The 55,851-nt window shown below is 41.6% G+C and overlaps 2 protein-coding genes across 2 annotated transcripts; both read right to left on the bottom strand.

The window, feature by feature from the left end:
• Positions 1–3,218: 3,218 nt before the first annotated feature.
• Positions 3,219–6,411, bottom strand: LOC142596549 (uncharacterized protein C9orf40 homolog). Its single transcript, XM_075725736.1, has 2 exons — positions 6,085–6,411; positions 3,219–3,377 (listed from the first exon to the last, which is right to left on the bottom strand). The coding sequence occupies exons 1-2, from the start codon at positions 6,409–6,411 to the stop codon at positions 3,219–3,221; spliced, it is 486 nt and encodes a 161-aa protein (XP_075581851.1).
• An 11,723-nt stretch (positions 6,412–18,134) lies between these two features.
• Positions 18,135–41,679, bottom strand: LOC142596517 (carnosine N-methyltransferase-like). Its single transcript, XM_075725662.1, has 8 exons — positions 41,342–41,679; positions 40,080–40,272; positions 39,169–39,332; positions 26,817–26,957; positions 21,897–22,075; positions 19,507–19,620; positions 18,575–18,678; positions 18,135–18,236 (listed from the first exon to the last, which is right to left on the bottom strand). The coding sequence occupies exons 1-8, from the start codon at positions 41,677–41,679 to the stop codon at positions 18,135–18,137; spliced, it is 1,335 nt and encodes a 444-aa protein (XP_075581777.1).
• Positions 41,680–55,851: the final 14,172 nt, after the last annotated feature.

Here is a 55,851-nt window from a genome sequence, read left to right as displayed (position 1 = left end):
GTCACTGTAAATCACCTCCAGCACGCCTAATTCCCTCAGGTACTGGATACCTTTCTCTACGGTGGTCCATTTGCTTGGGCGGTATAAAACATCCTCCTTGAAGGGATACCTTTCCTTCACGCTTGACAGCAGTCGCCTCCAGAGGCTGAGCGGTTTTGCCCCTTTTCCAATTGCTTTGTCAATGCCCCCTTCCCTGGAAAGGGATCCCAGCTGCTTGGCTTCCCTACCCTCTAAATCCAGGCTACTGGCCCCGTTATCCCAGCATTGGAGCAGCCAGGTGATGATGTGCTCATCCAAAATGTATAGGACTGTTTGCAGAATTTATCCTATGAGAAAATTTGATATTTTGAAAAGTTTTTTTTAGACTCCAAGTAAGTGACAAGAATGTAATATGGTGGACATGGTCAGCTTGACATTCAGACTCACAAATATCCAATCATCAACTCTCCCAAAATGCATTCTGTAAATACCTTTGGAGTCAGTACAGACCCAAAGAAGAACAAAACATGATGGTACTGTTTAGCCTCTCATTACAATCAAAATATTTTCTGTGCTTCTATCAATAGCACCAAGGAAACCAGCATCCTGCTTCCTAAGACAGGATGCCACTGTCCAGAATTGAGAAATATTTCAGATGGCATCATTGGTTTATGTTACTCAATTTTCTTAACAGAGGTAGGAAAATGAGCAAAAGTCCTAAGAGGACTCAGTGTAAGAGTATGTTCTGCATCTTTAAGATGTAGTAGTCCGTCTCTTTAGAAGAATCCCTTAATAGCAATGGAGAAGCATTATATAATTTTGTTGGATAGAGAGCCGGGCAGAGACAAGCACAAGGAAGTTGCAGTATCAGAGGATATCCACTTCAGTTTCTTCTCTTACTTCACTATTAAAGGATGACTCAGATGATTTGTGTAGCTAAACAGTAACACCTTAAAATTTTTCTAAGTTTCTGAGGAGCCTTTCTTGAGCCTTAACACCATCTCTGCTTTTAAGAGTAAGAAGTCTTAAAGGTCTTGTAGAATAGAAATTCTGATCAAACATGAAACCCTCCTATTTGCACATGCAAATTAAAACATCTTTAGCTTATTTATAATTTATGTACAGCACTTGAGTTCTAACTCTAGAAAAATGGAGCCAGAAGTCAAGACCAGTGTTTTGATAACCCACAGTGACACCAAACTTTGAGCAATGACATTTCTTGATCATGCTTCGTGACGGTTCTAATGGAAAGTTTATGTACTCTGTCAACACTCCCCCTTACCTTGCCTAGTCTTTTGTATTACCCAAACTCTCAGACTCATTTCAAAAGGCTTTCCAAGACCTTTAAATTTGCCTCTACTTGCAAACAGATGAATGGAAAAAAGTGAATCTGCTCAGAAAATACTCTGAAAGTACCAATAACATTCCATCCCATAACCCAAAGTCCGGGATTGGAACAAGCTATGAGGAAAGTGCCTGCCTACAGCATAATTACACACAAAGTGAATATATAGCTTACATTAATGGTGCAAGCTTTACATTTTTAAAGGGCTTATTTATTTTGTTATAGAAGAGCTCAAATATATACTTTAAAGAAGAAAATCATAAAAGTTTCTTCTGTCCTGTGAATATAAGGGAAAGGAGAGATGCATTTTAAACACAAGAAATGCAGTGTACTGCTAGGATGTACCTACTGTATACGAACCTCAAAGCAGATCTTAAACACAATGACTGAAGTGCATCTGCATAGATACTAGCTAATATTGGTAAATACTAGATCCTGGGAACATTGGATGGCATGAAACATAAGAAATACTGTGAATATAGGAATGTAGTAAATTAGCTAAGGTTAGAAAAAAAAAAAAAGAAAAATGTGTGTCCTCATTAATTTAGTTGGAGTAAACATGCAATAGTGGATGCATTCTTGTCAGAAAAGGAGGTTGTTTTTAAAAACCTAAGTATCTCCTAAGAACAAGTTGATTTATTTGGACTTATTAAATAGTCCCAAAATGTTCAAATACACACAGATGACACTTTATTGTTCTTTAACAAGCACATTATTAAAAATTCACAAGTTGCCTTATTCAGAGATGATCCCAACAAAATGATAAAAATCCCAGAAGTGTTCACTATACGTAAAGACAAATCACATTTTCAAAGTCTAACAGTCTGCCAATACAACTATAAATTCATACTATTATTAAAGACAAGTATTTGTAACTGTATTAATTTGTAAATAAAGAGATAAGCATTAAGTTCATAATTCACAACAAAAATCCACTAACTAATGAACTTGTGTAAAAATTTGAGATCTACAGTCTCTGCAAAAACTAAACCTGTCAGTTAAGTATGGAAAAAGCATACATTATAATTTTATAATGCATTAACTTTGTGACAACTTTGCGCATGCCTGCCGTTTCAACATTACTAATGCATTCAGAGCTAACATCACAAAAAATAGGAATAGCATTAACTTGAGAATGGACCAAAAAACTAAAAGCTAGCCACCCACTGCTTTGGGTGATCACTAGGAAAATGTGAAGCAACTTTCACAACAGTGGGAGCTTACAGAAGAACAGATCTCTTTTTTTCTTCCCGCTCCCTGCCACAATTGTTTTTGGTTTGCACAGGAAAGGGAATTTTGTGTTGGGTTTTAGTGGGCTCTTATGTTTTGGTTTAGCTATTAAAGTGAAAAAATACACTAGGAAACACTACAGTTTCTGTGTATTTGTGTCTTAAGATAAATTCAAATGATAAAAATTTCACTTAATTTCACATATAATAAACTTCACTTTCATGTACACTTTCAGTGTACATGAAAGCATTCATTTCCATGTTTGCTTTCACAGTTATAACTTTTTGTTCATGACAGGGAGAATGATTTTTAATTTCTTTTCCATATGTAACACATCAAGCTGTTTCTTATAATTGCATCAAGATGTTCTGATTTTCTGTAGTTTCTTTTAGCCTGTATCCATGTTTTCAAGTATTCTTGCTAGACAAACATAGCCGCCTACTCAATGGATAGATTAATTTACCTCTCCAACTAGCTTACTAACAAGTACCTAATAGTGATTGTTCCACCAACTTCGAAAATTCAGTCTTGCATTTGCAAGACTGGCTTAACATTGTTTCTTCAAGAAGGCAGAAGCTTGCTTATTTTTCTCCGAAGCAGAAAAACATGAATACAAACTGAAACAACCCTCCTGCAAGTAGATGTATAACTATGAAATAACCGATCAGGACTCCATTTCAGTCTCTGTGGTATCAGTCCTTGAAGAAGTTTTAGCTCTTGGTGCAGCCTCTCCATCTAAGTCCTGAATGTCAGACAAATCAATAGTAGGCAATGGTGCTCTCCAATACAGGAATGAGTTATATTGACAAAATTCTTCTTCTTGCTTTAAAAAGAGACAAACAAGCAAAAAGGCAACAAAACATTAATGTATACCACAGCAGTAAAAGAAGATACTTTAAAAAAAAAAAAACAAAACCACTTTAACAAAAAAGTGTAGGCAGGTAAGGAAAGGGTTACTCAATTGTTCTATATTGTCAGATCTTATCATTTTATAAGGAAAAAAGTGAGCTAAGCAAAACACCATAAAAAAAAAGAAATCTCAACCAAATCATAATTTACGTTTGTCCTTTAAAATATTCTTGCAAAGGACTGTAAGGGTATGTGGAAGGAGAGCGCATCTGTTCCTTTAAGGGTATCTGGTCAAAGGCCTTTTAAGAGCAAAAGGAGATAAGGAGATAATGAGAAATGGGGGGGGGGGGGGGGAATGTTTAACAATGGAATTTTATAACCTGTCTGTTACCCTTACAGATTCTTCTCAGATTTAAAAGGAATTCCACTTCTAGTTTAATAAGAAGTTGCTGCTCGAACTGTGAGGTAGATACTTAAAAGTCAGAACACCACTGTGCTACCTACTTTGTATGCAGAGTAAGTGACAGCATTCTTGTTCCAGAGATTATAATCTAAAACCTAACCACCACAAAAATATACATACTCCTAATTTCAGACTCAGACTACATGAGATTAATCTGAAGAGCATTCAGTTCTCCAGAGCAGCAGCATTGCTGTTTATTTGTATCCTCCAGAAAGATTCAGTGTGAAAATGAACAAAACCAAACAGCACAAGAGACAGCAAACATTCAACATTAATACATAAAAACATATAGTAAAGCATCAAATATTCCCATTGACCTAAACATCTTTCAAAACCTGTTTTGAGAAGAAATGCTAGCTAAGTATGCTACGTACAGCAAAGTCAGAGATATTATGGCTCAGTTTCTATAGATGAAGTTGTTTCATTTTGAAGTTGATTTCCTAACTCTAGTTTCAAAGGTGTGCTTGCAAATATAACTCAACTAATGTTTATTCTTTGGCCAACTGCAGTAGTATTGGAAGTGCTCATAACTTTACCAAACAGCAGTACAAACTTTACAGTATAATGCTTATTACTATAACAAATAACAAACCAGCAAAGAATAATGCCAACCTAAGACTGTATTTTCAGGGAGGTGTAGAAATTATAATCAGAAATATTTGTTCTTATGAAAGATTTAAAACATACAGGTAGTACACAGAAGATGGAAAACACACCTCTTCTCCTACCATAAATCAAGCTTTATTTTAAAGTGGAAATATTTTTATACAATACTGTACATTGGGAAACAAACTGTTTAAAAATACAGTCCAAGAAAAATATTTAATATAGAGAAATATACAAGTAAACACAAAATCTTCCTATGGAATTATTTCAGAAAGTACTTTCTCAACTCTTTACTGGGTGGGAATCCAGTGGGCTTACTGCCTTCCCTACCATATCTAAAGTTTACATAATTCTGACTAACTAATAACCCTAGGGATAAGTAAAGAATTCAGCAATATATTTGTTATGGAGTAAAGTTGTTATCTAGAACTTTAGAAAATGACAAATAGTGAAAGCGAAGCCACAAATACATTTACAGATTGTAGACGAGTGTTATATTATCAAGGGACCAATTTTTTTTTTCTCCCCAAAACTGGACACTAAAGCCAGAGTTCAAAGTCCATCTGACCTCATTAGACTTCCTGCCATTTCCAATTCACTGGATCAAATCCTTTACTTTTAGTTAAAAAGTTCAAGTGGCAAGAGAAGTGAGTTTTCATATATCAAACTTCTATATGGGCACAAAATTTAAGCCAACATTTTAATTTTGCAAAACTAAAACTTTCTTGATACCACTATTTTGTTTTCTGACCTATTGTGTAAAATATGGTCCAGGCCAGGGAGAAGAATGTTAACTGGAAACATTAACCAGAAACATTAAAAGTCAACCAAGCATTACAATACATCCTGATAACTAAACCACTGATCCCCTTCCCCTGATCACCATCTTCACTAGACCTTTTGGCTTGAAAGACAGTCCTGGTATCGCTACTAAACACTCATCCCAAACAAAAGGTTAAGAAAGTTGTCTGATATTATAAAGCCTCACCTCCAACCTCAAATAACAGAGATGCTATCAAAATAAATTGTTCAAACTTTCACCATGCTTTTAGATGTGGACATGACTGAAGGCAGACTAAACTTAGTCTGCCTCGAGCTCATCTAAGTTTTTCTATAGGAAAAATAAAAGTATCTAAATGTTAGCTCTTTTGGATCAGAAAAAAAAAGCTTGAGAGGCCTACAACCTATTAATATACTGAGCCACAGAAAGGGTTGAAGAGCACCGAATGCTGTGCTTTGCCTAGTAAAGATCGAAGAGGACTGTGTGTGCACGTTTTGTTAAATCGATGGAAAAGGTACATCACTCCCTAATTCCCTAGGTGATACCAGGGCCCTAACGCTACCACCCACAGGGCGGTCCTACCTTCAAACGGCGGGTTAAGCAGTATACTCAGCCCTACAGCAATATCTAAATAACAACAAACCCTATCTGTTACCGTGCCGAGATTTTTATCTCCTTAAATGCGAGCAGTCCCGGCCCACCACAGCTACAACGTAGCTTTCCCCCTCGGGAGAAGCCGCCGGCCGGGGAGCTCCAGCAGTATCCCCGGCAGAGAGAAGACAGAAGCAGCACCTCCCACCGCCCCAACCCTAGCTCCCCCTTCCCCGTTACCTGGTCGGCACCCCGCTCTTTGCCCCGGCCACCAGCGCCTCCCTCTGCCGTCCGCTGGCCCTGGGACTCTGCGGGCCCATCGCGCCACCTGTCCCCCACATCACCCTGCTTTCCCCAGAAACTGTTTCCCCCCAGTCCAGGCCGCTTGCCCGGCGGCGCCTCAACCTCCTCCAGCTTCCGCTTCGGGACCGCACGGCTAACGCTCGTCTCTTCACTCTGAGGGTATCTCTCGAGCGCAGCAGCACGGGACAGCAACAACGACGGCTCGCACAAGAGACTTTTGAAGGGTACGTGACCCATCAGCGGCTCTGCACGTCGCTTGGCCATGAAAAGGCCGAGCCAGCAGCTCTATAACACGCGTCCCACAGAAGGGCGGGCACCACTGGCCGCATGGGAAGAGCGCATGCGCGCCCTACTCCCCACCGTGTCCGCTGGGGAGGGGGTGGAGCCCAGTGCTATACACCCTACCCACGGTGAGTAACGGGGGACGGGTCGGATGAGTTTTAGGAGAGCCCCGCAAACTGCTGTTAGCAAGGACAGGTCGTGAAGCAGAGGGCAAAGTCAAGGTTGCGCTGAGGAAAACACCCCTGTTTCAGCACCTGAAGAATCCCCTTCCTCAGAGGTTTCCCACAAACCAGGAAGGCTCACACTGTGGGCAGGGGACGGCTGCACAGAGCCCGCTCTGCCGGGGGGAGCAGAGCGGTCGTAAGCAAGCTCCCCGCCAGAAGGAAGCCCCCGTTCACCCACCTGCCAGGGCACCTCAGTCTCCCCTAGGTTAACCAAAGCAACACACAACTAGCAGCTACAGCACATAGCATAGAATCATAGAATGCTTTGGGTTGGAAGGGACCTTTAAAGATCATCTAGTCCAACCCTCCTGCCGTGGGCAGGGACATCTTTCACTAGATCAGGTTCCCCAAAGACCAGTCCAACCTGACTTTGAACACTTCCAGGGATGGGGCATACAGAACTTCTCTGGGCAACCTGTTCCAGTGTCTCACCATCCTCATAAAAAAATTCTCCTTTATGTCCAATCTAAATCTACCTGCTTTCAGTTTAAAACCCTTTAAGGTCTCCCCAGAGCCTTCTCTTCCACAGGCTGAACAACCTCAACTCTCTCAGCCTTTCCTCATAGGAGAGGTGTTCCAGCCCTCTGATCATTTTTGTGGCCCTCCTCTGGACCCACTCTAACAGGTCCATGTCTTGTACTGGGAACCCCAGAGCTGGACGCAGCACTCTAGGTGGGATCACACGAGAGTGAAGAAGAGGGGAAGAATCACCTCCCTCGACCTGCTGGCCACGCTTCTTTTGATGCAGCTCAGGATATTGTTGGCTTTCTGGGCCGCAAACACACATTGCCATCTCATGTCCAATTTTTCATCCAACAGAGTCCCCAAGTCCTTCTCTGCAGGGCTGCTCTCAATCCACTCATCCACCAGTCTGTACTGATACTAGGGATTGCCCTGACCTAGATGCAGGACCTTGCACTTGGCCTTGTTGAACCTCATGAGGTTCACATTCTCCTACTCCTCAAGCCTGTCAAGGTCCCTCTGGATGGCATCCCTTCCCTCAAACAAATCAGCTGCACCACTCAGCTTGGTGTCATCTGCAAACTTGCTGAGGGTGCACTCAATCGCACTCTCTATGTCAGTGATGAAGATATTAAATAGTATTGGTCCCAGTATGGACCCTTGAGGGACACCGCTCATTACTGGTTTCCACTTGGACATTGAGCCATTGACTATAGCTCTTTGGATGCAGCCATCCAGCCAATTCCTTGGCCATCGACTAATCTATCCATCAAATCGATATCTCTCCAATTTACAAGAACATTGTTGGGGACCACAAAGGTAACTAAATCAGCCAATTCGCTCAGGACCCTGGGACATATCTTGTCAGGGTCTTGGACTTCCATAGGTTTAGGTTCCTCAGGTGATCTCGAACCTGATCTTCTCCTACAATGGGAGGGACTTCATTCCCCCAAACCCTGCCTTGAGGGTCAGGGGCTTGAGAGATGTGGGAAGAGAGATTACCATTGAAAACTGAGGTTAAAAAAAAAAAATTGGTGAGTACCTCTGCCTTCTCCATGTCACTAGATTTCCTGTCTTACTTATGGGGGTGTGGGGTACATCATCTTTAATCTTTCCTTTATGGCCAACGTACCTGTAGAAGCCCTTATTATTCTTTACATCCCTTGCCCAATTCAGCTCCAACTGTGCCTTAGCTTTCCTGATCCCATCCCTACACACCCTGGCAACATCCTTATATTCTTCCCAGGATGCATGTCCCTGGTTCCACTGCCTGTGCATTTCCTTCTTACAGCTTAGTTTGACCAGGAAGTCCTTACTCAGCCATGCTGGACTCCTGACTTTCTTGCCTGATTTCCAATACATGGGAATTTAGAGCTCTTGTGCTCTAAGAAATATGTCCTTAAAGAGCTGCAAGCTCTGTTCTGCTCCTTTGTACCTGAGGGGGCCCCCATTCACCAGTCCCTTAAACAACTGAAAGTTTGCTCTCCTAAAATCCAGGGTCCTGACTCTCATCTTCACCTGGCCCATATCCCTCACAATTGTGAATTCCAGCAGGGCATGATTACTGCAGCCCAGGCTGCCACCGATCTTGACATCTCTAATGTGTTCATCAGTGTTGGTGAGCAATCACCTGGATCAAGAAATAATCCTCGATGCACTCCCTTCAAGAGTCTCCTGCACTGCTTATAGCTTGCTGTGCCATTTTTCCAGCACGATCAGAGCCTGTAAGCATGATGCTTCCTGTAGTTGAAGTAAGAATGCTTCATCAACAGGCTCCCCTTGATTAGTCAACCTGTAGTAAACACCAGCCACAAGGTTTCCTTTGTTGGCTTGGCATCATAGGCTATATGACATGCTGCAACATTTAGGAGACAGAGGTTGTTACAGCACCCCAGGAAGTTGGAAAAACCTCTCAGAGCAATTCTTAGTCATAATGTTTCCACAAGACACTTAAACCATACATTCAACAAAACACTTCAGAACTTTCAGACAACTCTGACATTCCTGGGATTTTTAATGCAATAGTTGATTACATACCAAGAATAAAAAAAAACAAACCAAAACAAAAAAAACCACACACAACAACCCCCCCACCCCCTCCATAAAACCCCACAACAATCAAATCTTACCCTTGAGTAAATTATAAAAATCAAAGATGAGTCGAGTCATACTGCAAACTTGAATATCCAAGAAAAAAGCCCATTGTACACATTGTTGTCATAACTGATTTTATAATGTACTACATGTAAATACAGGACACGCTACATTTGTCAAACTTACTCCATATAAAGAAGTATTACTCTTCAGATTATGCAGCACTTTATTTTGCACAATTACAGTACCACATACAGTTTAAGTGACCTAAATTATCTTAGCTTCTGCTGCTAAACAAATTATGCAGTTTTTTTTCCCCTGTGTGTACAACTGAAGAAAAGAACGCAGTCACAAATAATACACAACTATCCCTGTCCATAAAGACACAAATAATGATTTTTAAGAACTCATAAGTAGGACTGCAGGAAAAAAACACTAACTCATACAAGTAATTAATAAGATTATTCTGCTTCCAACTCTTAATGTAACTGTTACACTTCAAAAGTAAAGCATCAGAAAAAATTGGTTATTTTCTAAATTTAAAGTAGAAGCACATCACTATACATCTGATTTAAGTCAATAAAAAAAATATATTTCTTCCAAAAACAATGCAAAAAATGGCACTTTTGACAGTGTGGGGTAGTGAAGAACAACAACAAGAAAACAAATCATACTGAGATTCAACCAGAATGCTATTTGTAAAAACAAGAACACCACATTTTAAGAGTAACTACAGACTGGTTAAAATAGACGTAAGTTGGGCAGTACTGCAGATGTAACTACTCAGCAATTGCATAATCAACAAGGAGCTTGAAAAAATCAAATTAAAAACTAATCACATTTTATCTAAGGGAAAAAAAAAAACAAACCCACCACAAAACCACCATAATAAAGGCAAAGTATCCAAGTGACATGGTTTAACCCCAGCCAGCAACTAAGCACCATGCAGCTGCTCGCTCACTCCCCCTGCCCCGGTAGGATGGGGGAGAGAATCAGAAGAGTAAGAGTGAGAAAACTCCTGGGTTGACATAAGAACAGTTTAATAATTGAAATAAAGTAAAATAGTAATGATAATAATAACAATATAATAATAATAGTAGTAATAATAATATACAAAGCAAGCAGCAGGATGGCTATGACATAGTCACCATCACAGAAACGTGGTAGAAGGAGATCAGGTTGGTCAAGCAGGATCTGCCTTTCATGAACCCATGCTGGCTGGGCCCGATGCCCTGGTTAACCTGCACATGCCTGTTGAGCACACTCAATATGAACCGCTCCATAATCTTCCCCAGCACCGAGGTCAGGCACACAGGCCTGTAGTTCTCTGGATCCTCCTTCCAGCCCTTCTTGTAGATAGGCGTCACATTGGCAAGCCTCCAGTCATCCGGGACCTCCCCTGTTAACCAGGACTGCTGATTAACTCTATCCCAGCCAAAACCAGGACAGTATCTACCCCTTATTCTATACCATCTATGTCATGCACAGGTCCTACCCTTTCCACTGCATTCCAGTTAATCACCACCACTTTCCCTGTCTTGATGTACACACAGATATAATTCCCTTTATCTATGGGCCATCCCTCTAAAACGTCCATTGAGTTCATGTAGTCCATGACTTTGGGTTCCATCTGTCATCACAGTCTTTCAGGGCAGGAGAGGTGGTGTGTGGTGTTGGATTGTTGCATGCTGAAGCCAGTTCTGGTTCGATCACTGCTGCACTTTGCTCGGTTTCATCAAAGTTCATCTTCATTAAGCTGGGTGATTCTTACTGTAATAGCATTGATGTGGCACACAGCAATCATAGCAGTGATGACATATAGTACTATATATAGCAATTAACATCATACAGTTCAGTTCATTGACTATTTTCACTCAAAATCAAATCCCCTTGAGGTACATATCGTGCTTCCCCATTCTTTTGCATCATGCACCAAGTGCACCCATGTCCTTGAGCAAAAGCAGTCCCACAAATGGGTTTTCCTTTGCATGAGGCAGGAATAACCCAGACTGTCTTCCCCAGCATATTTTTTATGTGCACTACAGGGACTTTATCTCCTTCTACAGTATGTACAAGTTTTCATTGGGCAGGGCCAGCTCAATTGGCAGATCCCCTAGTGTTGACTAACCAGGTGGCTTTCGCTAAATACGTATCCCAATGTTTGAATGTCCCACCACCCATTGCTCTCAGGGTAGTCTTTAACAGTCCATTGTATCATTTGATTTTCCCAGAGGCTGCTGCATGATAAGGGAAGGATGCAACCATTTAATGCCGTGCTCTTTGGCCCGGTATCTATGAGGTTGTTTCGGAAATGAGTCCCGTTGTCTGACTCAATTCTTTCTGGGGTGCCATGTCGCCACAGGACTAGCTTTTCAAGGCCCAGGATGGTGTTCCAGGCGGTGGCATGGGGCACGGGATAGATTTCCAGCCATCCAGTGGTTGCTTCCACCATGGTGAACACATAACACTTGCCTTGGTGGATTTGTGGGAGTGTGATATAATCAATCTGCCAGGCCTCCTCATATTGATATTTCAAGCATCGCCCTCCATACCAGAGAGGCTTGAACCGCTTGGCTTGCTTGATTGCAGCGCATGGTTCACATTCATGGATAACCTGTGCAATACTGTCCATGGTTAAGTCCACCCCTCGATCACGAGCCCATCTATATGTTGCATCTCTTCCTTGATGGCCTGAGGTGTCATGGGCCCACCAAGCTATAAATAATTCACCCTTATGTTGCCAGTCCAGATCCACCTGAGCCACTTCAATCTTAGCAGCCTGATACACCTGCTGGTTGTTTTGATGTTCTTCAGTGGCCTGACTCTTGGGTATGTGAGCATCTACGTGACGTACTTTTACAACCAGGTTCTCTACCCGGGCAGCAATATCTTGCCACAATGTGGCAGCCCAGATGGGTCTGCCTCTGCACTGCCAGTTGTTCTACTTCCATTGCTGCAAGCACCCCCACAGGGCATTTGCCACCATCCATGAGTCAGTATAGAGATAAAGGACTGGCCATTTTTCTCTTTCAGCAATATCCAAAGCCAGCTGGATGGCTTTCACCTCTGCAAACTGACTCGACTCCCCTTCTCCTTCAGCAGTTTCTGCGACTTGTCGTATAGGACTCCATACAGCAGCTTTCCACCTCCGATGCTTTCCCACAAGACGACAGGACCCATCAGTGAACAGGGCATATTGCTTCACATTTTCTGGCAGTTTATTATACAGTGGGGGCTGCTCAGCACGTGTCACCTCCTCCTCTGGTGATATTCCAAAATCTTCTTCCTTCTGGCCAGTCCATGATCACTTCCAAGATTCCTGGGTGACTCGGGTTCCCTATTCGAGCCCATTGTGTGATTAGTGCAACCCACTTACTCCACAGAGCATCAGTTGCATGATGTGTAGAGGGGACCCTCCCTTTGAACATCCAGCCCAGCACCGGCAGTCGGGGTGCCAGCAGGTGCTGTGCTTCAGTACCAACCACTTCTGAGGCAGCTCAAACCCCTTCATATGCTGCCAATATCTCTTTCTCAGTCGGAGGATACCGGGCTTCAGATCCTCTGTATCCCTGACTCCAAAACCCTAGGGGTCGACCTCGAGTCTCCCCTGGTGCTTTCTGCCAGAGGCTCCAGGTAGGGCCATTCTTCCCGGCTGCAGTGTAGAGCACATTTTTAATATCCTGCCCTGCCCAGATTGGCCCAAGGGCTACTGCATGAACTATCTCCCGTTTAATTTGTTCAAAGGCTTGTTGTTGCTCAGGGCCCCATTTGAAATCATTCTTCTTCCGGGTCACTTGATAGAGAGGGCTTACGATCTGGCTGTAATTTGGAATATGCATTCTCCAAAATCCCACAACGCCTAAGAAAGCTTGTGTTTCCTTTTTGCTAGTTGGTGGGGACATAGCTGTTATTTTGTGGATCACATCCATTGGGATCTGACGATGTCCATCTTGCAATTTTATTCCTAAAAATTGGATCACCTGTGCAGGACCCTTGACCTTACTTTGTTTTATGGCAAAACCGGCCTTCAGAAGGATTTGGACTATTTTCTTTCCCTTCTCAAAAACTTCTTCTGCTGTGTTGCCCCACATGATGATGTCATCAATATATTGCAGATGTTCTGGAGCTTCACCCTGTTCCAGTGCTGTCTGGATCAGTCCATGGCAAATGGTGGGGCTCTGCTTCCACCCCTGGGGCAGTCGGTTCCAGGTGTACTGAACAAACCTCCAAGGGAAAGCAAACTGGGGCCTGCACTCTACTGCCAAAGGGATGGAGAAAAATGCATTAGCAATATCAATTGTGGCATACCACTTGGCTGCCTTTGACTCCAGTTCATATTGAAGTTCTAGCATGTCTGGCACGGCAGCACTCAGCGGCGGTGTAACTTCGTTCAGGCCACGATAGTCCACTGTTAGTCTCCACTCCCCATTAGACTTTCGCACTGGCCATATGGGACTGTTAAAGGGTGAGCGAGTCTTGCTGATCACTCCCTGGCTCTCCAGTCGACGAATCAGGTTATGGATGGGAATCAGGGAGTCTCGGTTGGTGCGATATTGCCACCTGTGCACAGTTGTGGTAGCAATCGGCACCTGTTGTTCCCCAACCTTCAGCAACCCTACAATCGAAGGGTCCTCTGAGAGACCGGGCAAGGTGGACAACTGTTTAATTTCCTCTGTCTCCAAGGCAGCTATGCCAAAAGCCCACCGGTACCCTTTTGGGTCCTTGAAATACCCTCTCCTGAGGTAGTCTATGCCAAGGATGCACGGAACGTCTGGGCCAGTCACAATGGGGTGCTTCTGCCACTCTTTCCCAGTTAGGCTCACTTCAGCCTCCAGTACAGTTAGCTGTTGGGATCCCCCTGTCACTCCAGAAATACAAATGGGTTCTGCCCCTCTATAGCTTGATGGCATTAGGGTACACTGTGCACCGGTGTCCACTAGAGCCTTCTACTCCTGTGGGTCTGACGTTCCAGGCCATCGAATCCACACAGTCCAGTAAACCCGGTTGTCCCTTTCCTCCAGCTGGCTGGAGGCACGGCCCCTCTAACGCTGGTCACAGTATTCGCTGTTCACTTCCTGTAAATGTGAATCAAAAGTCCCCTGATCAAGGTCGGAAGTAAAATTAGCCCTCTTACTCTGTCTGGGGAACTGCTCACTGGAAACTGGAGCTGCAATTTTCCTGGGAGAACCGCCTTTTCTAATAGTTTTTCTGGCAACTTACGCACCCATGCCTCTAGGGTCGAGGTAGATTTCCCATCCCACTTCCTCATGTCCTCTCCATGGTCACGCAGGTAAAACCACAGGGTTCCCCATGGTGTGTATCCTCTATATCCTCTCTCTTGAGCATAAGGACGTTGAGTCCTAATGGCTGAGATACTGGTCAGTACAGGTGGGGAGTAGGATCTATTCTCTTCGAGTTGCTGGACCTTCTGGGACAGTTTTCCCACAGCCGAGACACAGGCCCGTAGGGAGGAAGAGATACTTACTTCGTATTCCTGGAGTCGGCTTGCCACTTCATCCACCGTTGGTGCCTCTTCATCTTTCCAGGTCAGTATTGCCAACGAGTTGGAATACGATGCTGGTGTGCTGCATAGAAACTTCCGCCGCATGGCTCATGTATCTGGCATCATCTGGATCTTTGGGCAACTGCTCATTGTTCAGGTCACTGTAAATCACCTCCAGCATGCCTAATTCCCTCAGGTACTGGATACCTTTCTCTACGGTGGTCCATTTGCTTGGGTGATATATAACATCTTCCTTGAAGGGTTGTCTTTCCTTCATGCCTGACAGGAGTCACCTCCAGAAGCTGAGCGTTTGTGCCCCTTTTCCAGTCGCTTTGTCAATGCCCCCTTCCCTAGAAAGGGATCCCCGCTGCTTGGCTTCGTTGCCCTCTAAATCCAGGCTACTGGCCCCGCTATCCCAGCATGGGAGCAGCCAGGTGATGATGTGCTCGCCTGGATGACGACTGAAATCTTTTCACATATCTCGCAGCTCACTCAGGGATAGGGATCGGGTAGTTACCATCTCATTTATGGGTTCTGTCTCTTCCTCCTCTGTTTCTCTTGATGGCCCTGGTTCATCTTCATCCCTTACTGAATGAGCTGATTTTCTTGTGTATTTTTTCTTCTGTATAGGTGCAACTGATACCGGCATGGGTTGATTCTCTGGTTTTGCCATGGTGCCTGTCACCCGGGTTGGAGTGGCCGCAGTGCCTGTGGCGAGGGTTGGAGTAGCTGCAGTGCCTGTCATCTTGTCAGCAGATCCAGAGGCCTTCTGGATTCTTCAGGATTCTGCGCTTGTTCAGGGGTGAAGTTCCAAAACACTGCAGGTGCCCACTGTCCTAGGTACTTGCCCATAGTATCCCACACACCCTGCCACTCATAACTATCCAGCCTTGGGGCAGATCTCTGGATGATATTCTTAAATTGCTCTACTAACCTTAGACAAAATTGAAACAATATTCCCAAGAAGTATCAATAGAAGTATCTTAACTGCCCAGGGATGTTCAAGATACTGAAAAGTTGTTTTAATGAAGGAGGAAACATCATAGAAGAAGGTAGCAAAGGTGCCATTCTGCATTTCCTCCACAACAAGCCTCTAAGAGTAAGAAGTATAATCGCTAACTCTCTCCATGAGGGGGTACCCAACATACAGTAATGGCTTCAGTACAAACCCCAGATACCAAACAATGCTCAAAGTCAGTGTTTTAATAACAAATCTCCCAGGCAAAACATCACTAATCACTGCAAAGCATAGCAAACTGCAAAAACCAACACGAAGCTTTAACATGTACAGCAAAAAAAAGGAGCATGGTGCAGATCAGATGAACTAATATCATGACCGGCAACTGTTAACAGATTCCTTAATACACTCTGGTTAATCTGTTATTATCTCAAACCCTTCGAGCCACACGTTGGGTGCCAAAAAGGACTGTTGTGGTTTAACCCCAGCCAGCAACTAAGCACCACGCAGCCGCTTGCTCACTCCCCCTACCCTGATGGGATGGGGGAGACAATCGGAAGAGTAAGAATGAGAAACACTCCTGGGTTGAGATAGAAACAGTTTAATAATTGAAATAAAGTAAAATAGTAATGATAATAATAACAATACAATAATGATAATAATAATAATAATATACAAAGCAAGTGATGCACAATGCAATTGCTCACCACCCGCCTACCGATACACAGAGAGTTCCCGAACAGTGATCGCTGCTCCCCAGCCAACTCCCCCCAGTTTATATACTGAGCATGACATCATATGGTATGGAATAGCCCTTTGGTCAGTTTGGATCAACTATTCTGGCTGTGCCCCCTCTCAGTTTCTTGTGCACCTGGCAGAGCATGGGAAGCTGAAAAGTCCTTGACTAGTGTAAGCACTACTTAGCAACAACTAAAACATCAGTGTGTTATCAGCATTATTCTCATCCTAAATCCAAAACACAGCACTATGCCAGCTACTAGGAAGAAAATTAACTCTATCCCAGCCGAAACCAGGACACCAAGTTCATAGGAAAAAAAGAAAGAATAAATAGTACAATAAGGAAATTAAAGGAAAAAATTTCTTCTTTTTTTGTGGTGTGCAAGGGTTTTTGTTTTCTTGTTTGTTTGTGGCGGGTTTTTTTGTTTGTTTGGGTTTTGTTGGGTTTTTTGGCTCTTTTAAAATTTGTTATAATGTTAGTGTTTCAGTCTTTCTTGGAGCAGGCATCTATCTCTCTTGCGTAATACCAGGATTTGTAGATTGAATATCCACCTAAACCTCATTTGCCAGGAAAAACATTAGGATAAGGAAGCAAGAGGTTAGGATAAGGAAACAAGAGGCAGATCTTAAGGTAGCATGGGTAAATTGCCTTCAAGTCACAAACAAATTATCTACCAATTGGCCTGTGTATGCTGACTCTGATAAGGATATGGTTTGGTTACAGCACATTATTTACATGCTTTTTTTTTTTTTTTTTTTGTGACAAAACCCGGCATTTCCTATGTCCCACCAGCTGGATAACTCAGCTATGCTACTAATTTTAAAGAAAAGAACTCAAAGTAAAAGATAATTATAACAGAAAGTTCTCTTAAACAAAAATATTGCTTCCACAGCTTTGGTGTAAGCAATAGGTAGGTGACTCAAAAGAACAATGTATTTTAAGTCTGCAAAGCATCCAATATTTCAGTTTCAACACTAAGATTCATCAGAATTAGTGTTATTCCTGAACTGAGGTTAATTTACTGCTCCTGTGACATGCTGCTTTTCTTCATTCGATACTATGCTTTCACATAGTATTTCAAATTGTCTACAGATTGTGTTTTGAGTAAATGGTTAACAGAGGTACAGTCAGATTCAAAGATTAGAATTCATATGATAGTCTACTTTGTTCCTATTTACACTATTTCCAGTTCCACAGAAAATGCTTTAACAGTTCTGATAGTTATTATGTGTCAAGAATCGTTTTACAACTTTTCAACCCATTTCAGACTTCATAATTTAAGTGTACGTTTAGAAATACTTCTCTGAACTGTGACACAGCTAGTACTCTAAATACCACTATACATCCCTAATATCAGAAAAAAGAAAAAATAAAATCATTATAAATTTCTGAAAAAATGAGGCAGCATTTATGGAGAACTAGCCTGGTTAAGGGAAACATTACATTTTATACACATGAAAATGTTGCTTTTTTTTTTTTTTAATGCATTCCAAATATTCTAAAGATAGTGTATGTGAACATTTCCGCTTCAATTTTCAATAATACATTACAAATATGCATGGCACACTACATGTCTGGATGATGTTAAGAAAATAGATGCTATCTAAATCCTATTAGGCATAAGAAGGCACCACTGATTTGTCCAGACATCACCCAGTCTGTTTTGTTCTCAATTTTAGTATTTGAGCCAGCGTCTCTTTCCCATTAACCTATCCAAACCCACTTTTATTCTGGTTTTCTCGCCACAAACAACACGCATTCATAGTAGTATTTCATCATGGAGAGTTCATTCACAGTGTATGTTGACGATACAGATTCTTTCTCCACCTGAAAGTAAAAATCAGAAGTCTTCAAAATACTTTCTCTGCTGGCCCTGTAGAAATTTCTCTCCATAAGAAATTGCTATATACTTTCTACCAACAGATTTCACAGTCTATCTACACATGTTAAAAAAACCCAACCAACCAAACCCAAAAAAACCCACAAACAAAAACCACCAACCACAATGAAATTAAAAAGTTGCAACACAACTATAAACATTTAAGTCTCTTAAAAGTTATTAGTCTAGCCATTAAATTGAAGTACATTTAAGGTAAAGGTTCGTATGAAGAAGTTCATTCTTTTTATACCAATACTATTAATTCCGAATTGCAGCATCATCTTACCTCTATGTGGAATCCATACTGCAGTATAACATTTTTTATATCCTCATAGCTTAATTCTATAGAAAGTTCATTTGCCAAGTTTTCAAAATGGTAAAGGAGAGGACCTACAGTACAAAGACACAATGGAAATAGCTATTAAAAAAAAGGCAAAATTTTTTTTTTTTTTTAAATCAGAAGTACATACCAAAAGTGTTAAGAATGCTAATATCCAGGCTCACAACATTCAAATACAGACAAAAAATCCCCACATATTTCTGTTACTCAAATATGATTTTTATAATGATTTCAGTCTAGCATCACTGTTCTCTCTACAGAATAGGAAGCAGGACATGCTGTGGGCTATTCAAGAGCTATGTTCACATTTTGTGACTGCCCAGGACTGGTGCAGTGACTGACTGACCAATTGCTACTATACAAAATGTTTAATGCCCAAGTTTGGTCTGCCGTTCCCTTACCACAGCAAAATTTTTAAGTCTCTCTTGTTTTAAGCCAAGGATCTTATGCCTTATTCTACTTACAAGCATAGTACAAATTAGACAACCGATTAAGAAAAATAAGAAGGATGTATTAACAGACAGAATAAGGTCTATTTTCTTAGAAAACCAGCAAAAAGAATACAGGACACTAAATTTGTCAAACTTAAATGTGTGACACGTGAAAGTGAAACCTGGCACTGGGCAGCTTTGCTTCTCTATTTTAAAAAAAACCCACACCAAACAAAAAAACCCCAAACCAAACACATGGTGTTAACATGATTATAACTAACACATCTAGACATATTCTGAACAGGCCTGATATAATTTGAAAGCCCTAGCTCTGCAGGATTTTCAGCACAGACACTTTCATCCCCACAACTCTCTTCAGGTACTAGGTGCCTAGTATGTGAGGAAACAGATGTCAAGTTTGTGGAAAAAAAGACTGGTCACACTTACCTACATTTATCCATATTCCTCCAGGCTTTAGTATTTTCCATATTGTATCAATATAATCAATAACGTTATGTGCTGTATCTATAAAGAAGCAAGTTGCTATGCAGTCCCATGTATCTGCACAAAAAGAACATATTATACAGATATTAGTTTCAATGTTTCTCCCCCATAAAAATGTATCATTACATCATACAACACTGATATTTATTTTGCACTCAGGATTTACTTCAATTAACAATAAGAGTTGAAGACTTCTCATGTTTACCAGAAACTAAATGCAAAACATTGTTTTACATAAATGATGGACAGTTAAGTTTGGGGTTTGTGGGGTCTATATTTTGAAAAAATCTAAAATATTAATGCATACATATAGATATGTATTTTATGAAACAATCATCTGCATATCTTATATATAAGCAATTTATATTTTATATTATAAAACATAATTACTGTAACATATATATTATAATATATGAAGGCCCAAATGTGCCAATACTCGCCTGTTCTATGAACTTCGTTACCACAACTGTTAAAAATAGAAAAGCAGAAATACTCAGCAGCTTTGGGACTCTCCAGTTATGTTAAAACCTAGAACAATACAAGTCTGTACGCTAAAGAGTACTTTTACAACCCATGTAACTTTAAAATATTTTATCCAGTATCTGAATGTTTCTCCAATTTTTTTTTACTAGCTTATTTAACAAGCAAGATCTTCAAAAACTACCTTTTAAAGCATGAGTCTGTTTGTGTCTAAACCTGCATCTCTGAAATTGTAAAAGTTTAAGTTCTGTAAATTTAGAAAAAAAAAAAAAAAAAATATCACCAGCATCAGATATCCTAACAAGACAGAATCTGCAGAAAATTAAGCAATTATATAAGGAAGGCATCTTACAAGAAAATATCTGGAAGCCTAGCTGCACAAAAAAGGGGCAGATCAAAAGCTAGTTATTTTTCATCAGAATGAAATACGGGTCCAACAAGGACAGAAATGTGGAATTGGAAAACAGAAATCCTTGATGATATGCTATGAATGCTATGTAAGGAAAAAAAAATAGTGACCTTTAAACAGGCATACTTCATGTTTCTTATTTGCTCTACTAGGACCTGAAGTGTTAAATATTAGACTACATATGAAAGAAAAAAAACTGGATAAGTGCTATTCTTTGATCAAAGAATAAACGTGTAATTGGTATGTGCTAAACAAGGTCATCTTCTGCAGATTAATTCAACATTAGGTTAGTCATACACAGACTACTTTATAGCTGCAACGAAGACAGCATGATTAATCTGATATCACCAGGAAAAGTAAGGGTATTTGTACTGATGGGAAGTCTCAATCTTTAATAATTATAATCCCTATAATGTGCCCCTGTGTTCTGGTTTCGGCTGGGATAGAGTTAATTTTCTTCCTAGTAGCAGGCATAGTGCTGTGTTTTGGATTTAGGATGAGAAGAATGTTGATAACACACTGATGTTTTAGTTGTGGCTAAGTACTGCTTATGCTAGTCAAGGACTTTTCAGCTTCCCATGCTCTGCCAGGTGCACAAGAAACTGGGAGGGGGCACAGCCAGAATAGTTGATCCAAACTGACCACATAACGTCATGCTCAGTATATAAACCGGGGGGAGTTAGCCAAGGGGCAGCAATCACTGCTTGGGGACTGGCTGGGCATTGGTCAGCAGGAGGTGAGCAATTGCATTGTGCATCACTTGCTTTGTATATTCTTTTATCATCATTATTATTACTTTGTCTTCCTCTGCTGTCCTATTAAACTGCCTTTATCTCAACCCACGGGTTTTACTTTTTTCTCTGATTCTCTCCCCCATCCCACTGAGGGGGGTGGAGAGAATGAGTGAGTAGCTGTGTGGTGCTTAGTTGCCGACTGGGGTTAAACCACAACACCCTGAAATACTTGCTACTGACAGTCAATAAGCATATATTTGTTTCATTTATAATTAACTACTATGAAAAAGTTTGCTTTGCTTTTACAACAGAAAATTAATTGACAAAAAAAAATACTTTTTTTTCCCACTAAAAAAAAAAGAATGCATTAATTACATTGTTCGCTTCCTTAACATCACTTTTTAAATATCAAGTAAACCTTTCCCTAACTTTGCCATATTGTCTTTATTCTGAACGAGACTACTGCAACAAAGATCTGTTAGGCTAGTAGCTAGCTACAGCAAATATATTATCTGTATGTGGGGGGTTTTCTTTTTAGTTATTAAAAAAAAAAAAGCTGATTTTGAATAAGAAAATCTTGCTATAGTTGGTACTTTTTGCTTAATTATTACAGATACAGTTCCACTCTATTTGTAATCATTTCTTATTGTCTCATAACAAACACACTAAAGATAGTTACATGGAAAGACTAAATATTTGCATTTACTCACTACACTCAGAGTAAATTTCTTGAAAATCCCCTGCTGTCATAGAGAAGTTGGAACCAGAAGGAAGACTATGAGGGTCAACATCAGGGAAATAAATTGGTCGTATCTGATCAGCAGATCTTCTGTTATTGCTAAACTGATGAATCCAGGGATAAAGCTTACATGAGTTAATTTCAGAGCATCTGCAAGACATTGAAGTCAGAACAATTCAGTTTCAATTAACTGTTTATGTATTATCTAGAAATGTGTCTTGAATATAAAATGATACATAAAAAGACTTTCACCAACATCCACTGTTTTATTGATAAAGTTAATGCTAAAGCTAGAACTTTTCTAAGGGACTTACCAAACCCGATTCTTTCTGTGTGATGGATGAAATTTGTGATTCAGTATATCCAGAAAAGGTAAGCCTTTTGGGATTGTCTTTTTTTGTTTGTTTTATTAAAAAAAGAAACAATAGTCCCATGCTTGTCTTAAATTTCCTTGGGAATATTTGTTCTCATTCTAGACTCTTCTGCCTTTCCTGAACCATAATCACAGGGGTTTTGAAGCACAGCAAAACAAAAGCATTTTTCAGATGCAAAATGAAATGATGCATTTAAATTTCAAAACATTAATAAATTTCACAAAGCACAGTAGCTTTTCACTAGATGTCATTTTAAGTTAATATCTGGAGTATTGCAATTTTTTTATTATTTTATAATATTTTATAATATTTATATATTTTACAATATTTATATATAAATATATAATGTATTACAATACTTATAATATTTTATATTATAAAACATTTTTATTTATTTGTGGATTGACATGATCAACTAAGTGAATGCTTACTCTAAGAAGTGATAAAAATAGGATTAAAGTATAAAAAGCTTTTCCCAGTCCTGCAAACAATTTGTAATTAAAAAAAAAACCAACACACACACAAAAAAACAAAACCCAACAAAAAAAAACAAAACCCATTTTCTCTCCCATGCATCACCACCAAATTCTGCAGTCAAGCCCACTTACTAAAGCTATATTACACATACATAACTAGATATAAAATGCATATCTTCTGTTATCTCTGAATGAGACAGATGTTGTCAACAAGCACTTTTTAAAACGTAAGCAGTCTACCAGGTAATAGAAAATGCACTCTTGGCTCGTGGATAGAAAGCATCTGAGGTAAAGTTTCTGGAATAAAAAAAAATTTACCATCTCCATGTAGCATTTAGGTTTCTCAATAAAAACAAAAGTTAACTGTATTTGAACAGTATACCGAGTTCATCAACTGTCTCACAGTCAATTTGTATCATCCTCAGAACATTTCTGTAAAACAATTAAATTTTCAGAAAAGCAAGGCAAAGAAACTAAGAGACCAGAGTAGATAACAAAGGAAATCTTTTCCGAGCTATAAGGGAACACACACCTTCCAGTACTTTTCTTCTTATTTTTGAGCATAAAATATATACATGTAGACTTCAACAGTCCCAGCAGCAATTCCCTATTTAATATAAAAGGCCAAACCCTCTCCATATTCAAACTTGAAAACCTCCCCTTTCCAGCTTTTATAATTTATATCTCAAACTTAAGTACTGCAGTCCTTTACAGCTAACATCCTTCCAATGAAAAATATAGGTAGGGAGTTAAAGTTGTTAAAGTAGTAGAGCGTGAGGCACTTCTTTCTAATAGGTACAGTACATATATTGGATAATGCTCAGTCTGAAAAAGTAATTCTAGAAAAGATGATTAGGTCAAATCTTACTTTTGACCAATTAAGAAACTTTCTCAAGGTATCAAGATTTATCTACAAAGATGCTTTTTTAGGAAAGTAAAGGTTAGCCAACCTGTCAGTGTGAATCCTACTTGTACAAATTAAAGCATTTTAAACCACCCCTACTCTCATTTGGGTACAAAGCGATTTTGTATTACTCCAACTGAACTTTCTCAAATATTCATAAGTGCTGCTTCTACTGAAGGGCTGTTAGACTGAGGCTACCGAGTCTGCTCTGAATCTCCAGCTGCAAAACACAGCAAGTCAGCAATCAGCTGCACACTAGATCAACCCTGTTGCACAGTGGAGAAATAAGACCACATAAGATCTGGTGTCTCTTCCACTTCGATACCACCCTGGTGTCTCCCCTCCCATCAGCTGTCAAAGGGATGCAATGTGTCCTTGTGACTCTAATCCACCTGAAAAATTTGGTATGCTTTCTGGAGGCAGGAGGACTGATTATGCTTCTTACAGTTTTTGTTCTACAAAAAAACCACATAAGAAAAGAAGCGTGTCTGCATATCACCAGTGATCACCTCTGCTGCCTTTTTTTTTTTTGTATGGATAAGATTCTTTATGTACCTGGTATATTTTTCTTGTGTTATAATGACAGATGGCAATCTCCCATGCAAGGACTGCAGCAGCTTTGGAGCCATTATAGCTTAACTTCAGAGCCACTTCATTTTCAAATTGTACCTTCCTTAATGGAATAATGCACTTGAACCAATATAGTCTTTCAAAGCTGTGTTGATTAATTTCAAATATTCATAGCAGCCATAATTATGCCTTGATGCACTTCTGTGTTCACAACATACCAAACTATGACATTTTATCCACAATAACAAAAGCTCTTAAATTGAGAGTTTTTGGGGGGGGTTTTTTTGGTTTTTTTTTTAACACATATTAAAAAAACAGCAGATAGCACTTTGTATACAGAAGATTTAAGTTACTATACCAAATCTAGAAGGCCCACTGGAGTAGTAGACTTGATATTCAAGATTGACCTTGGTTTATTTTTAGGAATACAAAGTACTGAGAAAGAATGCAGATCCAAAGTGTAAGCATACAAAAGCAAACCCCTCATGCCACTATCAACTGAAAATAAAAATGAATTAGGAATCGTGTCATGCTGTTTAAATGGTAAAATTAAAACGAATTTTCAAAAAGTTATTTCATATTTAACTTTTTTTTAAATCACAAAAAAAACCCCACCAATAAACTAAAATAGGATTTCATTCAAAAATGTTGTTTTTCTTCCAACATGGAAAGCCCTAGGCACCAACTCGGTCCCCTTTCTGGATAAATTAAGAAGGAAAGAGAAAAGGAACTGTAGCTAAACACTTATTTGCAAAATCCTTCTTTCTTACCATATTCTTCCTTAACTGGTATCTTCAGCTCATATTGTTCATTGTTGTTTCTTCCAGTTCCAGGAAGGCAAACATGTCAATTTCAGAAGGCTAACTGGGAACAGTCACTTAAGACTAAAATGATAGATCTCAAAAGTCCCTAAAAACTTTCTAACCTTCTTAATAGACATCCCAAGGTTAAATCTGACAGAAAGGAATGCCTGCACCTCAACTGAACTGACTGAAATTCAAAGTCAAGTTAGCAGTTATCTGTATTGTCTTCCATGCTAATAACAAAACTTGTAATTGATAACTTGCCCAGGAAAGATGAAGGTTACAGCAGCTGAGAAACACTCAATTTCACTGTCTAAAATTAAATACTGTTAGCAAATATAACACACATACATACCTCTTTGCTAAATACATTTTATACTAATAGGAAACATCACATGAACATTAGATGCTAAGAATTATGGAGTACTAGAGTAAGCTAAGCATGAATTTTCAGGAGAATTCCACATATGGACCAAAGACTCCATGTGTAATGAAGACAAACACCAGTTAACATTCTGGTTTCAACCAACGTGACATCTAACCAGTGCTGCCAAATAGGGGAACTAAATAATTTTATACTGCTCTGAATCATTTCAAAAGTTCTAAAGAATGTAAGAGCCAGTAGGGCTGTATAGCTAGGGATAAGAAAAAACACAACCTCCTCCTTTCAGTAGCTGCAAGGCATTAGATCAAATGAACTGTAACATGCAATTTCATCACCAGATGATAATAATTTCTGAATAATGTAAGGAAAGAGCAAATAAATCTATAGCAAATATCTATTTCCATTATAGTGACCACTACTGTCTTAGACATGCAGCAGCCATAAGAAACAATGTCTTCCCCTTGGTCTATATTTGAATGGTAAGCAATAACAGATTTGGGATCATCTTTTTGTTCCCATGCCGAGCATAAGGGAATAATAGTCCACAAACAGAGCTCCAAAACACCATGATAACAGAGTATGAAAACAACTAAAATATTGGCTTAAAGGCATATAATTTCATACTTGCCCACCCATAATCTTCCCATCTTCATTCTTACAAGCACAATTACATTTTATTACCTTCTTCCTTCTAAGTTCATTGTGAGACCAATAATTACCAGTACAAGTGACAGAACACCAAATACAAAAACGTCACTCTAAATTAAACCTATACAGTGAAATTTATGTTATTGCCCTACATTTAAATTTAGTACCACAGTTTAATTGTAGAACTATCATATTATTTTAACTTTACTCAAGTGACAGAACTTGCTTAAGAAGTGGTGCAGCACGTTTTGTTGGTTGCTTTTAACATAGAAACAATACCTTAAATTTTAGTATGGAATACAATATTTTTGTTAATAGGTTTCCTCTGTTACTAATCACCATCACTAAGTATCATGCATATCTTAAGCCATATTTGATACCAGAGACAGATGTGCATTTTACAGAAATACATTTGAAACAAAAATCATAAAACCTATTCAAGATTATGCAGGAAGTCTGTGGCAGAGTCCAGAAATCTCAAGTCTTGTAATTTAAAAGCCATGCTTCCTACTATAAGCCTAATGACTTACCCGTTAGACTCAAATACAGTGCTTCCTGCTCCAATTATCCCCACTCATTTTTTTCATCAAAACACTCTAACAAGTGGTTGTCTGTTAGGACTTACAAATCTATTCTCGAGAGCTTTATTTATTCAAGTTTTTCCTCATTTATACTTTAGCCTCCCTAGTACCTGCAGGTTTCAAACAGCAAGTAAAACATAAGCTATGTACCTGTTGAGTACAAAGTTAGAAGAAAAGAGCATAAAGAGGCTCCATTCATTTCCTTGGCAAGCATAACCGAGCATAGCTATTTCCCATGCCAATCTACCTAGCCCAGCACCAGGTACCAGGATATTAACTTTGGAGAAATCCCTGCAACAAAACAAAAAAAGTAGTTAAGTCTTTATCATATACCTCTTTAACAAAAAGATATTGAGGTCCAGTCCAACATTTTTTCCCCATATGCTTAGACATTATAATGTACTTCCTGTATGACATTACTTTTTAAAGACAAACTGAGCCAGTTCTGATCAGATCACTTAATTGTAAGAAAAACCCACAGAAAAGACTCAAAATAATATTTGCACAGAATAAAAGTACTTACACTTATGTAATCCTTATTCAGAGTATAGTGCATAATTAAGAAAAATATTTTTCTAATAACTTTTATAGTTATCAAGGTAAAATACTCCTTATTTGCAGAAAGAACAAACACGATCACATATCACCATTTATTCTTCTATAATGTCCATTGATAACTAGTATTCTAGCAATCAGAAATGCAGTTCGTTCTTATATCATTTTATACTCAATAAAAAGTATTTTGACATCAGAACCACAAAGTAAATGAGCTCACGAGCAATTCAGATTCTAAAAGCTTGGAAATAGTTAACTTTTCAGCAACTGTGAGTTTTTAAATATGCTGTTTGCAGATTTCACTCAAGCACATAATCAACACAAGATTTCCTAAACTAAAGTACAGTGTAATTCTCTGCCCCTTCACTTCCCATAACTAGAAATCAAGTTGAAGACTACAGGAAGACATCCAGCAGTTGTGTGGTTACTGAGAGATTTAAGCCAACCTTTCCCACCTTCCAAATCGAGCAACTAGCAAATATAAGAACTAAGAATCTCAAAATATTCTCCTCTTCTAGGCAGAAAATTCAGGAGGTACTCAAAAGCTGTCTGGATGTAGTCTTATGCAACCTGCCTTAGGTGGCCCTGCTTGAGCATAGGGGCTAGACCAGATGACCTCCAGAGGTCCCTTCCAACCCCAACCATTCTGTGATACTGTGAGAAAAGGCAATCTATACATATTCTAACTAACCAGCAGTCACATCACAATACAATACAACCTTCACTCTTAAAACAAACACTCCCCCACACCAAACTGAAAAGATGTATCTCCTAAAAAGAATATTCCAAATAACAAAAGAAATTATAATTTAAGAAGATAATACTCAAGTTTGTAATATACTCTCTAGAGCAAAGAATCACTGACAGTACAGGATTATAATCTTGCAACTAAGTATTGCCATTTGGACTTCTATACTCCTTGCTGTGGGAAGCAAAAGGGTGAATATAGCACAGATGCCGACTCAAAGGGCAAGGCTATTCACAGAAATCTGGTCTTACACATACAGCCAAAGGGAACCATCTAGTGTCACCCACATATGAATAATGCAAGCATTACATATTTTAATATTCAATATTTTTCCAATTTCCAGTCCTGAAGAAGACTTTCTAATTTCATATATCAAAAAAGCAAGTGTGAATATTCAGTCCTCCCTCCCGTTTACAACTCACTTTCAAAGGCAAAACATCTGTGTATTAATTTAATATACAAATGCAACTAAATGAAGCCACAATCAGCATTAAAAAAAAAAACAACCCCCCAAAAAACCCAACAAAACCAAACACACACCCCCACCGTGAGAGAAAGCAAAACACAAAGCCTTTTGATCCCTTAAAAATCCAGGATGCCAAAAAGGGATCAAAAGGGTTAGCATGCTGTGTAAACATGAAGATGAGCAAGGGAGTTAAGTAACTTCTGAAAGTTAGCATTATTTCTGAAGATCATTACTGAACAGAAGAGAGAAAGTATTGTCCTTTCCTAAAGGCCACACAAACTAACAAAGCAATTTTAACAGTGCCGTTTGGTTTGTGGATTAATCGCATAATTGGTGAAGCCTCCCAAATAAAAAAAAAGTTTTTAACTCCTAATTTTTATTCCTTTAAAGTTATACGTTCGGTTGTTTTTGTTTTTTTAATTTTCCAATTAACAAGAAGAAAGAAATCAAGATAGCACTTCATTATTATTTAAAGGCACTTCTGTGAAACAAGTTTTTATTTGCCTCTCTTCTACAAGGAAGGCCAGAAGGAGGGGGAGGTTTACATAAGTGCTACCACATCTCCATAACGATCACAGATATTAAACTTTAAATAGATACACAAGCAATACATATATTTAGAATACAAAACATTTCATTCAACAGAAACTCAAACTTGTAACAAAGACTGTTCTAAACTGAGAAAAAAACCCAACTGGTATTTCAGAGCTATCACAACAGGTACAGAAGTGGTATCACATTAGTTGTGTCTGACAACAGACAACAAAAACAGAAGTCCTAGTAAAGTTGCACAAAGCTGTTGACTTCAGAATCATACAACCTGTTACTAGATGTTGTTTCCTCATACTAATCTGAAGTTTTAAGATAAAATTTATTGATGATAAATGTACAAGTCAAAACTTTCCAACTTCAGTCATACATCTCTAAGACTTCAGATCAGTTACTTCTTCTATAACCAAAAGCTTTAAAAGTTAACATACAAACCCCCACCCCAAAACATAAACTGCTGAAAGTAATAATTTTAATCTTCAAAACAGAACTATGACCTCTCCTATAGATCTACACTAGAGGTACGTCAGATAATTTGGAATATTTAATTCATTTTTACCTCATCTAGGGTGCTATTAAGCACTGAAGACCTACTGAAAAAAATTGAGGAACAGTTAAAGAGTGAATAAGCCAATTTATGCAGCATTACTGCCTTTGCAAAATGAAATTAAGATGCTTCTGTTTCTTTTTTCAAATACCCTCCTAAAAATGGGAAGGTTTTTGAACATTACTATTTTGCAACCCTCTACAGCTAAGGTGGTCTTTAACTTTAGCCAGGATAAAACACACTATTGTAATTTAATGACATTACAAAAGGTTGGAAATAAAGAAGGTCTATATCTGAAAAGAAATGTGATCTCCTAGAAAAATTGTATAAAAAAAACCCAAATGGCACTACGACTTCCTATGAAGGATCAACGAGGTAGGAGTAAAAGCAATAATTCTTAAATTACTTCTTGTAAATCTTCATAATTATTTCCATGAATACAGTTAAAGTTATGCTTTTTAGTTACAGAAACTAAGTTTTGCTTTTAGAACACTGATTTGACCTGTTAGGCACAAGAAATACACTGCATCTTACAAATTAAGCACTTTCTCTAGTTTTTATCCAACTTGTTTGGCTTTCAAAGTCTTACATCAGATATGCAACACATTGGCATAATCCATCTAAGAAAATAAGAATAAATTATATATAATATTTATATAAAAATATTGATATAAAAGAATATTTATATATGTCCTGGTTTCAGCTAGAATAGAGTTAACTTTCTTCCTAGTAGCAGGCACAGTGCTGTGTTTTGGATTTAGTAGGAGAAGAATGTTGATAACACACTGATGTTTTTAGTTGTTGCTAAGTACTGCTTATGCTAGTCAAGGACTTTTCAGCTTCCCATGCTCTGCCAGGTGCACAAGAAACTGGGAGGGGGCACAGCCAGAATAGTTGATCCAAACTGACCAAAGGGCTATTCCATACCATATGACGTCATGCTCAGTATATAAACTGGGGGGAGTTGCCCGGGGAGCAGCGATTGCTGCTCAGGAACTGTCTGGGTATCGGTCGGTGGGTGGTGAGCAATTGCATTGTGCATCACTTGCTTTGCATATTATTATTATTATTATCACCATTATTATATTGTTACTATTATCATTACTATCTTACTTTATTTCAACTATTAAACTGTTCTTATCTCAACCCAGGAGTGTTTCTCACTCTTACTCCTCCGATTCTCTCCCCCATCCCATCGGGGTAGGGGGAGTGAGCGAGCAGCTGCGTGGTGCTTAGTTGCTGGCTGAGACTAAACCACGACAGTCCTTTTTGGTGCCCAACGTGGGGCTCGAAGGGTTTGAGATAATAACAGATTAACCAGAGTGTATTAAGGAATCTGTTAACAGTTGCCGGTCATGATATTAGTTCATCTGATCTGCGCCATGTTCTTTTTTTTGCAGTACATGTTAAAGCTTGTTGTTGGTTTGTGCAGTTTGCTATGCTCTGCAGTGATTCATGATCTTTTGCTTGGGAGGCTCCTTATCAAAACCCTGACCTTGAGCATTCTTTGGTATTTGGGTTTCATACAGAAGTCATTGCTGTACTTTCGGTACCACCTCATGGAGAGAGTTAGCAATTATACTTTTTACTCTGAAAAGCTTGTTGTGGAGGAAATGCAGAATGGCACCTTTGCTACCTTCTTCTATGATGTTTCCTCCTTCATTAAAACAACTTTTCGGTATCTTGAACACCCCTGGGCAGTTAAGATACTTCTATTGATACTTCTTGGGAATATTGTTTCGGTTTTGACAAAGGTTAGTAAGCAATTTAAGAATATCATCCAGAGATCTGCCCCAAGGCTGGAGAGTTAAAGAGTGGCAGGGTGTGTGGGATAGTATGGGCAAGTACCTAGGGCAGTGGGCACCTCCAGTGTTTTGTAACTTCACCCCTGAACAACCGCAGATTCCTGAAGAATTAGTAAAGTATTTGGAAAGAGTATGTTGTCACCCTGGTAGCTCCAGAGAGACACAAATCATTGCAACATGCTGGGGGCTGGGCCATGCCTATCGAGCCGTGGACAATGCTATTCAGTACCCTCAAGGGAAAGAGAGGGTCTCTGGATCGGATGACAAAACAACAGGCACTGTGGCTACTCCAACCACAGCCACGAGCACTGCGGCTACTCCAACCCGAGTGACAGGCACTGTGGCTAAACCAGAGAATCAACCTGCGCCAGTATCAGTTGCCCCTATACACAAGAAAAAATACAGAAGAAAATCAGCTCGTTTAGTAAGGGATGAAGATGAACCAGGGCCATCACGAGAACCAGAGGAGGAAGAACCCATAAATGAGATGGTGACCACCCGATCCCTATCCCTGAGTGAGCTGCGAGATATGCGAAAAGATTTCAGTCGTCATCCAGGCGAGCACATCATCACCTGGCTGCTCCGATGCTGGGATAATGGGGCCAGTAGCCTGGAATTGGAGGGTAAGGAAGCCAAGCAGCTGGGATCCCTTTCTAGGGAAGGGGGCATTGACAAAGCAATTGGAAAAGGGGCAAAAACGCTCAGCCGCTGGAGGCGACTTCTGTCAACTGTGAAGGAAAGGTATCCCTGTGACCTGAACAATGAGCAGTTACCCAAAGATCCAGATGAAGTCAGGTGCACACAACCCATGTGGTGGAAGGTGGTACAGAGTGCACCAGCATCGTATGCCAACCCGTTGGCAATACTGGCCTGCAAAGATGATGAGGCACCAACGGTGGATGAAGTGGCTAGACGACTCCGGGAATACAAAGAAAGTATCTCTTCCTCCCTACGGGCCTGTATCTCGGCTGTGGAAAAACTGTCTGAAAAAATATGCCAAGAGTTCCAATAACTCAGAGAGGATCTTTCCTACTCCCCACCTGTATGGACCAGTATCTCAGCCATTAGGAGTCAACGTCCTTATGCTCAAGAGAGAGGATATAGAGGATACACACCACGGGGAACCCTGTGGTTTTACCTGCGTGACCATGGAGAGGACATGAGGAAGTGGGATGGGAAATCTACCTCGACCCTAGAGGCATGGGTGCGTAAGTTGCCAGAAAAACTATTAGAAAAGGCGGTTCTCCCAGGAAAATTGCAGCTCCAGTTTCCAGTGAGCAGTTCCCCAGACAGAGTAAGAGGGCTAATTTTACTTCCGATCTTAATCAAGGGACTCTTGATTCACATTTACAGGAAGTGAACAACGAATACTGTGACCAGCGTTAGAGGGGCCGTGCCTCCAGCCAGCTGGAGGAAAGGGACAGCCGGGTTTACTGGACTGTGTGGATTTGATGGCCTGGCACATCACACCTACAGGAGTATATAAGGCTCTAGTGGACACTGGTGCACAGTGTACCCTAATGCCATCAAGCTATAGAGGGGCAGAACCCATCTGTATTTCTGGAGTGACAGGGGGATCCCAACAGCTAACTGTATTGGAGGCTGAAGTGAGCCTAGCTGGGAATGAGTGGCAGAAGCACCCCATTGCGACTGGCCCAGACGCACTGTGCATCCTTGGCATAGACTACCTCAGGAGAGGGTATTTCAAGGACCCAAAAGGGTACCGGTGGGCTTTTGGTATAGCTGCCTTGGAGACAGAGGAAATTAAACAGCTGTCCACCTTGCCCGGTCTCTCAGAGGACCCTTCGATTGTAGGGTTGCTGAGGGTCGAAGAACAACAGGTGCCCATCTCTACCACAACAGTGCACCGGCGGCAATATCGCACCAACTGAGACTCCCTGATTCCCATCCATAACCTGATTCGTCGACTGGAGAGCCAGGGAGTGATCAGCAAGACTCGCTCACCCTTTAACAGTCCCATATGGCCAGTGCAAAAGTCTAATGGGGAGTGGAGACCAACAGTGGACTATCACGACCTGAACGAAGTTACACCACCACTGAGTGCTGCTGTGACAGACATGCTAGAACTTCAATATGAACTGCAGTCAAAGGCAGCTAAGTGGTATGCCACAACTGACATCGCTAATGCATTTTTCTCCATCCCTTTGGCAGCAGAGTACAGGCCACAGTTTGCTTTCCCTTGGAGGTTTGTTCAGTACACCTGGAACCGACTGCCCCAGGGGTGGAAGCACAGCCCCACCATTTGCCATGGACTGATCCAGACAGCACTGGAACAGGGTGAATCTCCGGAACACCTGCAGTACATTGATGACATCATCGTGTGGGGCAACACAGCAGAAGAAGTTTTTGAGAAGGGAAAGAAAATAGTCCAAATGCTCCTGAAAGGTGGTTTTGCCATAAAACAGAGTAAGGTCAAGGGACCTGCACAGGAGATCCAGTTTTTAGGAATAAAATGGCAAGATGGACGTCGTCAGATCCCAATGGATGTGATCCACAAAATAACAGCTATGTCCCCACCAACTAGCAAAAAGGAAACACAAGCTTTCTTAGGCGTTGTGGGGTTTTGGAGAATGCATATTCCAAATTACTGCCAGATCATAAGCCCTCTCTATCAAGTGACCTGGAAGAAGAACAATTTCAAATGGGGCCCTGAGCAACAACAAGCCTTTGAACAAATTAAACGGGAGATAGTTCATGCAGTAGCCCTTGGGCCAGTCCAGGCAGCGCACGATATAAAAAATGTGCTCTACACCGCAGCCGGGGAAAATGGCCCTACCTGGAGCCTCTGGCAGAAAGCACCAGGGGAGACTCGAGGTCGACCCCTAGGGTTTTGGAGTCGGGGATACAGAGGATCCAAAGCCTGCTATACTCCAATTGAGAAAGAGATATTGGCAGCATATGAAGGGGTTTGAGCTGCCTCAGAAGTGACTGGTACTGAAGCACAGCTCCTGCTGGCCCCCCGACTGCCGGTGCTGGGCTGGATGTTCAAAGGGAGGGTCCCCTCTACACATCATGCAACTGATGCTCTGTGGAGTAAGTGGGTTGCACTAATCCCACAACGGGCTCAAACAGGAAACCCGAGTCACCCAGGAATCTTGGAAATGATCATGGACTGGCCAGAAGGAAAAGATTTTGGAATATCACCAGAGGAGGAGGTGACGTGCTGAAGAGGCCCCACTATATAATAAACTGCAAGAAAATGAGAAGCAATATGCCCTCTTCACTGATGGGTCCTGTCATCTTGTTGGAAAGTATCGGAGGTGGAAAGCTGCTGTATGGAGTCCTATACGACAAGTCGCAGAAACTGCTGAAGGAGAAGGGGAGTCGAGTCAGTTTGCAGAGGTGAAAGCCATCCAGCTGGCTTTAGATATTGCTGAAAGAGAAAAGGGGCCAGTCCTTTATCTCTGTACTGACTCATGGATGGTGGCAAATGCCCTGTGGGGGTGGCTGCAGCAATGGAAGCAGAGCAACTGGCAGTGCAGAGGCAGACCCATCTGGGCTGCCGCATTGTGGCAAGATATTGCTGCCCAGGTAGAGAACCTGGTTGTAAAAGTTCGTCACGTAGATGCTCACATACCCAAGAGTGAGGCCACTGAAGAACATCAAAACAACCAGCAGGTGTATCAGGCTGCTAAGATTGAAGTGGCTCAGGTGGATCTGGACTGGCAACATAAGGGTGAATTATTTATAGCTTGGTGGGCCCATGACACCTCAGGCCATCAAGGAAGAGATGCAACATATAGATATACTCATGATCGAGGGGTGGACTTAACTATGGACAGTATTGCACAGGTTATCCATTAATGTGAAACATGCGCTGCAATCAAGCAAGCCAAGCGGTTCAAGCCCCTCGGGTATGGAGGGTGATGGCTGAAATATAAATATGGGGAGGCCTGGCAGATTGATTACATCACGCTCCCACAGACCCGCCAAGGCAAGCGCTATGTGCTCACCATGGTGGAAGCAACCACTGCATGGTTGGAAACATATCCCGTGCCCCATGCCACTGCCCAGAACACCATCCTGGGCCTTGAAAAGCTAGTCCTGTGGCGACATGGCACCGCAGATAGAATCGAGTCAGATAACGGGACTCATTTCCGAAACAACCTCATAGACACCTGGGCCAAAGAACACAGCATTGAGTGGGTATATCACATCCCCTATCATGCACCAGCCTCCGGGAAAATCTAACGATACAATGGGCTGTTAAAGACTACCCTGAGAGCAATGGGTGGTGGGATATTCAAACATTGGGATACACATTTAGCAAAGGCCACCTGGTTAGTCAACACCAGGGGATCTGCCAATTGAGCTGGCCCTGCCCAATCAAGACTTTTACTTACTGTAGAAGGAGATAAAGTCCCTGTAGTGCACATAAAAAAATATGCTGGGGAAGATGGTCTGGGTTACTCCCCCCTCTGGCAAAGGCAAACCCATTTGTGGGATTGCTTTTGCTCAAGGACCCGGGTGCACTTGGTGGGTGATGCGAAAGGATGGGGAAGTCCAATGTGTACCTCAAGGGCATTTGATTTTGGGTGAAAATAGTCAATGAACTGAATGGTATGATGTTAATTCCTGTCTAATACTGTATGTTATCTCTTAACTGTATGTTAATATAATAATATAGTATAATGTTAATATAATAATATAGTACATTAATGTCTATAGTATATAAAACTGTGTTATGGTTGCTATATGCCACATCAATAATATTACAGTAAGAATTGCCCAGCTTAATGAAAATGAACTTGGATGAAACCGTGTTGGAATGAGAACTTGCTTCACCATTCAACAATCCAACACCACACACCACCTCTCCTGCCCTGAAAGACTGATGACAGATGGAACCCAAAGTCATGGATTAAATGATCTCAAGGGACATTTTAGAGGGATGGCCCACAAACTGAGGGAATGATATCTCTGTGTCTATATCAAGATAGGGAAAGTGGTGGTGACTAAGCAGAACGCATTGGAAAGGGGAGGGCCTGTGCATGACGTATATGGCATAGAATAAGGGGTGGATACTGTCCTGGGTTTGGCTGGGATAGAGTTAATTTTCTTCCTAGTAGCTGGCATAGTGCTACGTTTTGGATTTAGTAGGAGAAGAATGTTGATAACATGCTGATGTTTTTTGTTGTTGCTAAGTACTGCTTATGCTAGTCAAGGACTTTTCAGCTTCCCATGCTCTGCCAGGTACACAAGAAACTGGGAGGGGGCACAGCCAGAATAGTTGATCCAAACTGACCAAAGGGCTATTCCATACCATATGATGTCATGCTCAGTATATAAACTGGAGGGGGTTGGCCGGGGAGCAGCGATTGCTGCTCGGGAACTGTCTGGGCATTGGTCGGTGGGTGGTGAGCAATTGCATTGTGCATCACTTGCTTTGTATATTATTATATTGTTCTTATCATCATTACTATTTTACTTCATTCCAATTATTAAACTGTTCTTATCGCAACCCAGGAGTGTTTCTCACTCTTACTCTTCCGATTCTCTCCCCCATCCCATCGGGATAGGGGGAGTGAGCGAGTGGCTGTGTGGTGCTTAGTTGTTGGCTGGGGCTAAACCATGACAGTATTATTTTAGTTTTATATAAAATATTTTATGAATAAAATAATATATAAATATATATTATATAATATAAACATTATATTTATAATATAACTTTTTAATATATTATATTTATATATAAACATGAAAAGTTTTTATATATAAACTAAAATAATAAAAACTAAGAAATAAAGGAAGATTTCCATAAAGTCAAAATTCAAAACCAGTTTTAGAGATGAAGATTCAATTTGGTTAAAATCCAGCTGAATATCACATCTTCCAAAAGGCAGTTACCAAGTATTTATATGTAAACTCTCAGACATAGAAAGCAAAGAAGCTCTATTTCTAGTGCTTTTCCATGGTCGTCATCTCGCTAGGGAGATTTCTTTAAAAAATTCTTTTACCTAAATGTGTAAAAACTAAGCGTACTGTAGTTTTCTTCTACAAGTGAAGGTTCTTGAACGCGTTGCATCAAACAAAGGAAGGTTATTCAAGTTTTATTTTTCAGTGTACTGCAGAATAATCATCTTCAAATAAAACATCCTAAGTGATGCATCCACCTTGAGATAAGCTAGCCCAAAGCAAAAGAAACCAAGGAATCTGACACGTCCATTCAACCATATAAAAATCCATGCCATGTTCTGCCACCACTAGCTATCCCCACTCATGAAAATTAAGAAATGGCTAGTGGAAGGTATTTTTAAATTGGTGCAAGTGAATTATTAGTAATCACTGAGAACAAAGGAAACCCACAATAGCTCCCAGCTATATCAAATCTAGCTCCCAGATATATCAAATCTAAGCTTTGACCTGTTAAGCTTATGAATACAAAGCTCACAAGTGATATCAAAACACACACAGTATTGGATAATTTTCCCATTTTACGAGCATCAAATTTAAACTGGAATGTACTTTATGATAACTGGGCTGACTAAATGGCAAAAACATTAACTATAGAATTCTTACAGCAATAGTTTCTTCCTAGATTCTACCAGTATACTTCAACTTAAAGTTACCTTAAAAACCTGTCGTGGTTTAACCCCAGCTGGCAACTAAGCACCACACAGCCGCCTGCTCGCTCACTCACTCCCCTCCAGTGGGATGGGGGAGAGAATCAGAAAAGTGAGACAACTCATGGGTTGAGATAAAGACAGTTTAATAGGTAAAGCAAAAGCCACGTGCACAAGCAAAGCAAAATAAGGAATTCATTCACTACTTCCCATCAGCAGGCAGGTGTTCAACCATCTCCAGGAAAGCAGGGATCCATCACATGTAACAGTTACTTGGGAAGACAAAAAACGCCATCACTCTGAATGTCCCCCCTTCCTTCTTCTTCCCCCAGCTTTATATTGCTGAGCATGACATCATATGGTATGGAATATCCCTTTGGTCAGTTGGGGTCAGCTGTCCCAGCTGTGTCCCCTCCCAACTTCTTGTGCACCCCTAGCCTACTTGCTGGTGGGGCAGTGTGAGAGGCAGAAAAAGCCTTAACTCTGTGCAAGCACTACTCAGCAGTAATAAAAACATCCCTGTATTATCATCACTATTTTCAGCACAAATCCAAAACATAGCCCCATACAAGCTACTATGAAGAAAATTAACTCTGTCCCAGCTAAAACCAGCACAAAACCCCACAACAATGACTATTTTGGTAGTGTTTCTTAATAAGCCAATGCAGTTACAAAGGTACATGCACACATGCAATGAAGTTTTTACAAGACTTGCATTGTATTATCTTTCTGAAATCAAGGCTAAAATTAAGCATTTGTATTATAAATTTAAAGCGCAATAAAACTACACTGAGGTTTATGAGTCTTCTTCCTTCCTTTCTCCTTCCACCAAGAAGGGCAATACTCATACTTGCTGCTGTCTTAAGGGCCTTTCCCTTAATCTGCAGAACCCACACTCTGAGTATCTGCTAACCTGTAAACTTTAACTCACTGACCACCCCTGGGTTAACTCCACAATGTCCTGAAGACTATTACATGAAAAGTTATCATGGACCCTGTTATATCAAGCCACAGAAAAATGAAAAAAGTTTTTATTCTTGGCTTAATTCCATGTCAAGTTTATGAGTCTGCTCTTTTCCAATACCTTCTACTAAAAATCAAACTTTCTCAATTAAACAATCAATTCCACAGCATTCACAGTAATTTCTGTATTTTTAAAACCAAGCCTTTTCTTACTCCATAAAAACTTTTGGTTTTTTTGTACAACAGTGTATGCCCACATAAAAGTAAGTCTTAAAATACATTTACCATCTTTCTTTTGGAAAGTTCTTTACAATTTCACTAATGATTGGCTGGTAGCAGGAATCTCTCTCAGGCTTCCCCTCTTCACTCCAGTCTCTCACAAATTGTTTCAAAGTTGATTTTAATTTATCCATGTCAAATGTCGAAGCTGGTGTAATCTTCCCTCTTCCCTAATTAAAGCAGGAAAAAAAATAATTAATGAAAAACGCACCAAGTATCTTTAATCTTGAAAAACAGAAAGTAAAATAGAAACAGACAAAAAGTCATGGTATTAGAGCTGTTGGGAGTTTTAATTGACAAAGTACTTACCTCTCACTTCTGGGGCCAGGGCTCAAATCCAGCCCTGTTAAATGGATTGAGTTTGGTGGTCTCAGTTCAGCCCCCAAGAGACCAGGGTCCATATCACAAAACCAACATACAGTATGGCATAACTGAGCACAACTAGTAGTTATTCAGGAAAGGATCAGGACTTCGCTAGTGATGAGACTGAACTGCTCACCATAAGACAGAGATCCCTCTATGTTACTGATGCAACATGGAAAACTCACACTAGAGCTGCCCAGAACTGTACCTAGCCTGCAGATACCAAAAAAGACTTCGGTTTCCATCACTAACAGTCTTTTAAGTCTGAGTGCAATTTTTTTTTTTTTTTGCTAGACGCTACAAAGGCAGATAAGTAGTGCAAAAATTGCACTAAATTTTACAAATGCTAACATTCAGAATACTTGGACTACCTAAAATTTAACTAATTTAGGATGCCATAACATACAATAACTTACAATAAGATATACAATACCATTTATGGTCTACATAGCCAACTGAAAAATTAACTTTAAAATGTAACCAGGGCAGAGCTAGAAAATCCCAAAGAGTACAGAATTTAGTTCTGAAGTATGAAAAAGTTCATTTTAACATACATCTCCATATTCTTTGTTTTCAAACATATGAATACAGTCATTGACAATGGTCTGTAGTATCTCTTGATTATGATCAACACACTTCCGAATCTTATCAAGGTGAGGAAGGAATTGAGGAAGAAGACTCTGTTGGTTATCTGGGAGAGATCTAAACTGTCTCTCTGTTCTGTTCACCCGTTCATGCATATTAGTTCTAGGGGAATAAAAAAAAAAACAAACAAAAAAAACCTTCAGATATTTAGCAGCAATACATATTATAAATATAAAGAATTCACTCAAAGCTACTCCAATTACAACTATCCAATTCTTTCAACTCAGAAAGTGGTCAGACTTTGCAATTCCTTACTAGAGAACAAGTTCTCAAGAATTCTGTAGGCAAAATGATTGTTTTAAGCTCTAGTTCCATGTTACCGCTCTTTTAACGACACGTTACAGTTCAAGAGGACCACTATTTTGCAGCTCCATCCCCAGCCTCTCATTTCCAGCATAGGTGATCACAACCTCTAATACATGGATCTACAAAATGATGTAACTTAGTAAATAATCAACCCACAAACCCATAAAAATAGCCATATTATTTCACAAATACAATTTAAATGGGATAAACCAGCTGAATATCATGGCAACCTTTGGCTACAGAAAAATTGGAATGTGGAGTGGAAATAGGGCAGCTGAAAGCAGGATTGCTTCTGAAGGAATCGTAACAGTCAAGGCCAGACCATGCTGGAGTTTTGGTGTCCCTACTAAGGCATTAAATTGCCTTCTTTTAACAGTCTCAACTATGAGTACTATGAAATTGATTGTATAACTGATCCAGGCAAAAAATAACTCCTCCCTTTCCCCAAAATACTGTCAAGGACTGGATTTTGTTCAGCCAAATCTGTTTTTTTCCTCCACCATTTGAATTACTTATGTTTTCTCCTTCATTCTATAGATTCAGGTAGCAAGTCAGGGGTCAGGTTTTTTTTTCCCCTTTCATTTATCTCATTCCTAAAAGGGCTACCCAGCACTTTTCTGACTCAACAAATGCCTAGATAGCTAGTTATAACAAAATAGCATCCATCAGTGCTTTCAGACAACCTTATTTCTTCTGCAAATTTACAAGTCTTTCAAAAATTTCCCCGACAATCGACTACACAAAACACCATGTGCATTTCTTTGCCAGTAGGAGCTACTATTGTTTTTCAGGACTTATAAGGGCAACACCGCATCACAGAACTAGGCCACGTAGCCGTATATATGAGACAGCACATTTCGGTTACCCATAGTATCGAAACGCGTTGATGATCCTCCGGAAATGCTCCCGCTCCAACCGCTCCTCCTCTGCCCTGGCTACTGTGGCCGCCGCCAACACCTTCGACTCCTGCAGCTGCCGTCGCCATTCGTCGCTCGGAAGCGCCATCGCCTCCGCCTCTCGCTCGCCGCCCCTACACTCTCCCGACGACAACGACGACAACGACGACAACGACGACGGCTGCTCCCCCTCCCCCTCCTCCTCGCCTCGTCGCGGCCCCCTGCGCATCGCCTTCGTCAGCGAGTTCCTCTCACTCCTGGGCCGCGACAGCAGCGCTTTGCAGGACGCAGCGCATGCGACCGACATCCTAACCGCAACCACGGCTAATAGTCGTATGCACGCTAGCTCACTTCCGCCACGGGGCGGAGGGAGTCAGCCCGATGCGCATGCTCACCACCGCCCCCCACGCGTTAGCCTCCCCCGGGCAAGGAATATCACGAGAAGACAGGTAGTAGAGGGGATGTTTGGTGTAGGCACAGAAGTAAACTGCCTGGAGGTGAAGGGACGGGTGCTGGCGCTGATCCTGACGCTGCACAGCTCAGGGACTGGGGTGTTCAGAGGTAGCAGGTTGCTCTCAGCTTTTTTTTTTTTTTCTTTCTCATCTTTTCAGCATTTTACATGTATCTATCTGACATCGATGCTGCTATTAGTCTCGGTTAATTTCTGCAAGGACAGTGTGACCAGATCAACAAAAGAAACCCACTTCCTCCCCAAAAAGTAGACAGCCACCCAGACAATTTTTTGGATCAGTTCCCTTGTAAATTTTTCAATATCCTTATGTTAGCTATCACAAGGAGAGAGACAAGTTTTATTGTGGAATAGTGCTAGTCCCAATGTGTAGAAAATTATACCTTTTGGGGATTGCTCACACAGTGACAATTACTCTGAAATGCTTTTGCAGCATACAGAGAACATGTGCCTACCTAGCTGCTCTGAAATTCTCAGCTCTTACCAAAGAGAGCCTCCTTTCTAAGGGTCAAACCCCTCCTCAGTTTGAGGGCCTGAAAAGCATTGCCATACATCATTATTTTGTCTAGAGGCTGGCAGGAAGTCGTAGTCTTTTAATAAATCAAGTGATATAACTGGAGGATGGGAGAACGGAGAAGTTTTTGAGCACACCAACCTTCTATCTATGGAAATAGGAGCATCAGCCTTTTAATGTAAACACGCACACTTTACTCCCATTTTTTCCACTTTTCTTTACTCTCTCACTACTCTCTCATTGATGCAACTATGTTGACTGGTCAGTTTTGACTATAAAAGTGTTTGGTGGCTGCGAAGGAGAAAAAGCACAAACAAAGACATTATTCCCAGTGGGGTGGACAAAATGCTAATTGTTCCCAAGGGCACATTAAGTGCCCTTTCCATTTTTTCCTAAGATAGGAAACAGTGTATGTGACAAAATCAACATCTGTCTCAATTATGTACAGTATTTAGAGTTAAGAAGTTTAGTTTCTAGACTTACCTTTGAAAATTAGATAGGGAGTAACAGTTTTGCGAAATGTTTGTTCCTACTACATCATCATCATCTTTCCCTTATTTTGGCATCATGATGAAGTCACCTTCTTAGTTGTCAAACTAGTCCCATCATTGCACTTATCTGCTCTCTGTATATAAGCCATTCTACTTAGTCCATCAACCTTCTACACTATAATGGTGACACTTCTATCACCACCATGTTTCTATGCATGTGCAAGACACTCAGCAAAGATTTCCTTCAGCTACAACAGCCTAAAGTTGCAGCCAGCAGAAGGTGACACTACTTCTGTTGTCCCAAAGAGGGGTTCTTTACCTGGTGTGCAAGAACCAATTCACACGCTGAGTCGAGATATTTGCTTTATTCCATTTCTGCGCAGAGATGGGTGCTAGGTGGTAATTCCACAAAGCTAGCACACCTCGTTATCCTTGCTTCACATATTTATACAATTAAACAAAGTCATAGAATCATAGAATCGTTTAGGTTGGAAAAGACCTTTAAGATCATCCAGTCCAACCATTAACCTAACATTACCAAGTCCACACTAAACCAGTCAAGGGTAGACTAGACTAAACCATGTCCCAAAGTGCCATGTCTACCCATTTTTTGAACACTTCCAGGGATGGTGACTCCACCACCTCTCTGGGCAGCCTGTTCCAATGCTTGACTACTCTTTCCGTGAAGAAAGTTTTCCTAATATCCAATCTAAACCTCCCCTGGCGCAGCTTGAGCCCATTTCCTCTCGTCTTATTGCTAACTACATGGGAGAAGAGACCAACCCCCACCTCACTACAACCTCCTTTCAGGTAGTTGTAGAGAGCGATAAGGTCTCCCCTCAGCCTCCTCTTCTCCAGACTAAGCAACCCCAGTTCCCTCAGCCGCTCCTCATAAGGCCTGTGCTCCAGACCCTTCACCAGCTTCGTTGCCCTTCTCTGAACATGCTCCAGCACCTCAATGTCTTTCTTGTATTGAGGGGCCCAAAAGTCACTAAGCCTACTGTTAACACCTACTTGTTAGTAGTTGATTATTTCTACTTTCGCTTTGATTTAAAGACCCAGCTCCCTTTAAAATCACTATGCATGCTCAGTGGGTAGGGGTCTCCCTTTGGAGGTGGGTAGCTCTTCCAACAGAGGTGTGGTTTTCATATTATAATTAGCTGGTTCACTTAGGGGACACTAATTAGTGGATCTTGCTGACTAGTAAAAGAGGTGTAAAGGGAAGTTTTGACACTCAAGGATATATGTTCATTGTTTTAGAGATCTCTTGGCCTTCTGCTCCTCGTTATAGATATCCTGGTGCCTATTATCTTTAGTACACTCTTTCAACAATCAGTCATCACTTCCAGAAAACATCTTTTCTTCACAAAAGAACCACTGGCTCCTGTCCTGCAGCTCTCTCCAACCACTTTACAGCTAGCACAAAAGATATGGCAGTCAAGAAGCAAGATCCAGATGCCAAGGCAAACTAGATTTTTTTCTGTCAGGGACTGTGCCATTGTCAAAGCATTCTACCGACATACAGCATAAGTCTTGAAGAGAGGCAAATGTTGCAAGGGAAGTCTGTAAACTCTTGTAACAGCACCTGAGATAGTTTATCTCCCAAAGAGACTTAGGAGAGTTCATTGACTTTTCCTGCTAAGGTGAGTTGCTGTAGCAACTGGCAAGAGGACATGCAATTTTAGCACCACACACAAGCCTGGCCACTTTCTGCAGTCCATCCCAGGCACATCCCTACCTGTTTCTTTTACTGCTCTTTATGGATCCATTGTACATTTCCCCTATCCGTTTTGAACCTGCTGGTACTGTCTGCCTCCTGTGACAATAAATCCCAGAAGCTCACTATCTGCTGTGTGAAATAGCATTTTCATTTAATTGGTCGATCTGTTTTAAGTGATTAAAGTGTCCCCTAGAACTAGTATTGTAGGATTTGGTGAGTACTAGTTCTGCATCCACTTGACTCACCAATTTGATTTTGTAAACCTTGACCATTTCCCATCACTCTTTTCCTCTCCAAATTGGAAAGTCCCAGCCTTTTTAGTCTCTCCTCACAAAGCAGTTGCTCCATTGCCTTGATCACAGTTGTTGTTCTCTCAACTCCACTATGTCCTCCCTCCAGATGCAGAAACCAGAACTGCACAATACTGAAAGTGTGGGTCCACCAGTTTTACATAGCAGCAAAGTAGCACCACCTGTCTTTTCCTCAATAACCTTTCATAAGATGCCTACCTAATGTTTTGATTGCTGCTCCACACTGTGCTGATGGTTTCAAAGAACCATCAAAGATCTCTTCCCTGACCTGTAACTACATGTTACAAGTTCAATACCATGTACATTTAGATAAATGATTTACATTATTTTTCCGTAGATGTATAAATTTATACTGAAGCTCATCTACTCCTTTTACCCATGGAAGGATCTCACAAAACTGAGAAAGCAAGTTCCTTGCCACTGGCCTAATATCAGACTACTTGAGAATGCTCAGTATCATCTACAAACTTGGGTGATTTCATTGTTCATTCCTTCCCCTGAATCACTGCTAAACTTACTGAATAAAGCCACTCAGGGACTGCTAATACTGAAACTCATCCTTATCCTCCTCCTCAAAGGTGCCCATTAAGTCTTAACCCTTTGCTTCCCATCCCCTTCAATTCATAAAAAGTTCACTTATTTTCTGCTGGAAACAGTGTATCACTGGATATTTTACTCATTAATTTCTCCATGTAAAAAATACTTTAAAAGCTTATCAAAAGGAGACCATAAGTCTACAAGCTCTGTGCAGGGATGGGAAAAGCAACAACAAAAAGCTTCTTCCCTTCTCCACTGTCGTGGTTTAGTCCCAGCCAGCAACTCAGTACCACGCAGCCGCTCGCTCACTCCCCCTACCCTGATGGGATGGGGGAGAGAATCGGAGGAGTAAGAGTGAGAAACACTCCTGGGTTGAGATAAGAACAGTTTAATAATTGAAATAAAATAAAGTAAAATAATAATAATAACAATATAATAATAATAGTAATAATAATATACAAAGCAAGTGATGCACAATGCAATTGCTCACCACCCGACGACCGATACCCAGACAGTTCCCGAGCAGCGATCCCTGCTCCCCGGCCAACCCCCCCCAGTTTATATACTGAGCATGACGTCATATGGTATGGAATAGCCCTTTGGTCAGTTTGGATCAACTATTCTGGCTGTGCCCCCTCCCAGTTTCTTGTGCGCCTGGCAGAGCATGGGAAGCTGAAAAAGTCCTTGACTAGCATAAGCAGTACTTAGCAACAACTAAAAACATCAGCATGTTATCAACATTCTTCTCCTACTAAATCCAAAACACAGCACTATGCCTGCTGCTAGGAAGAAAATTAACTCTATCCCAGCCGAAACCAGGACAGTATCCACCCCTTATTCTATACCATCTACATCATGCACAGGCCCTCCCCTTTCCAATGTGTTCTAATTAATCACCACCGCTTTCCCTATCTTGATATACACACAGATATCATTCCTTTCGTCTATGGCCCATCCCTCTAAAATGTCCATTGAGTTCATTTAGCCCATGACTTTGGGTTCCATCTGTCATCACAGTCTTTCAGAGCAGGAGAGGTGGTGTGCAGTGTTGGACTGTTGCATGCTGAAGTCAGTTCTCATTCCAACATGGTTTCATCAAACTTCATTTTCATTAAGCTGGGCAATTCTTACTGCAATACCATTGATGTAGCATATAGCAATCATAATATACAGTATTATATACTTAATATTAACCTACTATATTATTATATTAACATGCAGTTAAGAGATAACATACAGTTAAGAGATAACATACAGTATTATAAAGCAATTAATATCATACAATTCAGTTCATTAGCTATTTTCACCCAAAATCAAATTCCCTTGAGGTACACATTGGGCTTCCCCATCCTTTCGCATCACCCACCAAGTGCACCCAGGTCCTTGAGCAAAAGCAATCCCACGAATGGGTTTGCCTTTGCCAGAGGGGGAAGTAACCCAGACTGTCTTCCCCAGCATATTTTTCATGTGCACTACAGGAACTTTATCTCCTTCTACAGTACGTAAAAGTTTTGATTGGGCAGGGCCAGCTCAATTGGCAGATCCCCTGGTGTTGACTAACCAGGTGGCTTTTGCTAAATGCGTATCCCAATGTTTAAACGTCCCAGCACCCATTGCTCTCAGGGTAGTCTTTAACAATCCATTGTATCGCTCAATTTTCCCGGAGGCTGGTGCATGGTAGGGGATGTGATACACCCACTCAATGCCATGCTCTTTGGCCCAGGTGTCTATGAGGTTGTTTCGGAAATGAGTCCCGTTGTCTGACACAATTCTTTCTGGGGTGCCATGTCGCCACAGGACTTGCTTTTCAAGGCCCAGGATGGTGTTCCGGGCGGTGGCATGGGGCACGGGATATGTTTCCAACCATGCAGTGGTTGCTTCCACCATGGTGAGCACATAGCGCTTGCCTTGGCGGGTCTGTGGGAGCGTGATGTAATCAATCTGCCAGGCCTCCCCATATTTATATTTCAGCCATCGTTCACTATACCCGAGGGGCTTGAACTGCTTGGCTTGCTTGATTGCAGTGCATGTTTCACACTCATGAATAACCTGTGCGATACTGTCCATAGTTAAGTCCACCCCTCGATCACGAGCCCATTTATACGTTGCATCCCTTCCTTGATGGCCTGAGGCGTCATGGGCCCACCGAGCTATAAATAATTCACCCTTATGTTGCCAGTCCAAATCCACCTGAGCCACTTCAATCTAAGCAGCCTGATCTACTTGCTGGTTGTTTTGATGTTCTTCAGTGGCCTCACTCTTGGGTATGTGAGCATCTACATGACGAACTTTTACAACCAGGTTCTCTACCTGGGCAGCAATATCTTGCCACAATGCGGCAGCCCAGATTGGTTTGCCTCTGCGCTGCCAGTTGCTCTGCTTCCATTGCTGCAGCCACCCCCACAGGGCATTTGCCACCATCCATGAGCCAGTACAGAGATAAAGGACTGGCCACTTTTCTCTTTCAGCACTATCTAAAGCCAGCTGGATGGCTTTCACCTCTGCAAACTGACTCGACTCCCCTTCTCCTTCAGCAGTTTCTGCGACTTGTCGTATAGGACTCCATACAGCAGCTTTCCACCTCCGATGCTTTCCCACAAGACGACAGGACCCATCAGTGAACAGGGCATATTGCTTTTCATTTTCTGGCAATTTATTATACAGTGGAGCCTCTTCAGCACGTGTCACCTCCTCCTCTGGTGATATTCTAAGGTTTTTTCCTTCTGGCCAGTCCATGATCACTTCCAAGATTCCTGGGCGACTGGGGTTTCCTATTCGAGCCCGTTGTGTGATCAATGCAACCCACTTACTCCATGTAGCATCAGTTGCATGATGTGTAGAGGGGACCCTCCCTTTGAACATCCAGCCCAACACCGGCAGTCGGGGTGCCAGCAGGAGCTGTGCTTCAGTACCAACCACTTCTGAAGCAGCTCGAACCCCTTCATATGCTGCCAGTATCTCCTTCTCAGTTGGAGTATAGCGGGCTTTGGATCCTCTGTATCCCCGACTCCAAAACCCTAGGGGTCGACCTCGAGTCTCCCCTGGTGCTTTCTGCCAGAGGCTCCAGGTAGGGCCATTCTCCCCGGCTGCAGTGTAGAGCACATTTTTTATATCGTGCACTGCCTGGACTGGCCCAAGGGCTACTGCATGAACTATCTCACGTTTAATTTGTTCAAAGGCTTGTTGTTGCTCAGGGCCCCATTTGAATTCGTTCTTCTTCCGGGTCACTTGATAGAGAGGGCTTACAATCTGGCTGTAATTTGGAATATGCATTCTCCAAAAACCCACAACGCCTAAGAAAGCTTGTGTTTCCTTTTTGCTAGTTGGTGGGGACATAGCTGTTATTTTGTTGATCACATCCATTGGGATCTGACGACGTCCATTTTGCCATTTTATTCCTAAAAACTGGATCTCCTGTGCAGGTCCCTTGACCTTACTCTGTTTTATGGCAAAGCCAGCCTTCAGAAGGATTTGGACTATTTTCTTTCCCTTCTCAAAAACTTCTTCTGCTGTGTTGCCCCACACAATGATGTCATCAATGTACTGCAGATGTTCTGGAGCTTCACCCTGTTCCAGTGCTGTCTGGATCAGTCCATGGCAAATGGTGGGGCTGTGCTTCCACCCCTGAGGCAGTCGGTTCCAGGTGTACTGAACACCCCTCCAGGTAAAAGCAAACTGGGGCCTGCACTCTGCTGCCAAAGGGATGGAGAAAAATGCATTAGCAATATCAATTGTGGCATACCACTTGGCTGCCTTTGACTCCAGTTCATATTGAAGTTCTAGCATGTCTGGCACGGCAGCACTCAGCGGCAGCGTAACTTCGTTCAGGCCACGATAGTCCACTGTTAGTCTCCACTCCCCATTAGACTTTCGCACTGGCCATATGGGACTGTTAAAGGGTGAGCGAGTCTTGCTGATCACTCCCTGGCTCTCCAGTCGACGAATCAGGTTATGGATGGGAATCAGGGAGTCTCGGTTGGTGCAATATTGCCGCCTGTGCACAGTTGTGGTAGCAATCGGCACCTGTTGTTCCTCAACCTTCAGCAACCCTACAATCGAAGGGTCCTCTGAGAGACCGGGCAAGGTGGACAACTGTTTAATTTCCTCTGTCTCCAAAGCAGCTATACCAAAAGCCCACCGGTACCCTTTTGGGTCCTTGAAATACCCTCTCCTGAGGTAGTCTATGCCAAGGATGCACGGAGCGTCTGGGCCAGTCACAATGGGGTGCTTTTGCCACTCATTCCCAGTTAGGCTCACTTCAGCTTCCAGTACAGTTAGCTGTTGGGATCCCCCTGTCACTCCAGAAATACAAATGGGTTCTGCCCCTCTATAGTTTGATGGCATTAGCGTGCACTGTGCACCAGTGTCCACTAGAGCCTTATACTCCTGTGGGTCTGACGTTCCAGGCCATCGAATCCACACAGTCCAGTAAACCCGGTTGTCCCTTTCCTCCAGCTGGCTGGAGGCAGGGCCCCTCTAACGCTGGTCACAGTATTCGCTGTTCACTTCCTGTAAATGTGAATCAAAAGTCCCCTGATCAAGGTCGGAAGTAAAATTACCCCTCTTACTCTGTCTCGGGAACTGCTCACTGGAAACTGGAGCTGCAATTTTCCTGGGAGAACCGCCTTTTCTAATAGTTTTTCCTTGCAACTCACGCACCCTTGCCTCTAAGATTAAGGTGGGTTTTGCATCCCACTTTCTCATGTCCTCTCCATAATCACGCAGGTAAAACCACAGGGTGCCCCGTGGTGTGTATCCTCTGTATCCTCTCTCTTGAGTATAGGGACGTTGACTCCTAATGGCTGAGACACTGGTCCGTGCAGGTGGGGAGTAGGACAGATCCTCTCTGAGTTGTTGGAACTCTTGGCACATTTTTTCAGACAGTTTTTCCACAGCCGAGACACAGGCCCGTAGGGAGGAAGAGAGCTTTTCTTCGTAGTCCCGGAGTTGTCTAGCCACTTCATCCACCGTTGGTGCCTCGTCATCTTTCCAGGCTAGTATTGCCAACGAGTTGGAATACGATGCTGGTGCGCTCCGTACCACCTTCCGCCACATGGATTGTGTGCACCTGACTTCATCTGGGTCTTTGGGTAACTGCTCATCATTCAGGTCACTGTAAATCACCTCCAGCACGCCTAATTCCCTCAGGTACTGGATACCTTTCTCTACGGTGGTCCATTTGCTTGGGTGGTATAAAACATCCTCCTTGAAGGGATACCTTTCCTTCACGCTTGACAGAAGTCGCCTCCAGCGGCTGAGCGTTTTTGCCCCTTTTCCAATTGCTTTGTCAATGCCCCCTTCCCTGGAAAGGGATCCCAGCTGCTTGGCTTCCCTACCCTCTAAATCCAGGCTACTGGCCCCATTATCCCAGCATCGGAGCAGCCAGGTGATGATGTGCTCGCCTGGATGACGACTGAAATCTTTTCGCATATCTCGCAGCTCACTCAGGGATAGGGATCGGATGGTCACCATCTCATTTATGGGTTCTTCCTCCTCTGGTTCTCGTGATGGCCCTGGTTCATCTTCATCCCTTACTAAACGAGCTGATTTTCTTCTGTATTTTTTCTTGTGTATAGGGGCAACTGATACTGGCGCAGGTTGATTCTCTGGTTTAGCCGCAGTGCCTGCCACTGGGATTGGAGTGGCTGCAGTACCTGTGGTGGGTGTTGGAGTAGCCGCAGTGCCTGTGGTGGGTGTTGGAGTAGCTGCAGTGCTTGTGGCTGTGGTTGGAGTAGCCACAGTGCCTGTTGTTTTGTCATCAGATCCAGAGACCCTCTCTTTCCCTTGAGGGTACTGAATAGTGTTGAACAGGGCTCTATAAGCATGGGCCAGTCCCCAGCATGTTGCAATGAGTCGTGTCTCTTTGGAGTTGCCAGGGTGAGAACTTTTTCCAAATACTTTACTAGTTCTTCAGGATTCTGCACTTGTTCAGCGGTGAAGTTCCAAAACACTGGAGGTCCCCACTGCCCTAGGTACTTGCGCATACGATCCCACACACCCTGCCACTCATAACTCTCCAGCCTTGGGGCAGATCTCTGGATGATATTCTTAAATTGCTTACTAACCTTTGTCAAAACCAAAACAATATTCCCAAGAAGTATCAATAGAAGTATCTTAACTGCCCAGGGATGTTCAAAATACTGAAAACTTTCTGTAATGAGGGAGGAAGCATTATAGAATAAGGTAATGAAGGTGCCATTCTGTAGTTCCTCCACAACAAACGTCTCTGAGGGAAAGGTATAATTGCTAACTCTCTCCATGAGGTGGTACCCGAAGTACAGTAATGACTTGTGTATAAAACCCAGATACAAAACCATGCTCAAGGTCAGGATTTTGATAAGGAACCTCCCAATCAAAACATCCTTAATCACTACAGAGCATAGCGCAATGCACAGACCAACACCAAGCTTTAACATGCACAGCCAAGAAAATAACATGGTACAGATCAGATGAACTAATATCATGACCGGCAACTGTTAACAGATTCCTTAATACACTCTAGTTAATCTGTTCTTATCTCAAACCCTTCGTGCCCCACGTTGGGCGCCAAAAAAGGACTGTCGTGGTTTAGTCCCAGCCAGCAACTCAGTACCACGCAGCCGCTCGCTCACTCCCCCTACCCTGATGGGATGGGGGAGAGAATCGGAGGAGTAAGAGTGAGAAACACTCCTGGGTTGAGATAAGAACAGTTTAATAATTGAAATAAAATAAAGTAAAATAATAATAATAACAATATAATAATAATAGTAATAATAATATACAAAGCAAGTGATGCACAATGCAATTGCTCACCACCCGACGACCGATACCCAGACAGTTCCCGAGCAGCAGTCGCTGCTCCCCTGCCAACCCCCCCCAGTTTATATACTGAGCATGACGTCATATGGTATGGAATAGCCCTTTGGTCAGTTTGGATCAACTATTCTGGCTGTGCCCCCTCCCAGTTTCTTGTGCGCCTGGCAGAGCATGGGAAGCTGAAAAAGTCCTTGACTAGCATAAGCAGTACTCAGCAACAACTAAAAACATCAGCATGTTATCAATATTCTTCTCCTACTAAATCCAAAACACAGCACTATGCCTGCTGCTAGGAAGAAAATTAACTCTATCCCAGCCGAAACCAGGACATCCACCCAAGTATTAGCCAGTCTCTCACAGTTGCACACTTTCCAAAGGGAAATAAAAAAAAAAAACCACCACAACACAAAACACATTTTAAAGCCAGATAGTTCATTAGTGCATTAGAGCAAATGCAACTTGTGGTATTTTTAATTGCAAAATAATAATACAAATTAGCATTTGAAAGTACTTCGTCTTAATCATAGCTTTACACAGCTCTAGTCTAAGGCCTCTCATGTTTTTCCCCCATTTGTTACACTGAGTTAGAAAACAATAAAAACTGCATCAAGACAAAAATATATCTTTTATACATATATACATACATGCACACACACTTACATATACGTATAATTCTGGAAAACCACAAACACAATCCCAAAAAACCCCAAAAAGTTTATTTGCATTAAATATTCTATACATTTAGAAATTTGCTGGCAGATTCTAACAGCTTTCAGACTGTAAATCTAACGGTGGGGAAAAAAGAGATTAAGAAGAGATGGTACCAGAGATCTATAACAGAGACAGGGACAATTTCTTAAGAGTTGCACATGATAAAAAAGAAAAAGACAATATTCTGTTGTATTTCAAAACATATCCACTCATAAATGGAAACAATATCACACTTCATTCTGAAAGGAAGACCAGTCTTCAGTTGTAGAGGAAATTTAACTTTCCAGTACTTACCCTCCAAGGCCAATAACCCATACTTTCATAGTTTGTTTTAGGGTAGGATAGTTCAGTGGGAAGGGACCTACAACGATTATCCAGTCCAACTGCCTGACCACTTTGGGGCTGACAAAGGTTAAAACATGTATTAAGGGCATTGTCCAAATGCCTCTTAAACACTGACAGACATGGGGCATCGACCACCTCTCCAGGAAGCCTGTTCCAGTGTTTGACCACCCTCTCGGTAAAGAAATGTTTCCTAATGTCTAGTCTGAACCTCCCCTGGCACAGCTTGGAACCATTCCCACGCGTCCTATCACAGGATACCAGGGAGAAGAGATCAGCACCTCCCTCTCCACTTCCCCTCCTCAGGAAGCTGTAGAGAGCAATGAGGTCACCCCTCAGCCTCCTTCTCTCCAAACTAGACAAACCCAGAGCCCTTAGCTGCTCCTCATAGGACATGCCTTCCAGCCCTTTCACCAGATTTGTTGTCCTCCTCTGGATGCATTCAAGGACCTTAACATCCTTTTTAAATCATGGGGCCTCACCATTGCTAAATAAAGCGGGATAATCACCTCTTTTGACCAGCTGGTTATACTGTGTTTGATGCACCCCAGGATGCGGTTTGCCCTCTTGGCTGTCAGGGCACACTGCTGACTCCTGTTGAGCCTACTGTCAACCAGCACCCCCAGATCCCTTTCTGCAGGGCTGCTCTCCAGCCACTCCTCTCCCAATCTATACTTGTGTCTGGCATTACTCCATCCCAGGTGCAGAATCTGGCATTTGGACTTGTTGAATTTCATCCTATTAATCATTGCCTAATGCTCCAATCTATCCAGATCCCTCAAGAGAGTCAGCAGCACCTCCCAGTTTAGTATCCTCAGCAAACTCGCTACTGGTGCATTCAACTCCTGCATCCAGATCACTGATAAAAATATTGAAGAGAACTGGCCCTAGAATTGAGCCCTGAGGAACACCGCTGGTGACCGGTCACCTGCCAGATGTAGCCCCATTCTCTACAGCCCTTTGAGTCCTGCTGTCCAGCCAGTTCTTCACCCAGCGCACCATGTACCTGCTCATCTCACAGTTGGACAACTTGTCCAGAAGGATGCTGTGAAGAACAGCATCAAAAGCCTTACTAAAATCCAGAAAAACTACATCTACCACCTTCCCTTCATCCACTAGGTGGGTATTACAATTTTATGCTCCACAAATGGAAAGTCACTGTTCTCATAGTCATAGTCCTCCAACTCAGAGGACCAGGCAGCCCAAGGTCTATTAGTATTATTAAAGACTGATTTAAAAAATAACCAAAACATTGAATGCCTCTGCCTTTTCTTCATCCCTATTTATCAGGAGTCTAGGAGGGTGTTGTGGTTTACCCTGTTAGGCAGCTAAACACCACACAGCCATTCACTCACTCCCCCCATCCCCAGTGGGATGGTGGAGAGAATAGGCGGGGGGGGGGGGAGGGGAAGGAAAATTCGTGGATTGAGATAAAGACTGTTTAATAGGACAAAAAAGGAAGGGAAAATAATAATAAAAATAATATATGATGCACAATGCAGCTGCTCACCAACTGCTGACCGATACCCAGACAGTTCCCAAGCAGCAATCACAGCCTCCCGGCCAACCCCCCCCAGTTTATATACTGAGTATGATGTCATATGGCATGGAATAGCCCTTTGGTCAGTTTGGATCAACTATTCTGGCTGTGCCCCCTCCCAGTTTCTTGTGTACCTGGCAGAGCATGGGAAGCTGAAAAGTCCTTGACTAGCATAAGCAGTACTTAGCAACAACTAAAAACATCAGTGTGTTATCAACATTCTTCTCCTACTAAATCCAAAACACAGCACTATGCCTGCTACTAGGAAGAAAATTAACTCTATCCCAGCCGAAACCAGGACATATCTCAATCCACGAGTTTTCTCACTTTTACTCTTCTGATTCTCTCCCCCATCCTGCTGCAGGAGGAGTGAGCGAGCGGCTGTGTGGTGTTTAGTTGCCAGCTAGGGTTAAACCAGAACAAATAGAAAGGCAAATTTCCCTATTCCATTTTGGAACAATACCTGTGACTAACCCACAGAATATTATATGGCTCAGTTAGAGTATAAACTTTGGTTTTATCTTTTGCTCCAGTTTGGGATTTAGCTGTTCTGCAGCTATTTAGAAAGAGCATGGTAATCAGTATGAGTAACCTGCTAGATAATACCAGCCCCACCTCACTTGACAAAAACATTCAGAGGAACATATTTGAGCAGAGTTCAGATGCCAGTTGCTTCCTTCTTTAAGTTTCCTGCATTGTGCACGTTTTAATCTGGTAGACACTTCCTCTACTGACTTTGATTCAGGGAATATGGTCAATATGTTGTGGTTTAACCCCAGCCAGCAACTAAGCACCACACAGCCGCTCGCTCACTCCCCCCGCAGCAGGATGGGGGAGAGAATCAGAAGAGTAAAAGCGAGAAAACTCATGTGTTGAGATAAAGACAGTTTAATAGGTAAAGCAAAAGCCACACAAAGCAAAAAAAGGAATTCATTCACTACTTCCCATTGGCAGGCAGGTGTTCAACCATCTCCAGGAAAGTGAGGCTCCATCACATGTAACGGTTACTTGGGAAGACAAAACACCATAACTCCAAATGTCCCCCCCTA

Source organism: Pelecanus crispus, chromosome W, assembly GCF_030463565.1.
Source record: "Pelecanus crispus isolate bPelCri1 chromosome W, bPelCri1.pri, whole genome shotgun sequence".
NCBI lineage: Eukaryota > Metazoa > Chordata > Aves > Pelecaniformes > Pelecanidae > Pelecanus > Pelecanus crispus.
This window is presented reverse-complemented; position numbering and strand designations above follow the sequence as displayed.

What these genes read in the sequence shown, in the direction of transcription:
- LOC142596549 (XM_075725736.1), bottom strand. Translation starts at nt 6,411, where the DNA reads ATGGCCAAGCGACGTGCAGAGCCGCTGATGGGTCACGTACCCTTCAAA. An exon ending in AAGAGCGGGGTGCCGACCAG is followed by an intron (nt 3,378 to 6,084) that starts GTAACGGGGAAG and finishes CTCTTTTTAAAG; the next exon opens with CAAGAAGAAGAATTTTGTCA.
- LOC142596517 (XM_075725662.1), bottom strand. Translation starts at nt 41,679, where the DNA reads ATGTCGGTCGCATGCGCTGCGTCCTGCAAAGCGCTGCTGTCGCGGCCC. An exon ending in AGGAATATGGATAAATGTAG is followed by an intron (nt 18,679 to 19,506) that starts GTAAGTGTGACC and finishes TTTGTACTGTAG; the next exon opens with GTCCTCTCCTTTACCATTTT. An exon ending in AGTATGGATTCCACATAGAG is followed by an intron (nt 18,237 to 18,574) that starts GTAAGATGATGC and finishes TTTTACTTTCAG; the next exon opens with GTGGAGAAAGAATCTGTATC.